This window comes from Cyanistes caeruleus, chromosome 2, assembly GCF_971803275.1.
Source record: "Cyanistes caeruleus chromosome 2, bCyaCae1.hap1.1, whole genome shotgun sequence".
Taxonomy (NCBI): Eukaryota; Metazoa; Chordata; class Aves; order Passeriformes; family Paridae; genus Cyanistes; species Cyanistes caeruleus.
In genome coordinates, this window is record NC_141702.1 from 46,786,091 (window position 1) to 46,858,179 (window position 72,089).

General features: G+C 37.6%; 1 long non-coding RNA gene across 2 annotated transcripts; it reads right to left on the reverse strand.

Moving 5' to 3' along the window:
* Positions 1-32,769: 32,769 nt before the first annotated feature.
* LOC111927291 (uncharacterized) lies at positions 32,770-49,299 on the reverse strand. Of its 2 annotated transcripts, none has more exons than XR_015282532.1 (3): positions 49,212-49,299; positions 46,476-46,523; positions 32,770-32,930 (listed from the first exon to the last, which is right to left on the reverse strand). It is a non-coding gene; the product is annotated as an uncharacterized LOC111927291 (long non-coding RNA). The 2 variants fall into 2 exon arrangements; XR_002863495.2 differs by lacking the exon at positions 32,770-32,930 and adding an exon at positions 46,317-46,407 and having other exon boundaries at positions 46,480-46,523.
* Between the last annotated feature and the right edge of the window lie 22,790 nt (positions 49,300-72,089).

Sequence of the window (72,089 nt, forward strand, 5' to 3'; positions counted from 1 at the left end):
TAGAACTAATAGGATATTGTGTTACACACATCTATTTCCTTGCAATGTGCTACTGTGATCAAGAAGATTCCTTATTCAATGTAATATTAGCACTGGAACAAAAGACTTTTAAATATATTTTTTATGAGTTGAAACCCTGCATGTAGATATGGTTTTAAAGAAAATAAAACAATACCTATCACTAAACAACCATGTCTTCTTGGAAGATCAGATACACAGAGGCAACACAGAGACATTTTCTGATGTTTCTTTGAAAAAGTGTAATCTTCAGAAAAAATTTCTAACAAAAATAAGTGAATAAAAAGATTTGGTGGCTGCATATGCACACCCTCTTCCCTCTTGGAAAGAAAGCTTTGCTTTACAGTGTTATTAGTTCATTTTTGGAGACAGTAACCCTGGGGACTGTTCATATGGATGCTATTTATGGCTTTCTTGAAACACATCAGTGTGTCCTTGAGGGTAAAGGAATGACACCAAGTCTGGACTCAGCGCTCCAGGGGTTTCTGCATTAGCAGCAGATCTCTCTAGGGAACCCTCCCTCTATGGCTGGTCTGTTTTATGTCTCTATGCTTTTTTTTGGGGTAAGTCCCAGAGCTCTGTGTGGGTCACACCACACAGGTAAGATTGGAAGGGGATGCCTGGTTAGCTGAGCCCAAGGGGTTTCTGTGGTACCCTGTTCTTAGCTGCTCAGTGCTGTGGAGATTGAAGTGATTTGTGTACATAGGCACACAGGGGACCTCTCAGACAGGGACATAGAGACTCAGGTCCTGCTGGCAAAGAGAGTTTGAATGAAGCCCATGTTGGGTTCAGGCACTTCACATAACACTGAGGCCACCATTAGAGGAAATTTGCCTTTTATGTGGGTTTATTTTTCTGCACTATTTAAATTACTTTCCATACTAATTTTTAACACTGTTTTGTAAATTTCATCACAGAGCTTAAATGAAGGCCAACCAGCTACTGGCTGTAAACCTTGTAAAACACTCCTATTATTATTTGTTGTTATTTATTATTATTATTATTGTTGTTGTTTTTGTTGTTGTTGTTATCATTACTACTGCTACTACAACTTTGTAGGAGAATAATGCTCTTCTAAAACAAAATCTCTGCTTTTGGATTTCTTTATACACTGGAACTACAGAGTAATCTTTTAGTGACTGGAAAACAGCCTACTGTATCATTACCTGTGAAGGAAATGGTTGTGCTGTCTCCTTGGTGAAGCCACTTTAAGATACTTCTGGAGGTTGTAATTTAATGGCTGTGCCAATTTTAAACAGGAAATGTGTTATAACATAACAGACATCTATCAGAAACCATCAGAAAAACCCCACAAAATCTGTTGAGGCAGAAAGAGCAAGGCAGTACCTATATCAGAGAACCACAGGCTTTTCATATTTGCTAAAGAATTTTCCCTGGCTGGGCAGTCTGTTGACATAAACCTGAAGCAACTGAGAAACCATTTCTATATTAGTACTTTGCTCAACTGCTGATAAAAAGCCTAGTTGTAAATCCTTTCTATATGAAAGTAAGCAGAATTTTAGTTTTTCCCCCCTTTGAAACCACCATCAGAATAGCTTGATTTGACATTACTGTGAGACAAGCAAGAAGCCTTCAGGTTGAATCAAGGGGCTTTTGGTTGTAACAAGATTGTTTTGCTGATAGGAAAGGACTCAAATGGACGCAAAGATGTTTTAGCCATGCTCCTCGCTTACTGCTCTACTAAACCTGGAATTTTCTTACCTCTATTCTATGTGAAAGGTCACAAACCATCTCATCTTTCACCATAACCTTGTAAGATTTCCACAGAGCATCCTGAGAGTAACTTCACAATATACGTGAGCAACCTACGTGAAGCCTTCCTGTAGACCAGTTCCTTGTTAACTTGGACAGGTCACGAGCAGACGGTGAGACTAAATAACTCAATTAAAGAGGAGTTTATCTGTTGGTAATTGGAAGGGGCCTAAAGACAGTGTCCAAAATGTTCACATTCAAACTGAACTGATAGTAGACCCAAGGAATGTATTCGCTGAGTAAACTGGCCTTTCAGCTTGGCACATTTCTTGACATACCTAATAATATCGAGAACAAAGTAGAAAGAGATTAGAAGAAAAAAGCAGTATTTACCATGTGGCCAGAAACTATTCTCAGCTGTTCTGGTCATATATAAACATTATATTCATTCTCGTGCAAAGTGGTGGCTGCCATGCCTCACACAAAAGCACAATTATTGTTTGTTCTGGGTAGGCATTTACAGCTACGGCGTCTCAAAGAGAAAGATAAACAACATGCATACATGTTTATTTTCCTACAGTGCAGGGAACCTTTTCCTCTTATTTCTATACACATTAGATGGCTCCCCTCCTACTAGTTTTGTAAAGAATGGATTTAGCTTGTAAATTGCAGGATAAAGCACTTCAAAGGCATGGCAGCAGGAGTGTAGATTTTGTTCTCCATTTTGTATTAAACATCCCTGAACAAAATGAAAGAAATACCTGGTCAGCAGGTAACTCAAGGGCTGACTGGAATGCCACTTGTAAGTCCTGTTGGGAAGAAGTAACCACCTCTGTCTGAGGTAGATTTCCAAGAGTTCAAAATTTTCATTCTGAATCACCATTAATAGTTATTGACATTATTTGTTTCTTTTTTTACAATTATTTTTGATTGCAGGTATATTTGGTAAAAGAGAGCTGACTGGGTTATTTCAGTAACTGCAAAATGCTTAATTTATTAAAATATTTCTCTTACAAAAAAGGTTGTATTATACTCTCTATAAAGTTCTATTTCTAAATAAAAAGGTTCAGAACAGAAATACTATGAAAAGCTGAGGTCTCCACTAATTAAAAAAGAAAAACACTGAAACCTGTAGAGCTAAATTCTGTGAAGATATATGAGAGATTGAGACTTGATTAAAGAGCATTTTCTAGTGAGAAATATTTGGCTATGCATTTCCAATTAACTGTTAACCTTTCCAACAAGGTGAACAGATGGGAGACAGAAAGAAGTGTGCCATTTTGAGGACTGCTGTTATGAACATTCATGTCTGCATGTGAGGAACAGCCAACAGAAGACCAAACCCAAAATCAACCACTCTAATGCCAGGATTTACCATGCCTGATGACCACATTTCTTTCTGTTGCAATGGAAGTGTTGTAATTTGAATTATACCTGAATTTCTTCTATATTTTTTCCTCCAGGACTATAAAAAACAATGTACCATGAAAATATTTTCTCTTGAGTAAATAGTTATACGACATCCTAAGAATAGATGAAATTCATTTTATCTCTCCAACGTTTACTTTTAAGATCTTTCTGAACTAGTAGAAAAGAAATCAATAGAAGCTAAAGAAATTAGTTTTGACATTTGAAATTTGACACACAAGGTTGACATATTTTCAGTGTTTTGTTTGCCATTCCTTTGCAGCTACTGCTAATGGCTTTGCTGTATTCTGAGCTTTAGATGTGCAGAAATGGTTCCAAGTAATATCTCTCAGAGATATGAAGGCAGAAAAATGCTTTTTAAAGGAAACTTCAGTGTTTTTCTTCACTGTGAAATTTTATGTAGGAGTGTTGCTTTTTTAAGTTCTCTAACATGTGATGGGAACCGGTGGAGCAGCAGTTACAAACTTTAGCATATTCTGTGAGCTGACAGAAATCTTTAATTAGGTATGAATTTTAATAAAAAATATATAAATTAGCTTATTATTTATATTTGCTTTCCACAAAGTTTTTTTGACCTTTCATAAAACAAAAAGCCAAACCAATGAAAATATAAAATTTAAATCTGGAATTATGGACTAAATCCAGAAACATGAGCATGGTTTTGATCTCTCCTGCTCCATTACTCTCCACTACCTGGTTGTTGAGGGCAGGATATACACTGTTTTATCCTGGTTTGCAGTTTTTCAGCAGAATGGAGGGTGAGAATACATTGGTTGATCTTCCTGGAAGGATGGGAGCACCTGTGGTATGGTTGCTGCTGGGCATCCCCTGTCCACTTCCACTTTTGCATGTGGCAGGTAAGGTACCAGCCTATGTTTTACATACTCTAAGGAAATGTGATTTGCAGACTAACAGACATGACGGTTTATGAGAACAATAGGTTGGGATATTGGCTTTTTCTTTTTCCTCAGTGTCAAAAGTGATTAAACGTGTATCATATTTGCCTAGCCTATCTGAAATGCAAGCTATGCTTACGCCTGTAATAACTTTCTGTACATTGTTGTTAAAGGCAAACATGAGTTCTTCACTAATGGAAAAAGGGAAATCATGTTGCTATGCAAAATGGCACCTGTGAAGAGAAGAAACAAACCCAAGTAGCCAAAGAAAGAAAAGGTGCAAATGCAAATATATTTGTACATGTGCTCACGCAAATGCGTACACGTGTGTCCGCATATTTTCACTCCAAATACAAAGTGGGGTTGATCTTGGTTAACACTGGACAACAAAGAAGTAGACTCCATCTGAGAAGTTGTGCTCTGCATTCATATTAATATGTAGAGACAAGTAGGGAGCTCCCATAATAGTAGATAAATCCTAAAGCAGAAGTCTAAGATCAATCCAACTGATTCCTCCTCACTCTTTTTCCCTCTCAGCCACACAGTAATTTCTGTCTTTCTCTTTTAAGACCTGTGAGAGTGTCATCGTCTTTCCAATTAGTTTAAGAAAAACAAATCCCTGAGCTGTGAAGTGCCATGCCAACAGAGGGCTGAAGGAATAGCCCAGGGACAGAGTACAGCTCTTCTCCACCATGTAGACTGGGAACAACCCACATTAAGCCTTGTGGAATACAATTTTATATGCATAGACTTTTTGCATAAAGTCTTCTCTTACTGTTCCAAAAAAGTAAAATAAATAAACTCTCTAATGGGAAGACTGCAAAATCAGAATGAATTTTTTATTTTCTTAAATGCTTTGCGTGTATCAAAGGTGTTTTCCTGAAGCCCTTAAAATAATCAGCTGAGAGTCTTTTTCCAACCCAGACTGTAATTTAGAAATATCCAGAACATAAGCCTGCTCTATTTTCTGAGTGTATAGGGGTGACATGACAGTCTCCAGTAGTTCATGTAACACTGCTGTTGGGGAAGCCTTCAGGTAACATAGGAGATGACCTAAAACCATACAAAATTAGCTTCAATTCAAGTTACCATTTTAGCTGAATCCCTTTTATTTTAATGAACATTTTCACTAATATATCTTTCTTTGTATTTTCATTTCCCAGTCAGGAACAGAGCTGGAAGCTCAGAAAAGCTTTTTTTTTTTGTTGTTGTTTCCTGAGAGGGGAGAGTTCAAAAAGGCAGTGAGTAAATTAGTTCTTTTAAGAATTTCAACACTGAACAGAATCACATAGTCTTCAAGACGGGATTTTATATTAATTGAGGTAAATAGCTGCATTTACAGAAGAAAGATTTACTTATTGAATGCATTTCCAGTGAACATCACATATATGTTAGCAATAAGGATACAGCCACCACCAGAAGATATGTGCCTTCAGAGTGCATTACATTTGAAATTTCCTCCTTCTCAGTAAGGAAAAGATGCAGCTGGATGAAAGGCTTTCTAGTCTACACCTACATTATAAATTCAAAATGCCATGTCGCAGCCTTTACACTATCTCACTACTGGCACCATTTTGTCCTTAACCAGTTGGTGCTCTCCCAGAGATGTTCTAGGGAACAGAAACCAATCCTGAAAAATAATTTGGATGCAGTCACCCTGTCTTGGAAGGTAAGAGACTTTAAAAGCATGAATGTGGGCCAGTCCCCACACAACCCAACCCAGAGAACGGGCCCCAATACAGTGGCCTCTAATGGGGTAGAAGTTGCTTTAGAATTTTTACTGCCTGTGACTATACAAAACAGCAAAGTATGATGAAGTGAAATAAAATACTAAACCTAAATTAATGTACCTTTGGGGCTGCAAGAGTAAATTTTTAGTGACAAAAGTGGAGTCAGGGATTGTTACCTTGAATTCATACTTTCCATTCCTCTCCTGCTCTAACAAGAAACAGATGATGTGAAAATCACAATACTTAATCCATGAAGAGGTCTCTGATGGGTTCTGGTTTAACCATACATGAGCTTTTTGGCAAGGTATATTTTGAAAGGAATCAGGAAGCTGAGCCAAAGCCTTATTGGGGGGTATTTCTGCCCTCACTATGTTGTGGTCTCATCATGTCACTCAGGAATGAGGCACTTGCTGTTACATTAAACACAAAAATAACACAGGAAATTGATTTATGTTGGCATAGTTTTCCTATTTTAAATTATTTACCTGAAATCCAAACCAGAACTGCAGTCAAAGTATAGTTCAGAGCTCAGATTTCTTGGGCTCACATGTTAGAGAACTTGACATTTGATCCAGATGGTCCATCTGCCTTTGATTACTGTTTTCTGGTAAATAAAATGAAGAGGGTACATACATTCACTGCCACATTGGAAAAAGCTAAAATAATGTCAAGAGGTTTATAAAATAAGTTAATGAGAGTAGCTAGAAGGTGAGAACAAATATGTCTGCTTTCACTACAGATCTTTAGTACCCTCTTTTATCTACTGATGCATGTGTTGGTGCTTGGAGCCAAGAGAAAAGTGCACAAATATGCCCTGCACATTAGTGAATAATTAGTTAATTCCACCCACTGCAAATGCACATCTTTTGCAAATATGGACTGAAGTGAAAGAATATTTTAAATTTTTTTAATAAAATGCTTTATCAGCAGAGTTAGAAGGAGGTCAGAGGGCACCTTACCTAGAAGGCTGTTGAGATGGGAAATATGTTAAGATATCACATTTGGTTGTGATCAGTTTGATACCTGTTTTTAATGAGTGCCTGCCAGATTGTAGTGCAAGTATTAGTGGGAGCATTTTTGAGATAGGAGGCTTTTGGTCAACTTTATGATTATCATTAGGTTTTTTCCCTCATTCTTCTGCACTTTGGGTCCTAGCCAGAGCCTGAAAAGGAAATACCTCTATACCCCGAGAGAAACTATTTGTGAAGAATTTCTGGCTTGACCTTAAACAGGAATTGTCTGGAATTACAGGAAAGACTTTTTACAAGACTTCCCTCCTAGCTGTGCAAACGCAAGCCATTCAGAGGTATTGGGTGCTTATCAGCAGCTCCGGGAAACATTTAAGGTTTGTCCAGTTTATAGCTAACAGGGAGAGGTCCTTGCAAATGGCAAAGAATAGTGCCATTTTCTCTGAAAGCTGTTAGTTTCCTGAGTATGGGCTGGGTTGGAACAGTATAGAAGCAACAGTAAAAACATGTAGACAAAATAATCTCATTTTCAACCTCAAGGTTTCTACCATGACCATTCAGTGCTACCATAGCCAAGGAAAAGCAGCAAAGAAGGCAAATATGTGTGTGTTTTATTCTGTTAATATTAGCTCTTTAAATTAGGGTCCCAAAGTGGACTTTTCCCACTGTGCATGCTGAAGGTATTATCTCTCCATATCCAAACAATCTAAAAGCAGCACTGTGTTACAGAAAAGTTTATTTTGCAAAGCTTTCTGAAAATGTGGGTAAATATCTCCGCAAAGCAGAGGTTTCCAAATTCATGGAATGAACTGTACCTGCACTGAGGAATTAAGAGAAAATATAAGGGGTTTGTCAGACACAGATGTGACTGAAAATATTGCTGTGTAAGTGCCAGTCCATAAGGATGCTGACCTTAGAGGAACTACTGGCATGCTGCAGTCTTTGTTCCACTTGTAACTTCATGCCTATTAGGAAGTTTCTGAAGCATTAGCATACCCAGATGGCTGGGGCCTCCTGTTTGTTTTGCCTGTGGCCCTTCTCTTTGTTATTGGATATTTACTACAGATTTGTTTTGAGGAGAGTTGCTTGCCTTGTGCATTTACTGGGTGAAGACTTTGGTTACTTCATCTGAACTCAAAAATAAGAAACCAAGAGAGGTGTTCCAGTCAAAATTACTTGCCCTATTAATTTCCATGAATGAAGACTCATGCTTGCTTGGGGAAATCTCCAACTGTTTTGCTACTGTCTCCCTCAAGAAGTAAAAGAAACAGTCTCCCAAATTCAACTTTTTTGGGAAATGCCTTTATAATATAATTTCAAGAGAGAGGATAGGATCACCACCTCATCGGAGCTTTTCTTTACTAATATATATGAATTTTGCTTTAATGTGATCACTACCTCCTCTTGAAATTTTACTGTTGACAACTAATAAAGTGCACTTATGCATCTGTTACTATGTTACATTGAAGAGTTGTTTATTTGAATCTCAATTTTATTGAGATATTAACTGATATACAGTTTAATATCTAAGAGCCAAACTAAATAAATACAGCAATTTTTCAGTGATTTTCAAACTTTCGAATAGTGATTAACTCAAGGCCCTCTTCAGATCTATCTGCAAGTCTACAAGTTGTTGCTGTTGTTATTATTACATTATTAAACCTTAATACTAGTTATTTTTACCTGCTTGATTAGGTGCAGACTGTGTCCACAGGTGATGCTTTTGCTCTAGGGAACTTACAGTAGAATTAGCTCATCTTCTAAAGAGTCTAATGACATTTAATCATAGAATCACAGAATTGTTTGGGCTGGAAGGGACCTCAAAGACTATCTTGTTTCAATCCTCCAGTCCTGGTCAGGCACACCTTTCACTAGATAAGTTTGCTCAGAGCCCCAGCCAACTTGGCCTTCAGCACTTCCAGGCGTGGGGCATCCATATCTTCTTTGGACAAATTGTTCCATGTCACACCACACTCACAATAAAGAATTTCTTCCAAGAATTTAATCTGAATTTACTCTCTTTTAGTTTGAAATAATTTCCCTTTGTCTTGTCACTACATTCTCTTGTAAATAGTCTCTCTCCTTCTTGTAGGCTCCCTTCAGGTACCAGAAGGCTTCAATTAGGTCACTCAAAGCCTTCTCTTTTCCAGCATGAACAATCCCAATTCTCTCAGCCTTTTCTTGTAGGAAAAGTACTCCATACCTCTAATCACCATGATATCCCTCCTCTGGACTCGCTCCAAGAGTTCCATGTCATTCCTGTGCTGGCCCCCAGAGTTGGATGCAGCCCTGCAGGCAGGGTCTCAGCAGAGCAGAGGGGCAGAATCCCCTCCCTCCCCTGCTGCCCACACTGCTCTGGATGCAGCCCAGGTCAGGTTTGGCTCTCTGGGCTGGGAGTGCCCATGGCTGGGTCAGGTCCAGCCTCTCTTCCACCAGCAGCCCAAAAGCCTTTTCCACAGGGCTGCTCTAAGCCCTTCACCCCTCACCCTGTATTGATATCCCACACAGGTACATTGCACTAGACAGAAAAGGCCCCATCATTAAGTGCTTTGCCTAAGCTAGATTCTCAAGCAGTAATAGATTAGATCAAGTTTTGCATAGCTTTGTGTGAAATAAATTGTGTATCTGCATACATATTTGAAAGCATAGAATACTTCACTTCTAACCTTGTGTGACTCTCTCACTGGCATATCAGTGCTCTCAAAAGTGAAGGAATATCAGGCATGGCTTTACCAGAGGAGAAAGGATTTTTTTTTCCTACTTTTTCCTGTTACTCATTCTCATTGTAGTGATCTGATTGTGACATGAGGGAAGAACCAAGCTGAGCTAAGCTGAGCTGAGGTAAGATGTAAGGATTCCAGAGAGCACAGTATCTCTGTTTCTTTCACTCTCAATCTGACAGGAATTTGCTATAAAATTAATCCTGTTTTTAATACCTTACTAACCTTATGTTAATATCATAAATGTATTTATCTAAGCTACAGAAAGTGGCCAAATTCATGTACTGTTTCTTTAAATATTGATCCATCTCATATAATGAAATATTCTTCAGCAAATGATAGTTGACAGCTCAACCAATAGTGTCCATGTTTAAAAGATTTTTTTCTTTGTTAGTTAAGCATTCTGTCTCCTACCCACTGAGGAGATGTATTTTTCAACACACAACAGAGCCAAATCCAGAACTCTCATACAATAACAGTTTGAATAAATTTTCATTAATTCACCAGTATTTTTGTCTCTGCATTTTTTATTTTATAGCAAAATCCATGAATAGTGGAAACTAGTTCAATTTAGTATCTTGAGTTAGGCAATTCAAATAATTTTATTTTTTTAATGAAAAAATTAAGTGTCTTTATTTTATGTGTGGTTGCACATAGATGTCATTGTAATGATGAACGAGTGGTGAAACTATTGGTGAAACTATGATGTCTCTGGCAGAGCCCCAAGAAATGAAGGCCAACTTTCCTAATGGAGCACCTCTTTCCAGTTCCTTCTATTGAATTCTTCAGTAAAAATTGCTCCAGGCTGATAAACCACACAATGCTGACCAACAGAGATCTGCTCCAGGTTTGCAAATCTTGGGGAGGCTGCACATGAAGACGAGGTCATTTGGTTACACTCAACTTGCAGCCCCGACAAGGGGTTCCTCTCAAGGATATTGATGATAGCCTGCCTGCTTTTAGAAATTGAACAGTGTTGCTTGGGCATGCATACAACAAATTTTGCATCCAGTTTCTTCATTCTGAAAAGAAACACTTGTCAGGAATAACTCCATTTTTCATTTTATTTACAAGGAAAACAGTTCTTGCTAGTATTGCCCTTTCTATCTGAACTTTTTCCTGTCTGGACATCAGCCTCTAACTGAACATTTCCCACTTTTGATAGCTTCTGAATGGCATCTGTGAAGTATTGGAATAATTATAATTTATAAGAATGATATTTTGATAATATGTATATAAATTGCATATTAGCTAATAGTAATTTTTATTTATTTTACCTTCATCATTGACAACAGTAAATAATATTACTCTTAGCAATGAGAACTTCTAGATCTGTGCTGGTGACTAGTGCTTTGGAGTAGTATGTGTTCCACAAATTACTACTATTATGTAGTATATATAATATTTTATTTTATCGTGTTATAATTAAAATTTCTTCTTCAGTTGCCTTTGAAAGAAGACAAACTGTGGAAAAAACAGGGGTAATGAAATGTATTAGGAAAAAGCTCAGATTTTGTGTTAAACTTCAGATATATACTTTTTTGCCCACCTGATCACATGTACATCCTTGTCCACAGACTCCAAGTAGACATGGCTATTCTTGCTTCCCTCACATTCTCCTTTCTGTGGATTCACAGAATCATGAAATGCTGAGACCACTCCATATAATTCCCCTCACTGTAAAATTTATCCAATATTTTCAGTACAGGAATATTTTTTTTCCTTCCTGGCTGCTCCTCTGTTATGAAATCTACCCCATTTGTGTGTACAAGGAGAACATCTCAGTTTTCCAGCTCTAAAATATGTACTTTTGTGCCAGAGTCAACAGGAAAAGAAGACTTACAGGATCCAACTGACTTAGTTTTGTATTTCCCTGATGCCCAAACAACCGGAAAGCAGCAGGACCAAAACATTTCATAAATTTCTTCCTAGGTGGTATAGACACTAAAGCAGGATGTTTGGATCTTTGGCCAGTCCCAGCAGGAATATTACAATACAGGAAAAATTTGTGCACACTGCACACATTTATGAGGGATGTTTAAGACTTATCTGGACAACACATTAGTGAGTATGCTTTAGGGAACAGTCCTGATCTGTCAAGCAGTTGAACCACTTCATGGAGAAGGCTTTTTTACTTTCTAATCCTATTATTGGATCCACTGTTATAGTGGGGTTCAGTGGCCACACAGGCAGTAAACCTCTTACCTTCACCACCCTTTTCTATTGCCTTAGGTTATGAATCAGGTAACCCTGATGTCTTCCATTCCTTGCAATGTGAGAAAAACAATATCCACAGTAATAAAAGCTAAAAAAAACTTCCTAGCAAGAGAGACAGTTTAGTAGAGAAAGAGGACACCAGTGGATGTTATGTCCTGGTGTCCACCTCTATGTCCATGTCAGTGATTTCAGTTCTGAGGAAATAAACTCAGGAAGAAGGAAACTAGAGGAAACTAGAAGAAGACTAAGTTCGGTTTCTTTTGCTAGATGCATGTTAGAATAGAATGATCATTGATATTTCTTCTGGCAATTAGAAGTCAAACAATACTCAGTGGCTTAGTTCTCTTTGGATGTATTGGATAGATCTTTTTTAAGTTACTAACTTTTACGTTCCTCTAGATGCCCCTCTCTGCCAGGCATTACATATTCAGGAAAAGCGTATCCTGTCCCAATGAGCTCATGATCTAAGTGGTCAAGGTAAAACCAGAGATACAGTGACTGTTCCTATATCGCCTGATAAACAGGAGGATAGAAAAAAAAATGAAACAGTCTCCTGGACTTTTGCTCTCCCTCTTTGTTTTCTGAACCACACAATTTATCTTGAAAATAACCTTTGAAATCTGTTTTCTCTTAATGTAAAAAGAAATGTGGTACATTATATTATTACTTTGTACTGTTCATTCATGTGAGTCAAGTTGATCCACCCTTCAGCTGGTCAAGCTGTTTGCTTTTGAGGATCTCCACATTAGAAGCAAAACCAAAAAAGATTGTGCCTGACATCAAAGCTGTATTTATTCTTTTTGGAAATAGGTGGGAATTTGAACAAAGATTGTGTGAGGAATGATAAATTCTCAACAGTTTAAACATATTTGAGGCATATAATCTCATTTTTCCTTATACAAATCCTGATCAGTTTGAGACTATGAAACATACTGACTGCAGCTCTCATGCATCTTCAATCTTTGTGGTGATTTTTGTGGGGTGTCATCAGCAGGTTTTCTTCTGCAAATTGTTTCAGACTTTCATAGCACATAAAATTTTATTGCCCAATCAAGCACTGATTCTGCTGAGTCAGAACCCCTATTCTTGTCTCCAAAAAAAGCACAGATGTTCACAGCAGTTTACTCCCCATGCTTTTCCACCTTTTGTGCTTAATATCTGTGGATATTCTAGTGAGCGATATCATGGATCATAGGTTTCACCGGAACATTGAGTTTTAGGAGATATTAATAGAAATCTAATTTTGCTTTTGTATAAAGCACCTCTGTGGAGGGAAATCTGGGTTCTAAAAGTTGTGGTCAAAAGCTGGGGGGCAAAAGTAATCTATGAGCATTGTCTCATCTGAAATATCTAGAGTGGCTTGGATTTTTTAAGTTTGAAAGTATCTGCTGGAGCTCAACTGAAAGACTACAAAGCATTTGCATGAAATATGCAGCAATTTTGAATCACTAATGTGCATGAGAAAATTGTAAACTGCTTATAAAAAGTCAAGCAGAACATGACAAAGGACATTCACCCAAAGGCTTCAAACCCCACTGTTTCACATTTGAATAAGTGAGGACTGAAAATATTCCTTCTAAATTAAGTGCTACCCATATCTTTCAGGACTACAGTAAATTTGAAAGACATTAATGGCTACAACCAAAGCTAAAGGATCTACTTCTCTATACAAGTAAAACAGGTGAAATCTTGGCTCTTAAAGGATGAAGAGTTAGATAACTTATGTATGAGTGAGCTGCTGGATTCTAGGGTCTCAGTTTAGAGTAGCATTTGGAAGATTTTTGAAGAGTTTTGTGCAGTGGGAATTGGCTGTACTGCTCTGATGCTGTGGACAGCTAATAAACAGTGAGCATTGCAGTCCACAGGTAAACAAACCCAAAAACGAAGTCCCTAGAGACTTTGTAATTGGTTTAAAGGTCAAGAAACATTACAGACCAGTACCAAATATCACAAGATTTGTGATAAAATCTCAGGAGCTGGAAATCAGGAAGAGTAACTTGCACTCAGTTGTTTTTTTTCTGGTAAAATAAACCTTTATACTTTTTTTATTTACTTAAAATTAGTCCATACAGATGAATATGTTCTTTCATTTGATGTAAATAAAAAGTAAGAAGAAGTAATTTTTCAGTGACTATGGCAGTTGAGCAATGTTTACACTTCTGTAGTGAATTCCCATTGCTTATTTCAGATAGTACTCTCTAAACAATTTTTTCCCACTATTATATAATGGAAATGACTGTCTCCATAAGCATTTAGTTCCTAAGATATATTTAGTTTCAGATAATTCCAAACAACTGCAAGTTTTTATTTTCCATATTTTACTTGCCTGAACTAAAAAAAAAAAATTGTTTTGGAAGCCTGGGGAAGGAGAGTAAAACCTGGGCCATGTTTCATATGAATTCTTCCTTGTTTTTGCTTCATTATTTCCCAGACACAATACTGCTGATGGCAACAAGAGGAGACCTCTGTGTCTTTGTGACTTTGTCACTATTTAGCAGTCAGCAATGTGGACTATGGGGAGAAAACTCAAACACGGATGTGCACACACATTGATCATTAAGGCATTTCCTCTGTCAGCAGCTGCACACCTTAGAAGGAACTATAGCTAAACAGGAGTTTAGTAGCTTTCATAACTTGAAAATACTGTCAACATCACATTCAGGAGGCATTCATGTTATTTCATATAGAGGTATCTTTTTGAAATTGAAGAGTTAACTCCTATGGCTATAGAAACTGCCAGGTCTGGAAGATGGTGAAGATGAGTTACTTCTGCAGTCATAAATGTCTTAGAGAGAATGCAGTGTAAAACCACATGAACAATTACCTTTTTTTTTATTATAAGCAAAACTTCTTATTCCAAAATTATATATATATATATATAATGTTCTGCACAGATAAACAGATTTCTTTGCTATATCCCAATGAAGGAAAAAGTAAACCTTTTTCTGTCAAAGTTGTGTAAAACTGTCCCTTGATCCACTGAACAAAATGATAAAGAGAAAGAAATAATTTGGAGGGTACTCTGAAGTGAAAGCAGTTTTGGTAACACCGGTGAAATGCAAAGCTCAGAAAAATCATCTTAATCTATTTAAAAATGAAAAATGTTACTTGATATTAGGTTTTTTAAGGAGTTGAAATGACACCTGGTCAATGTTGAAAGAAAGAACCATTTAAACTCAGAGGAATGATTTGGAATGGGAAGATTAAAGTGAAATACTAAAAAGGTTTATTTTTTTTAAATTAGGTTTAACTCATTACTTTCCTTCATTTTTTCCCCCTTATTCAGCAATTATTTAGTAACTGTTTTGGCCAACCAATGACTTCTGGTTAAATACAAATTCTGCCCAGCTCTAGTAAACCTACTTTTGATTTATACAACCTAACTACCATTTTCTGACACACACAAAAAGGCTATGAATCAATAATAGATCACAAGTGAAGAAAATAATTTGAGCAAATGTCACTGTAACTCGACAGAAATAGGGAGTGTGTAAAGAACTCAACATGAGTTTAGACTTTGCCATGCAGGAATTTTGGCTGCACCTAGCTTAATAGTGAATCATGATCACTTTCTGTTTGCTGCCTTGTTATAATGGTATTATTATTAACTCTTGCAAAACATATCAAGAATCAAGGCTTAAATGTCCAGAGTATAATTATTTTTTTTAATCAAGATCATTCAATCATGAAATTTGTCAGTAAAATATGAAGGCTAATACAGTTTGACTATGATCACTATTTCATTTTCTGTGATATCCTTTTGAAATAAATGCATCTGAGGCAATATGTATTTCAAAGTATTAGAGTATATGCCAGGCAGTATATATGTCCATGCTGCTGATTTCCATGCATCCCTGATTTGTAATAATACTTAGTTCTTGAAATTGCTGACAATATCAGCATTGTCTTCAATGATGGCAAGTTTTTCTAGGATTTGTCTACAGTCTTTGATCTAAACATCCTGTTCTTTTGAGATGTTGAAGTCAAAGAATAGTTAGAATGTTTAAAAAGCAACACTCCACAAAAAACATTTTAAAAAATGAGAATTCTAACAAATTTTAAAATGCAAGATATTTTCAGACATATTAAGGAACTGTTCTTTTCAGATTTATTCTATTCAGAGTCTCCTATTTTTAATTCTCAGTGGAACTGATATTACAGGACTCATAACATTCAGTCAATGAAAAAAATACTGTAAAAATATTTTGTCAGTGTAAAGCCTATTCTTTGGTGGGTAAAGGCACATCTTTTTATTACTGCAGAAGTCCTCTGGGCCACTGAATAGGTTCAAATATATGTGATAATGTCCTGTTTCAACTAATGTTACGATATTTGTTCTTAGGTAATGCATGACATAGATAAGTGAGTATTCAAGTGTTAACGAATACTGAAGATATCACAAATTTAGCAGGGGAAAAAAAAATCCAAAGATTTGTACCAGAACTGGGTTACTAATTTTTCTGCTAATATATTTTTAGAAATCACGATTCTAAATTTAGGATAGCATTAATTGGTTGTTGCATTTCCTAAGTCTCTTGCAATTTTCAGGCTTTTAGTTATGTTCTATTGACCATGCTAAGGAATTGTGACTAAACAAGAATAAATATTCTTTGTCAGGATTTTTTAGCCGTGTATAATTGTGAAGTAGACCTGAGATGCAGATCTGCAGATCAAGTTGCAGATCTGCTATGTTTTTATTATAACAGCCATAGCTTGCAGTGCTGAGGTCCTGGCATCATTTCCAGCCTACTACTGGGTCCTCAAAAAGCACAGACTTTTTTATTTATTGGGAAAGGGAAGAATAGTTAAAATATCACCTGGAAGTCTTGTAGTCAAAAGAAGTAATGAAGGTTGAGGAGGGTAATTATTGGAAAGGCTATGTATAAGTTGCAACTTTCCCATGTCTATGAGTACATGAACTGAGGACTCTGTAAGGACTATGCAGTTTGATAAAACAGCAGTCATACTTGCTTTGTCAGCAAAGTTTGGTTTTCCACAGAAATTTTGGGAATATTATAGAGAAAACAGAACAAATAAGTTTTCTTGAAGTAACTAAGAGGTTTTGTTGCAAGAAGGAAAAATAAGAAAATGTCCCTACAGGGACTTTTAAACATAGTCTTTTTATTAAGCCAAATGGAATTTATCACTTCCTGTTAACAATCTTGGAGCTCTTATATTCATGAACTATTAAATACTTGAACTTTCTACATGATCTAAATCCCATTGTTTACACTAGTTTGTTGCAAGTGAAGGAAAAGATGAAGTCTAAGTACAATGTCTAATGACCTCTGTAGTTATGAAAACTGGTACTTTATCCTTATTTGATTAATGGAGAGCTGCATATTGGCCAGAAAACTGCTTCATGTCAAGGTACTTGGTTTTTTCATTTCACCTTTCAGGTACCCTTGTTATTTAAATTGTAAATGTATGTGGGTGTGTATAATGTCCCTCTCAAGAGGACTTAACAAGATCTACTACGAGATATTTTATTATTACTAATCTAAAAGAAGTTCCAATGCCTGTGTTGCTCTTTGACCCAAATGTTCTGAAACTAAAGGAAAATGTAAAGACTATCTAGAAATGAAGATGAAATGATACAATATTTATAACAGTTACATGACAAGTAACTTATTCATCCTTAGATTAATCTTTTTTTTTCATATACGACTTTTATATATCTTAGAGGTAGTTTGAAAGTTGGTTTGGACATATTTCATCCGTGTTTCTGAAGATCCAGTGAACACTGATAAATCAACAGATGTCTTCCTCTGACATGAACACCCTTGACACTAAAAAACAGGGATTTTTTACAGAAACTTGGTGTCCAGTGATGTCCAGTTGGATGAGTCCAATGCTCAAGGTTCATAAGATCCTCAAAGGCAGGTCACCAGGTGACAATCGGAAGAAGCTGGAGGAGTTAGTCAGAGTCTCACAGTGATTTGGGTTGGAAGGGACCTTTAAAAAGGATATCCCTACATCTCTCCTGCCACAGTCAGGGACATCTACTAGGCCAAGCTGCTTAAAACAAAGATAGGACATTCCTAGCTTCTATGGGCAGTTTGTTCCAGTGTCTTACCACCTTGATCGTAAAGAGTTTCTTCCTTATATCTAAGCTAAATCTGAGCTCTTCTAGCTTAGAGCTGTAACCCTTCATCTTATTATTACCTGTACTCTCTGTACCACTCACAAATGTATTGACCACTACGAGCCTCTAAGGGTCACCCCATGTTACTCATCTCCATTTGGGCATTGAGACACTGACCACAGCTCTGTGGATGCAGCCATCCAGGCAACTCCAACCAGTTCCTTACCCTTAACACCATCCCTCCATCAAATCTGTATCTCTTCAGTTTGGCAACAAGGATGTTCTGTGGGACTGTGGCAAAGGTCTGGCAGAAGTTGAAGCAGGTGATGTCATTGCTCTTCCATTTTCCACCGACAGAGTCACTCCATTGTAGAAGATGATCAGATTAGTCAGGCCTTTTGTGAAGCTGTGTGGGCTCTCTCTAATCTCCCCTGTCATCTGTATGCCTTGCATAGCTTCCAGAAAGATCTGTTTAATGATCTTATCGAGCACAGAAGAGAGGATAACTAGCAGGTAGTTCCCAGGGTCCTCAATTTACCCTTTTTAAAAACAGGGGTGGTACTTCCTTTTTTCTGGTCACTGGTGATTTTGTTTAACTTTCATAATTTTTCAAATATGAAGAAGAGAGACTTAGCAACTGAATTTGCTGGCTCCTTCAAGACCCTTGTCTCATTTATCAGAGAGAAGTACAATTTCTTTTGTCTTCTTTTTCTGAATAATGTACCTGTAAAAGCCCTTTTTATCATTCTTCACATCCTTTGGCAAGGTTCAGCCATGCCTTAGCTTTTCTGATCCCACCATACACTCCAGAGAAGTATCCCCATTTTCCTCCTGGGAAGCATAACCCTTTTCCCACTACCTGTGTATTTTTTGTGTTTCATTTTGGACGTCCTTACTCAGCTATGCTGGTCTCCTGCCTTCCTCCCTGGCGCTTTCCTGCAAGACCTGCAGTGTCTTCTTCCCTGTGTTCCAAATTTATGGCAAACATTTTTTTTCATCTTACATATCTGTGGAGAAGTAGAAGCATATTTCTAACCATTTAAATTATTCAAGTTAACAATAGTATGGAGTACTCTGTCAAGGGGACTCTGTAAAGTCATATAGAAAAGGACAGAAATTGTCCCCTTTCCTTTTAAGTGAAATTGCTTGTGTGGGAGGTTGTTGTCCTGAGGCAGCAGACTTCATCTCATGGTACTTTTAATAATTTTTTTAGTATGGAGAATGGATAGCTGAAAAAGAGAAATAAATTTCTAAGGTTGTGTCAAAGCTAGAATATAACCTGTCTTGTAGTCTCATAACCAAGGCTGGAAACAAAAAACCTAGGATAACTATTCAAACTGCATTTATTCAACTATTCATTCAACTATTTATATTTTATTGTCATTTAGTTGTTTAGGAATTAGTTTTTCCCTGTTAAAAATGTTTGGTTTTCTTTGAGTCTATTTAAAACTGTTCTCAGGAGTAAACATCTATTTTAAATTTAGAATATTATGGCAGGGAGGGTATCAGCTGAAACCTTTACACTGAATGCATGTAATTGGTCATCTTCCCACCTCTGGTCATGTCATTCTGGGTCCAGCTCTCAATAAAACCAATGTATACCAATATATGTGGTGATACTGTACACATACTAAATACATTTTTTTTCAGCTACCGAAACAAAACGAACCATTTTGTTAGTTATTGAAATCTGTATGATTTTCAGGAAAGAGAAATGCATTTTCATTATTTAAATAACACATTCATTTCCTTGTTTATTTTTTATGGTTATCATAAACATTTAAGAACTTCCCACAAGTAATCAGTGGATTACAATTATTCCACAATTTACAGGAAGAAAAATTGATTGTGACTTGGATTTTCCCCATCTGGTTTTCTACAGGTGCCCTCTGCCTAATGTGGTTTATAATTTGATTGTATTTGACCCAGCATCCATCTGATGCCATTGAGAAAATCACTTCAGTTAGGAAGTGCTCAGATAGGGACTTTCCAATGGTAGAAGTCACTCTACGAAAACCATTTTATCACTGTAGTATCACATGGAGAAAAAGTGATCTAAAGTCTTTATTTTTTTCTAAAACCTCTTTTCAAAGATCCTATTGAAGAGTCATATTTTCTGCACAACAGATTAGGTGAAACTTTAGAAAAATCTGAAGGTTATGATATCTACCCATCTGTCAAGATATCTGGAAAAGCTCCTATGTGGAATAGACAGCTGAAACAGTAAGAGTCACTGCCCAAAGCACATTTTTTCTGATAAATTGGTTAAGATTCAGATATATAGTGTGAGTTATCAGTCATCTGAATTTGCAGCTGGGGAAGTGAGTGTCAGATGACAGGAATGTTTCTGTGCAGAGTAATGAAATCACTAAAGAAGCACAGAGAAACACAGGAGTATTTCATTTTCGAAATGAAAACTAAAAATTCATGCTTAGGTAGAATATTTGCTGTTATAAGGCATAATACTACAGGTAAATAAAACACTGCTGGTATTAAGTCTCTATAGTGTATAGGAATTGAGATTTTACATATGACATTTATATCCAAGATGTAATAGAGTAATGTAAGAGAAATATCTGACTCAATGATTAATTTCTTCACTAATGGAAAAGAAAACCATAAAAAGCCTGAATACTAACTACCACAATGTGCTGTAGCCTGTATTTACCTTCCTGCTATGTTCAGAAGTATTTTAAGAAAAAATGTAAAGATTTTTCCCTAAGAAGAGGAGGAAGACTTGATTAAGAACAAAGGGAAGGCAGGTGCTTTGTGTTTCCAGTATCAAAAGTGAATAGTACCAAGTTTTACTCCCTTATCAGTGATTAGCAGGCACTAAACAGAATGGGAGATCAGGTGGGCTGAAACTTCTTTGAGCCCAAGTACAAATTTCATATTTGGTACAAAAGGAAAACAGTTTAGCCTGCCTGATTATGAAGTCAGCCATATGGGAAAAACTATCATTACTTTGTCCAAAATCAGGTTTTTGCTCCAAAATGTCAGTTAAAGGAATGCTGAAACTTTTTTTTTTTTTTTTTTTTTTGTCTGAAGAATTTATAGTTTCTGCAGCTGTGCTCTTGGGCTGAAAAGGATACCCAGAGGCAAAGATCAACCTCAGATCAAGTGTTTGTGCACTTTTAATACTTAAAACTGGAAAAAACTGAACAAAAGGATTTATGCATTGGCCTGCACAGTACAACCAATACCTTTAAATTTTGTTAGGTTAAAGATCAGCATACTTGGCAGGAAGGAGGAAGAAGCCCAAAAGAAGTATATTATTCTCACAGTCCCATCTAATCCAAAAGATTTACACTGTGTGAATTCAATTACTCTGAAATATTTGAAGTCAATTACTCTGAAATACTTGGTTCTTCCTCAGCAGCAGAATTGGTCTATCCAAGACCTCATCTGAATGACTAACAAGACAGAAATAAAACAATGTAACATTTATTTTCTGAAAAAAACCAGAAATTTGAATTAGTCAGTGATGACCGACAGACTTCATAGGGAGCTCGAGCAGGTTTACAGTCTGACCTAGTGATAGCTTTTGTCCTAACATTGATCAAAATTCTCATGCAGGGAACAGAGAAAGATTATGTTATATGAATATTCCTTTCACCACTGGCTGGAAGGTTAAAGATGCTCTGCCTTGGGGGAGTCCTTGGCCTGTGCATGTTTAAACAGCCTCTCATGATCCAGACTATTTTCCTCATGCTTACCACTGACTGAACAGCTCTTGAGAGAGAAGGTGACAAAAACTTCCTGTGAGCTTCACTCACATAGATTGATTCATATAAGATTGCTTCCTGTAAAGATTATTTGGGGTAATAGCCATAATAATAATCTACTCTGTAGTGTCACTGCAATAAGGTTAAACATTTAAAATTGTTGCTGTAATATCCCCCAGTATTTTGTAAACATGATAAAGTTAAGAAAGATATGTACTTTGAAAATACATGTATCAACTGAGAGCAATCAGTAATTGATTAACACAAAACTGAGTCCTGATCTCAGGTCACTCAACATAAGTGTAGACTTGCTTCACTGATGTCAATAACATTTATTCATAACACTTATGTAAACAGTCAGTGGTTGGTCTTTCACATTTGCAATTTCTACTGAGAGATTTTTAAAATACATTTGTTTCATAGCTGCCAGAGCTATAGAATATTTTCCCAGTACTATGTAAAAGAGAATTAAATTAGACAAAATTTCTTTAATATTTTGAAATATTAAATATTTTACATATAATTTAATATATAAAATAGATGTAATTTTTTGCTAAATATATTTCTTTCAGTTGCAGCATCACTTTATTAAACATCTGTATAACTTCTGAAATAGCTGAACATAATAACAGTGGTTAATCTCTACTGAAGGCCTGACCTTTGCAATGGGAAGATTGTCTCAGGGGTCTGCATTCAGGCTGGCATTCTTCCCTTGATGGCCTCATTGATTTGAATATGAACAAGGTAATCAAACCAACACAACCTTCTGAATAAACTTTCCATTTAGATATTTTTGCCCTTTGTTATAGGTAAATACAACATTATGTGTTAAGAAACCCTGCTAGACTTTTTCAGTAAAAGGGTCAAGTAATACACCAGAATTGAAGCCCGTGTTAAAGGAACACATGACTCATTCCAGATGTTCAAACACTGGGAGAATCTGTTAAGTTGAACAGTCATGGAAAAGAGAAAAGGAAAAGAAAATCTCCAAGGTATGTGTTTTTAAAATTTTTAAGGACTTTATAAATAAGGTCAGCATCTTGCATGGCCCTCAGATATTTCTATGAATTGGTGGAGTTTTTGGAAAATATGCTTTTGTTAGCTAGCAACGCCAAACAAGCTGCTGTTAATTAGTAACCCATCTTGGTTAATTTAATGTATCTGTGTTGAGGAGGAAAAAGATACTATGAAGTGCTATAAAAAAGTGTAGATATATTGTCCAGTGTTTCTGGCTATTGCTCATTATAGTGATGTGTTTTAGTAATCTAATTGTCTGGGTCTTTGTTGACAGACCAATTCCTTGGTAGGAAGGACTGATTTTCTTACTTTTGATGATTTAAACATCTAAAATAGTTGATGATTTTTTAAAATTTCTTTTCAGTTTTTTTTTTTATTGTTTTCAATATATATATATAAAAAAAGTGAATTACATTTTTTTCCTTTGTGTTTGGCGTGTATAGGATAAGCATAGAATCATAGAGTCACGGATGGTTTGTGCTGGACCTTAAAAATAATCTAGTTCCATCTCCCTTGCCATTGGCAGGGTTACTGCCTACTAAATCAAGTTTCTCAGAGTTCTATCCAACCAGGCCTTGAACCCTTCCAGGCAGGGATGAGGCTTGAAAAGCTTGAACAGGTATGTTCTTTGTCCAGTACAACTAAGCACCCAGACAGGCAAAACAGGTAATGGTAAATAACTTGTCAAGAGATCTGGGAAAATTTCTAGCCAGATATGATGGAATTGAACGAACTGTAATCACCTTTGCACACTGTGCAGCATCAGGATCGCGAATTAAAGCTTGTGGGTCCACCCTATGCATCAGCAGAGAGGACCCTTGAGATGAGATCCTGGCTCTGAGATTTACTGCAAACACCTGAGTGTCTCCAAAAGAGCAGAGAGTTCCCTATGACACTGGAGCTACATTCTCACGTTGTTTTGAGTACCCTAAAATAAGGGAATAAATATGAAAAGAAAAGAACCGTCTGCTTCAAGTTGACAATAAATTCAAGAAAATAAATTCTTTTAAAGTTTTACTGGGTAAAGTGAGGAAAATGGTAAGGAGAGACTGCTTTGGTAGGAGAGAGGCTGTGGGAAGGATTTAGGAAATGAAACCCAGGCAGGTGGTACATACAGCTCCCATTTGGGGTTACCATGCCTTGTGTTGGTGGTCTTTCCTGGCATACATGTAGAGTCTCTAATGCTTAGAATATATCCATACCCATGCTACATCATGATTCTGAGTGACCTGGACAGATCCCAGCTGTCCCCACCATCTGATAGAGACAAAACCCACTGAAAGGGCACAGTAGCCCCAGGGCCCCCCATTGAAAACCCTGGTGAGCATGCTGCCTGCCCCCATGGCATCAGTGATGTGGCCAAAAACTTGACCCATGAGGCAGAATTCTGTGTAGATATGCCCCATGAGCTGGGGAAATGCTGCCATTGAGGAAGGCAGTTGGAGGAGGACTGAGGCTTCTATGTTACAGGGTAAAAGGTGTAACCAGAGAAGCATCCCCAGTATCTTCTCAAAGAATAGCCCTTGCTCAGTGAGCTTCCTGCTCCAGCATCTTGAGACACTAATGAGAGCTACCACGGGCAGCTCTGAGTTCACATCCACCATGTGCCCATTTGTTTCCTGGGAATTAGTTACAAATTTCTCCATTCTCTGAGAGACTGCTTGTGAAAACTCTACACTGTGTGAGTGCCTTTTTAGGGCACCCTTTAGGGCCTTTTTCTGTTTCTTAGGACTTTTTATCTAGAGATAGACAGACACTTCCAGGCATATTAGCAGTGATGCTACAAAAGCTGGAAGTACTCAATGTGACACTTGTGTCACACCCTTTGTCTGTGAGTTAGCAAACTAACTGTACAGAGGTCAGGCCTGTTTAGTGAAAGAAAGGTACAGTCCTATAAAATATCACTATATACCATGTATGTTTCTAAAATATTTTAATAGCTCTGCATGATTTTTCACATTTCTAAAGGCTATCTTTGCCATGGTTTCTATGTAATTCACAGAAGCAGAAATCAACAATGAATGAAAAATGCATGTGACAGATGAAAATTTCCCTCTGGAAAGGAAAGTCCCTTAGGAAAAAGTGCAGCCATTTGAAACAATGTGTACACACAGATGAGGAAATGTGCTGCCAGTCATTGAGGACTTTGCTCTCTGGGACCAAATACCTCTTTCTGGGTTGCTAATTTCTGCTGACTGACTGGCAAATAGTCAAAGCTGCCTACCAAAGAAAACCCTTTCTCAATTTTAACTACATTTCAAGGCCAACCTTACACTAGCTTCACACTGAGCTTGGGTTCAGGAAGAGTTGGGGTGTAAAAATCAATTTCAGAATATGTTTGCATAGGTGTAAACTGAGAGTGGTATAGCTCGCTCCATTTTGATTCTTATTCTTTTACTCTGGATACTGGCATGTGTTTTGATAGTTTCTCTTTCAAGGCAAGAGTGTTTTATTTAATTTTTTTTTTTCTGGAATGTGGCATTATGAAGCAAGAGCACTTAGGTGTTTGACTGACTTTTTCCTCTAGATTTTCCAAAAGAGCAGTCATCATTGTCACCTCCTTGTCTGCTCCACCCCCATCCACCTCTTTCACTGCCTCCTACTCCTGTCACCATTTTCTATGGACATTTATGCCTTAGAAACAGCCAGGAAAAAAAAAAAAAAAGAAGAGTATGCTTAAGTACTTCATCTGGAAAAGCAGGAAGGGTGATACACGGTATATGAACTTCTAGGCTGTCTCTTTATTTGCTTTGTTTTCTTCATGTAGTACCAGGTGATGCATGGCAGCTGCAAGAGAGATCAGTCTCAATGTCTGGGCTTCATCTGAACTCAGAACTCAAAGTAAAGGTCAAGAGCCATGACCCTAAATAGATTAAACTAAATAGAAAAGTATATAGAAACCCTGCCATATGAACTGTTAACCTGAGGGGGGGAAATCACTTTGCATTCATCTCTAGACAGAGGTTAAACTGAGTTTGGAGACATGGTGCTTAAGCTCAACTTAAAATTAGCTAATATGTCTGCAACACTGATTAAATAAGAAACAATAATATATTCATCTTAGATATTCTTATTAGGCTTTGAAATTAACCTATCCCTAAAACACAGCAGCTTTCACCATTTGTTATTTTTATTTCCCTTTAACCAACTCAGTAAGGTGGCTCAGAGTTATTGCTCACTGGGAAGATTTCTTTGCAAATAAAATGTTAAAATGAGATTACACAAACCATTAGCCTTCACCAAGCTTCGCAACTATTTTTAGGGGGAAAATAAATCTCATAGCTGCAAGGATTGATAGTTTTTGTTTTCTTTAAGAGTAAAAAAAAAAGAAAACCCACACTTTTTTTAGAAGCAAAAACCCAGAAGTTTAATTAGCAACCAAAAAACAAAAAGAGAAAGACATTGATAGATGGCCAGAAAATACTGTTATGTTACAGAAAAGTCTGTTTCAGACTTGTCCCAGTAGTATTTCCTACAAAGCAAAGCATTCCTAAGGGAGTTGCTCTGCTGGGAGCCTAACACTATTAATGAATTAGTGAACACTGATTCTGAGTTAAGACAGTTGGCTTTTAATAAATTACTCCCCATACACAGCGCAGCCTGTCTTTTCCATGCTGCTTTGCTGCTGATTACACTCTCTTAAACGGGAGTGAGAAAAAAATTCAGTGCTTCTGTTCTAGATACAAAACTTTCTGAACAAATTGTTTTATTGCTGTATTGTTGTAGTAGGCTATATGAGTCATTAATCATGGTAAATATAGTTTCAAAGTTAAAACTATATGTATCTCCTATGAGTGCATCCTGCATCTTCCATTAATATATTGAGATTCAAGAAGGCGTTTTATAGAATATGAAGAAGGTTTTTTGTTTGTTTCACAAATTTCAGTAATTCACTTAAGTACATTTCTTGGGCTGTGAAAGTATGAAAGTCATGTGAAATTATGCGATAATCCTGGTGCATGGGACTTTTTAAATTCCTTTTTTTTAGTTCAAAATTCTTTGTAACATACAGGTGTTCTATTGAGTTTTTTCTTGTGTAAAAAAATAGCAATATTTAAAGAAAATATCTTTGCTTTACAAATGTCCATGTATTTTTACCATTACCCTCACATTATCATAGAAATAACATGAGTTTTTGATCAACAAAAGCAACATCTATCTTACATCACAAAACTGAGAGTCACTCAAAGATGGATATAACTATGATTTTGCATTTTTATAATTATTACAAAGAAGGACTAGAAAATGGAAAAATAAGTTATATCTGTGTCTAGATCTTCCCAAGTTTTATTCTTACAAGACAAGAGTTCTACTGAAAGAGAACCTGTGAGTACCTAATTTTTTAAAGGAACATATGCATGTATTTGAGTTTTGACAATCTTTTCAGGTTTCATGTGAGATTGTATGGTATTCAAAACCAGAGATATAAGTATTAATATGAGGCACTATCCATTTTAAATATCCAAGAGCTGCAGTGTGAGTCACGTTATCTGGGATGTAAGAATGGAGCTCTGTGTAGGAAGGATAAAGAAACACTTTCGTGTTGAACTACATTTCTCACATCCAGTCGTGAGCCCTAACAGACAAGCAATGTAGTCTGAAGTACTGAAAATTATATTTCATAGCTACAATGAATGAAGCAAGATGAGAAACAAAACATTTTCTCAGACCAAGTAGCGGAGCTGGGAAAAGCGCACATTTTTTTAACGAGCCTTCCATGCTTAACAACGTGACACGTGAATGTAATTCTATCCGAATCCAGATACCCTAATTTTCAAACCAAAATGTTACACATATGTTCAGACTTTATATTTTTTTCATTACTATTTGTATATATTTTTTATCATTTGTTTTTCTGGCTAAAATATGGATCTTTGATTTAGGTAATCTGGGGTTTGAATCTTTCTTATATTTTACCATACTTATTAGAAGACAAGAGAAGTATGTACAAACTTCTTTTCCCATTAATGTTACTTTGCAAATGAAATTCAGAAGGCAATTTCCCCCCTTATTAGAAGTGCCTTGGCTCCAAGGTTAAAATTCCTGGCTGTTTTGAATTTGGAAGGCTTCCCATAGTAATCATACTCTATATCAGAGTGTGGTCTGTACATTCAACATTGCCTTATTTAGATCTGTCAGGCAGCACTGACTAGCTGAAACCAGTTTAACTTTCAGCAGGAGAAGAGTAACAGAAGCCTAGTGCCAGTCTTGAATAAAGCAGCGGGAACTCACCAAGAAGCTCTTCCCAGATAAGCAAAAGCACTGCCCTACCGAGAGCTTGTCTCTGCTGAAAGACTGGAGATACATTGTTTTAATGAACTCGCCTCAAGCTGTTGAAATCATTTGAGGGAACAGATTTGGGTTTATGAATATCCTCAATCTCTTTGATTTAAAAAAAAAAAAAAAGGAAAATTTGATTTGTATCAAGACTATTTCTTCCATTATCCCTACCACAGGCATGCACTCTGCAGGAGTGGCTTTGTGTGTTTCCATGGGTATTCTCTTAGGAAGACAAGGCACTTTCAGGGTAGGATTTTATTTTAATTTTTCTTTCTGTATACTGCTTAGCAGCTGATATAAAAGTAGTTTATAATTTAAAAGAGAGAAAAGAATTGCTTAGTTTGCCTGGTAACAGGAGTATCCAAATCCGTGCTCTTTTGTTTCCGCTGTAAAGAAAACTTCTTTCTTCCCACAGATCTAGATAATTCTTGTGTAACCATTGTTATCTTTCATGTAGCCTCTCTTTCCACTGTCTACTTACTCTGCAAATCCTCATATATCTCTTACTTTCATGCCCACTTTCCCTCAGTGCAAAGTTCAAGACTGAGGAGAACAGAATGTTCAGGAATATGATCCTGCCTCCTGGCACACAGCTATAGTGGATAACAGCTTGGCTAACTCCTAGTCAATATTTTGGATAGCAGTTTATCACTTGATATTACTAGTACATTGTACTAGACTAATTCTTCCTGAGTGCATTTCTTGTTTATTTAATTATTTTATATTTAGCCACATTTTAGTGAAATTTGATTCCTAAATTAAGAAGGATTGATTTTTGCCTTACAACTGCTGATGGAAAACATGCTACTTTTGGGAGGTGGGCATACAGGTTGAAGGACTAGACCTGTAATCAAGCTCCCAGCACACTCAAAGCAGCAGTATTGCATCCTTCCATGGTATTCTTTGTCTGACCACTGCTACCTGCCCTTAACACATTAGCTAGATATTGGAAAGGACAGAAGATGATTTGAGTTTTGGCTGTTCGGTAACTAGTCTTTGAAAAAAATTACCTGTCCTGAAGTTGTTTGGTGCAAATGATGCAGCTGAAAAGGTAAAAATTTAGTATCAAGAAGCTATGGATTTTGCAGGAGGTGGCAAGCTGATGGATCACTTTATTAGCTCAGTCAGAGCATGACATACTGTTTCTTAAAGTAAAGGGTGAGGAATAAGAAAGAAAAAATATGTCCTTTTTCCTTGCTTGTTCACATGGAGTTCAATAGGTGAATAGATTCACCTGTAATTTTATAGCTGTGTCTCAGTCCAATTTTCTCACCATCTCTGTCTTTTCTCAGGATAAAAGAAAAGTATGGGACGGGGTTGTGGGCTGGCCTTCCAAACACCCAAGAAAATATTAATATGATTTGAGTCTTTGTAATTAAAATCCGAGATGTCCCGTGCAAAAATGATCAATGATTGAGTGGTTCAGAGCTGTCACAAAATCTCAGATAAGGCTTTTCTGCCTTATGCAGGTAAGCCTGAAGCTGACTCAATGCTCACATCTCACACTGTTAAAGCAAGCCTGCTTCGCATGGGCTGCAGAACCCTAAATTGCACAGTTGCACCAGAAGAGCTTCAGTGCTGGGTGTGATGCCTTTTCCTGTGTGGCCACTCAGCCACACACCTCTGCCTGGCATGGTGCCCACATGCTGGCCCTGGATTTTGCCTGCTGTTTTCACTGATACTCTTTTTCTTCCCCATGATCCCTGAGATGTTGATAAATCAGGGAGTGTAACTTCATTGATGGGGAGAAAGCATCAGACCTTTCTCTCTCTCCCACTCTTTTCTACCTGTCTAAAAAAATATGTGAATGTGGCTTCAGGGCTGTGGAGATCTGTGCTGCTCCTTTTTTTCTAAAATTATTCTGTTTTCCAATGCCATTGAGACAAACAAAGGCAGAATTGTTCTTAAAACCCTTACCTTGGAAAATCAAGGTAGCAGAGAGGAGAGGGAACAAGGGAACCTCTCAGTTCCTAGCCCATGGACTGTTTCTAACAAAATGAAATTATGAGATCACATTATCTCTTTTTACTTATTTATTCATATATACAATATCTAGCTACAAATAAAAGCATTTTTATCTGTATTATTTAGCAATATTGTTATAATATAAATTATATATATATATATATATATATGTATGTATGTATATGCCACATTATCTTTTCATAGGGATCTTTTTGGACATTTTAAGCCAAATTACAAATAAAAGACTTCTCAATGAAAACTTCCAACAAATTCCATAGGAATAAGTGGCTGAACTTAAGACAGAGACTCAAATAAGTTCCTGACTGATAGACAAACCAGACAGAAATCAGACTTGCTTTGTTTAAAGCAACTAGATGACTTCCTAGCCAGTACACATATAACACATATATTACATACTGCTTTGTAATTCTTGGTGGGGATGAGAGGGGAAAGGAGCTTTGTGGACCTGGGTGAGAGGTAATGACATAAACACGTTTTGTTAATTCTACTGTTCAAGAAAACTTATAATTTATACTAAAACAGTAATTCTATTAAATATTATCTATTTTCTTTCTATTGCATATCAACCCCTTGTCATGTCATTGTCATATACACAGAAGTGCCCTCACTGCCCAAAGCTCTTCAGCAGCAATGAAGTGAGGTATGCCCAGACCAGCCAGGTTTCATACTGTAAAAGGAAGAAAAAAACGTACCAAAAGCAACCAGACCCATGATGATCTAGGGGAACTTGTGGCAATCAGTTTGATGCCCTTAACAGGGGAGAAGAAATAATTTACCTCTAAACCCCTTATTTTTATATCTCAAGTTGTGGCCACTTACTCCATCAGTAGGTCTCTATTTCAGGTGCTTTCAAAACCTCCAGAGTCTCCCTCCCTCTGAATATGTGAGGAACTTTGGCTCCTAAGCATAGCAGCCCTTAATCTCCACCTTAAATCTGAGACATATTTAAAGTAGTGTGAATATTATAAAGTTGTAAAGTGATATAAATTCTCCAATTGTGCTGATCTTTCTAAGATCAGTGAAAGAAAACATTTGGCTGTGGGAATCATGGAGTCACATGGGTAGATTTAATGGCTAGAAGTAAGCATTAGCATCTGACAGTGTTCCTGTGTCTGAGAATTATTGAATAAGTGGTTAAAAGTAAAGCCTTGCTATACTTAACCATCACCACTGTAACATACCTATGATAGCTGAACCATTACAGGGATTTTTGCCTTCTGTTTTGAAGAATGTCTTCCCTGTTCAAGGATAATGCATGATACTAGGAACACCAAAGGAAGATTACTTTGCCATATCCTTCTGCTATTTCTCTTGTACAGATAAGCCAGGTTTCATCTGCCAGTTGTCAGTCCACAATCTTTTTATGAGAGCTACATTCGCTACAAAAAGGAAAATAAAATAAAATGTTGGGAAAAAAAAAAAGGTTGTTACCAAATACAGTATGCACAGGAAAAGTTAGGCATGTATTATAGGGTGGAAATGAACTTCAGTGTGTGGTAGGGATACATAGATATTAGCCCTCTTACACTGTGTTAAAAATGAAAGTATCTGATCATGCCCTAAGCATGAGATACAAAAACAGATGGTTCTTAAAATTGAGTGGAAATCCACAGCATGTGTAAAAAGGGCAACTAGTGAACTGTGGAAACAAGAGTCATTGCAAAGCTTAATTAACTCCTTTTTATTTGATCCAAGATAAAATATTCTGGGGATCCTGTGCTGAGGCATCTGTCTTGTAAAGAGGAATCTGTCCTTACTTTTACCACAAAGATCTTCAGTTCACACTGGGATGAGGACACAGAAAGGACAACTGAAAAATGTTTGTTAGATAATTCCTGAAATAAACAGAAAACAGTATTTTTTCCCCAGATTATAATATTTAGAATAATTCTTAGCTATCCTCAAAATTCAACATTTACAGCTGAATTTAACTTAATATTCTTTCCTAGTAGTTCTGTCACCAAGCAGCTGTCATACTTTTAAAACACTACTACTTACAATGGTTGATTATTACCCTTCTTGATGGTGCCACCAGAATTGACAGGATAGGCACTATCACAGTCCTTCAGCTTCCACTCATCTTCCTTGTTCTACCAGTCTGACATATTTGCACAAATCGGCCTTATTTGGCCTAATCTGTCTGGTTTTGCATTCTAGAAATAGCTGATAGACTTATAAATTTGGCTTGTAAGTTTAGTAAAGAAAGAGATATTCCAAATGCCAGAATAATTATTAGAAGAACCCAGCCCCCCCACCAATCAGTGCCTTGATGTTTGCATTCCACTGTTGACAGCATCTAAAAGATTTTGAAGAACTTTACAAAAATGACGAATTTCAAATACTATATATAGAATATATATATATAATTAATATAGAATTCAGCATCATCATAATAGAATAAACATTGTCAGTCACTCAGCAAAGAATTTAAATAGTACAGTTAAATTATTTAAATTCTGGCATCATTCCTTTACTTACAGACTTTGCTATAGTATTCTTAACAGTGACTCCAGTTACACAGCCTTTGGTTTGTTTCAAGTTTGTCAGCCAAGTGAGTCAGGACACTTGCATCCATGCTGTGATTTTGGAGCAGAGAGCTGGATCTAGTTTAGTACCTTGCACCTTCTTTGATTTCCAGCATGACAGGTTCCCTTCTGCATTAACCAACCCATGAACCACAGCCATCATGACCTGTGATCTCTTGCTGGATTAGATACCAGTAATTTTCTTGGCTCCTCCTCTGAGAATATAGCTGCTGCCACCAGAGCATTCTTAATATTTAATAAGTCATATATTAAGTAAACTCTGAGTGCATTAACCTTTATGTTCTTCTGCCTTTCCCACCAAAAAAAAAATTGCTTTGTTTGAGCTGCATGGAAAATATCTAAGAAATTATATTTTTTCCCTTCCCTCTACAAGCCCCACTCTAGGATCAAAACTCACCCCACTCAGTAAACCAGGTAAATCCTGAATACTTACTCTGAGTTTCCTGGTTCCTGAGGTTCATACTTAGCTGACCAGTCAATGTGGGCTTTCACTCTTGCTATGAGGAGTGTTCTCCTATTCCTATGGCTTCGACATCTGGGGTCACCAGTGTCTGGGATGCTCCTGGGATACTCACCTAATGTTTCTCTGCATCAGTGGGAGCTGAAAGAGAAGAAGAGAGTGTCTTAGTTCTTGAGTTTAATCTGTCTTGAGCTATTGAAACATATTTTGATAATTTCTAAATTCAGATATAACTGCTACCTCATATCCAGCTGGATATCAACCAGCATTCCCAAATCTCTTTCTGCTGAGTAGCTCTCAAGCCACTCTTTCCCCAGCCTGTAGTTCTGCACGGGGTTGTTGTGATCCCTTTGTCTTAGTAGGGTGCACACCAGAGCTGTTCTTTCCAAAAAGAGCAATCAACAACCTTTGTGCTTGTTTCCCCAAAGCCTTAATGCCTGACATGGTGGCAAAAAAAGGAATGGGCACAGGGATGTTCAAGGCTGATGTGTGGTACAGTGCCAAGGCACTGGATGGTTTGGGAAGACAGAATTTTGCAGGACACGGTGCTCCTCTGTTATTTGTGTTTATCTTCTAAAATCTTTAATTTTTAAATTACTTTTTAATTGTTCCTACAATGATAGGAACAGGAGAAATAAAAAGATAAAATAGTGGAGCACATTCTCTAGCACAGCTGAAAAAAGGTGCTTTTTCCGGAGTAAAAAGTTTTGAGATACCACAAAAATTCGTAGTTTATAGCCTTTAACAGCTTATTGGGTATTGTGGTCTGCTGAAGTATATATGTGCAACCTGCTAACCATTATTTTACTACTGTTATTTGTCCATCATATCACAGATGAACTATAAGGACATCATTACAGAGATGATAATTGAGGTTTGCTTGTGAAGTGAAATGTAACACTACCCTGCCCTGACTGTGACAGCATTACCCTTTATATCAAGTGACAGTTCTAGTCAGTGCACATAATACTGGAGTCCATGCCCTTATTTAAACCTACTGTGGTGCATATTATGTTTAATATGAGAAGATTTTTCAGTGTAAAAAATGCCACATTGACTGTGCAGTAATTGTACTGATATACCAAAGTAAAAAGAACTAATAAGATTACATTCACTTTTTCACTACAACCCCCTCTTCAGAAATACTTGCAGTGGTCTGAAAGAAATTCTAAAACATCAATGAACTTCCAAAGATGTTACAAATGTCATCCCCTCGATTTTAAGAGAAAGGAAGTAGGAAACGACAGAAAAGATTGTTCTTTTCAGATGGAGGAAGACTTACTGCATTAAAGATAATTTGTTGGGTAATTACTCATGGAAGAAATGATAAAGTGCTCTACAGACACAGGTTAAATGTTCAAGGACACTATTCGAAAAAAGGTTGAAGAAGACTTCATGCTTTCCACTAGGGTGATTTCCTTATGTTCTCTGTGTCACATGACTGTTTGGAAAAATAATGAATCAATGATTATAACTTGCAACTAAATCATCTAATTGGTAATTAACAACATGTTTGCAAATTGCTTTAGAAATACAACAACATGAGTTCTAAATGTTATCTTCATCTACAACAATATTTCAGTGTAATTAATTTATTCTCAGAGAAGTGAAAAAATCTGTATACCAGCAGTTTGCTAGGCATTTGTGCATAGCTAAAAAAATAACTTAATTTGAGCCCTTAATTTTCTCTCTGTATTATGAGCAGAACTAACTCTCCTTCCAAAGAAACCTCTACCTTTTAAAGAAAGGACAGACAATTTTCAAAGCTCTGTTAGAGACATGTACATTTTAACTGAGAAGATGAAAATCTTGAGTAAATACATATAAGGTGAGTGTATTATATATACATATACTGCTCTGTATCCTATAAAAACATATGTAATTAAGGGAGGGATACTTCTAAAAGCTCCTGACATGTAAATCTGAGGCTTGTTACCTTTGCATTTTGTCTGATCTTGGTTATTGGTGTTAAACAGAAGGTTGATGAAATAATTAGTTCTCAGGCTAGAATTCTATGTATAGCTAGAAAATCTTAAATTTCATCTAGAAATGCCTAATTATTTTAGAATTAATAAATATATTCATACATTATTAATAATTAATCAAATACAAATGAATGGATATGACTAGTTAATGAACTAAGAAAAGAACTGACATATGGTAAATGCCACATTATGCCAGATATTTATTTGTTTTCCAGTAGTGTTGACTAGTAAAACCAGTGTGTGCCTTGTATAATATGTGTGGAAACCTAGCTTCAGATGTATTTTTCTGTTTCCTAGCTAGTTGTACAAAATTATTTCTGTTGAAGGATGAAAGAAATGAAAAGCTTTGTAAAGCTAAACAAGAAGAGAATTTTCATACCAGAGAGAAGCGCATTCTCTATATTTTAGCAGAATACAATACATGGTTTTAAAGACACTCAAAAATACAAATCAATTTATAGAACTACTTTATCCAGAATTGTAGAAAAGACATAGCATTTAGAGTCAACCTGATGAGATTGCTGGTGCTAAAATTGTCCCTTGGGCAGGGGATCTTGGTGAATCTCTGTCTGGCACCTCCCTGCCCTGCTTGTGTCAGCCAGTGCCACAGGAATAACCTCTGTGTCAGGTACCAGCAGAAGCATTTGTGGTGTGCCTGGACTTCTAGAGTGTAAGGAAGGCTGTATTCAAGTCCAAAATAAATTGCTTTTGTTAAGCATGGTATTCATTCAGCTGTGCCATTTTGGGAGGGATAATAAATGATTGTGGCTCCTTCTTCAGCTGAGCTTGAAAGCCTTCAGCAGTTTGCTTTCGTTCTGTGAGCACTGTCAATTGCTGTGTATAGACAATTTTATGTTGAGGAACAACAGGACAGAAGCTCTGTGAATGGTAATGAACTTTACACAGCACAGTGGTTCATTGGTAAAATATTTGTAAAAAGGCACAGGGAGCTATAGACAGAGAGTAGAAGTGATAATTCACATCACTTCAACTCTAGCTGGCTTCCTCCCTGAGATGGGGGAGCCTGAGCCCTTTCTCCCCCTCATAGACCTGGACTTTGCCCTCGTGTCCCTGTGGCTACCAAGCCCAGTTGGCAGCTGCAGCATTGTCCTTCCCTCAGGCTTTTTTTGGAAGCAGGAGGCAGCTCAGAGCTGGATATATTGCCCCAGCTTTCCAGGCTGCCAAAGGAATGGGAAGTGTCCCACATGGCATTGCTTACACATAAGGCAAAGCCCCAGCTTTCCAGGCTGCCAAAGGAATGGGAAGTGTCCCACATGGCATTGCTTACACATAAGGCAAAGCAGAACGTGGCTTCATTCAGAGTTCTTTTGTGAATGATAAAGGGCTGAGTTTTTGAAAAAAAGCCTTTATTTTATACCCCACTCTTCTGAGTGTTTTCCATTCACCCCCCCTTGCCAGTTTTCAGCCCTGAGCTCTTCTCTAGCTGTCTGACATGTCAAAAGTTAGTTCCCTGTGGAGAGATGCAAAGCCATTTTGTCTGACTTGCTTTGAAATCAGTTCCTGTTACCTCAAAACAAGCAGTAGCAAAGACCTTGACGTAACCTGGCCCAAAGAGGGAAAAAAATACAGTCCTACAAGGAAAAACTGGAAGAGTAGCCATGCACAGAAGAAACACTATGCTCTGGTTTATGTTACCTTGAGGTTGTTTATATTAATATTAAAAGACAAGCTTCAGGAAGGAGATAAGTTTACACGGCATAGAATTTGTGTAGATTCTGATTGTATGATGGAAGCAACACCTGCTGAAAACTCTAAAACTTGCATATATTTTCCATGCAAAACTACACACTTAGTTTTCTCCTGCATCCCAGCTATTATATACATCACTTATTCTTCTTTGTGAATGAGGATTAAATGCACAGGTTGTCAATGGAAAATTCAGTCTCCACATCTCCTATGTAAACATGAACTTTTAACATTTACCCTGACTAGACTTTTAAAATAAATACCATACAATCCAGAAAATTTTACAGAGGCTTGTGTAAAGCTGGAGTTGTTTCATTTTATGCAACATCATTATTTTCAAAAGCAATTAGCTCAGAGTGACTAGATTAACTGATTACAAAATATTCTGTGAACAAACATCCACCATCCCTTTCTAGATCCCACCATGGGGCACATAAAGCTTTCATTTTTCTGAGGATGTTCTGATGTCAGAAGTGACACCTCACTTACTGAGAATAATTTCCTCATTTGACCAGGAGAAGAGAAAATAAATGGGAAATGTGAATTAAAACCCAAGGGCACGTGAGCTGCAATTAGCTGGATTGATGCAGAAAGGTGTTAAAATGAAGACTCGCCTGTGCTGCATAATATTGCACACCTCTTTTCCTCTTTGGCTGTGTGTACCAGGTTCCAGTGTGAGAGCATAAACAGCCTGCTCCCGCTTTATTTCTAGCAGAAAGGTGAGAACTGGGCAGTGATTTGACAGCACATCTGATGTGACACTAGCAATAACCTGCACTGGCACAGCCTATTTCTGTCTGGGCATAGGTGAATAATCTGGGTACTAAAATGTGTGCATTCTGCCACCTCTGCAACTATCAATTAGCTTTCCATAGAAACAACATAATCCTTGTCATTAACATTTTTTGCTCTTTATCCTACCTTTAAAATGAGAGATGGACTGAGCTGAGTTAAAGCTTAACTTAGCCCTCTTCAAAACTGTAAAATGCCACTAATATCAGGAAGGGCAATGTGCAGGGGAGAAGACACATAGTAGTTACAGCTCTCATGAGGTATGGCTGGTCTTTAAAATCAGGCATTGTCTTCAGTTCAGCTTGTCCCCTTCACTTAGCCTCAACCTTGCCCCCTCTTTAGCTGCACTTCACAGACTATAATTAAAAGCTGTGTGGAAAACAAGTCTGCCCTCTACAAAGAAATCGTATAGAAACCCTGACCTTATGTTAGCCAAGAAAAGCCTCAAAAATATTCCATATTGGAGAAACTTCTAAAATACGTTTGATCCACCCCTGGGAAGTTGTTATGAATCCATAAGCTGAAATGCAATGTGTACTGGTGGTTTTCTTGCCCTTACATTAGTTAATAGGATTCATATAAGTACATACAAGAAACAAATGTGACCTGAATTGCTGCCTTGTATACCTCTAAAGAGACTTCTTTCTCATGTTTGCATAGAAAAACCACCTATTAATTTAGCAATGAAGACTATAAGTAGAATAAAATTGTGTCTCAGACCTGTGGGGAATGTTCTCAAACTCACATTTGAAACAGTCAGATGTAGCTGCCAGTGATGTGCCTATTTCTCTTCTGCAGGAACAACAAAATGCCTGAGGAACTCATGGGGAATTTATTATTTCACTGAAGGTTACTTGGAAGACAAATAAGGATGCTATTAGAATTAAACTGCAAATAAAAGAATAGCTATAGATAATATGCTGTGTAGAATGCTTATTACAATTAACAACTAAACCTCTGTAATTTAAATATTTTAAATGGTTTTCTGACCCTTAATTCCCAAAAGAAGAAAGAGTGATTGTTTGAATACAGACTAGTCATGCATCTGATCAAGTAGGTTGAAAACAGATGCTGACCAGCTGAAGTTTGTTTAGCTTGTTCTTATTCAGATCTCTCCTGTGGCTGGGGTAGTGAGGCCATTAGCATTTTGTGATAAACAGCAGCATGCTCACAATGCTGTGGAAAAAAACAAATGCTAGCTGCTCTAACTCAGTTATATTTATTTGTGTGTTCATGCCTTAAGACTTAGACCTATAAAAATGAGTTACTGATTTAAATAAATTTCACTGAGAGATAATAGACTTAGTTTTTTCAAGAGTTCAGCGTAGTATTTGCATGACACGAGAGGAATTTATTCCTATTGTTTGTTTTAAGAGGCATGAGGTTTATTCTGAATACACTGTATACAGAAGATAGCCACTCTGTATGTAGTGAAAACACAAGGATTTGTGGCACAATTTCTCAAAAGATAATGATTTTATCACGGGTGTATATAAACATTCTGTCTGTAAATATTTGCCATATATATACACATGCATGTGAAGGGCATATATGGCTTTAAACTGAAAGAGGGTGGGTTTAGACTCGATATTAGGAAGGAAGTATTTCCTGTGAGGGTAGTGAGGCACTGGCACAGGTTGGCCAGAGCAGCTGTGGATGCTCCATCTCTCAAAGTGTTCAAAGCTTGATGAGACTGAGCAATTTGCCAATGGCAGGGGTGTTGGACTTGGTTATTTTTAAGGTCTCTCCCAACACAAACCTATGATAGAACACAATTCTATGATTCTATGATTTTTTGATTCTAAGATTCTATGATGACTTTTCAAGTGTACAAAGAAAGGAGCAAATGACCTGAACACCCTTGGCTATGAATCACCTAATTTTTTTTAAATTTTTTTTTTCCAGTCACAAAATATTGGGCCACTTCTCTGGGAAGCTGGAAAGACACAGACAATAAAATATTTTGATGAGTAAAGAGCGCTCAGACCTAGATACTTATCCAGCCTGGTGTTGTATGCTAATACCATTTCCTTGAAAGAGAAATGAAAAAAAGGAAAAAAGCAAGAAAATCCATCCAGCCTTATTTGTGAGTCTGACTGCAGATTTGCATTGCTGGAACTCATCACTTAAGATTCTGTGGTAGACTTAAATACCCTAGTAATGAGTAATGGGAGAGGGTGAAAATATTGGTCACCAGCATCTTGCTGTGTCTGTTTGTTTGCTTCAGTAAAATTTTCTCTTGAAAACCTGTTCAAAAGCATTAAGAGCAATGAGCCTGAGTGGCTTTCACTGAGGCTGTAATTTGAATACCAGGGGTTTATTCAGATGTAGCAGTGGCCTAATTTGTTTGGAAACCCTTTATTGTTATAGATGCAAGAAAAGAAAAGAACTCAGAGAACACATTGAGTTCACTGGTGGCAGTTAGGGAAAAAAAAATCCTATTGCTTACAAAGAGAACATATTCTCCATGGAATCACTGCAAGTAAGCACTAAATCTTACGGTGTTTTTTAGTAAAGGGTTTAATTTCAAAGAGGAATTGTGCTTTAAACTGGAGTGGCTTTTTTGGTTTTTTCTTATCCTAGAAGACACAAACATCTTAAATACTTGTTGACAGATAAGTACACATTTGGACAAAACTCATAAGCATCCATATAGTTCTAAACAACTCTAGTATCTTTGAAACAGTATTGCTATGGTATGGGGATCACCTGAATCAGTGGGTGCAAGAACAATTCTGTTTTACCAATAGATGTGGAAAGAAGGCAAACAACAACTAAGCTGTCTTGTAAAACCAGATGACAGAAATAATAACAGCCTCCACACCAAAAACAGATGTATATGACATACATCTTCACCCGGAATCAAAAGATACATAAATCTCATGTGTGTGTAAGACTTTGCTGAGTTGTATCTAAGGATATATAAGAGAGGTCAGCAGCTTGAAGACAGTGTTGTTCAAGAAGAATTTAGTATTAATATTCTATAGTTTTTCACTTAAACAAAACCAGTTTCCCTCTGCTCTGCATCAAACCTCTGTTCATCCTGGAGAAAGAGTTTCAGTAATTGCAAGAAAAGCGAACATAAGTTTCAGATGTTTCTAGGGAAATCCCTTCCAGGTATAGCAATCCCACCTCTCAGTCTGTATCCTCCCCCCCAGTGAGCCAGAGGGTAAAAATCACCTTTTCACTCGGAGGCTGGAACTTGCTGGAGCATAATGTATGTGTTTATGTTCCTGCAGGTTTAGGCATTATGGTGCAGTACAAAAACAGCACAGGATGAACTGGGGGTGCTGCCTGGTGTCTGAGTTCTCCCCTACAGGGTCAGATGGTGTTGATTCCACCAGCAGAGATCTGAAGTCTCTGGGTGCTTCTTGCTTTAGAGCTCTGAGCAAGGACACGGTGACATGCTGAAGGGGATTGATACATTTCCTGTTACCAGAGACTTTCTCCAGCTTGAAACTATGCAGCCAGGTTGACCTGAAACCAGGATTCCTTTTCTGGCAGCCAAACACACATTTTTTAAAGTTTCCTCAATTTTCAGTGAGTTTACCACAATATCCCTCAGAACAGAGATAGCCTTGACCTTTCTGTCTCTCGTCTTCCAAATGGCCTCCAAAGTAGACCAGACAGGGGCCTTTACTGCAGGGCAATGAACTATGGTTGCCACATTATGTCTTACAAAGAGAAAGTTCATTTAGGTCAAGAGGAGCATTTGTGTCTTTAGGGATCTCACTGCAGTGCAGCAGCCCGAGAGCACAGGGGCTAAACTAAGCCATGTTCCACACCTGTGCTGAGCTATGGCTCTCCCCGGGAATCCTGCCCCGAGGGCTCTATGGGCTGTGAGTGGTGTAAATACATCCTGCTTCAAGATAAGGACAAGGAGAAAAGGGATGCCTTGCAATGCTTTCATAGAGCAGTTTCATAGGAAAAAACTGCATTTTTTAAATGGTAAATTAAATGAGGTACAACAAAGACTGACATAGTTTTCTCCTAAAGAAAAAATGTGAGAGCAAAGACTCAGTAAGCTGGAACAGATTCTTATTTAATGAAGCTGTTTAAACAGCTACTTTTGTCAAATGTGGCACTGAGTTTTCATATTTTGGTATGGAAAGACTGCTCACAACTGACTCATTTTATACAAGAAACACTTTTTCTTGGGTAGATATAGGAGTTTAATTTCTTGATTTTGTATCAAAATATGGCAAAACCTTTATCAAAAGAGTGTACTATTGCAACTAATGACTTATTTTGGTTTGAGGCCTTAAACTGCAAACATGTAAGCAGTGACCATGGCTCTCGCGACCATAAGCCATCAATTTGAAATGGCTGTATTACTAAGTAGGATGCCCACTTGAAAGTTTTTACAAGGCTGAATCTTAAAACAGAACTCTATCAGTTCATATCAGACTATGTACTCTTGGCTGAACATCTGTAAATATTCACTAATGACACCAAAAATTAAAGAAAAATTACTAATGTGAGAGATATTTGGCTTAAATCAAGTTTATTCCTTTTTAAATTCAGAGATCAACTGTTCATCTAACACAAAACTTCATGCAAATTAGGCATGATAAACCGATTTTTCTCCCATCAAATTATAAAGAAGCAATGCAGGGAAGCAAGAATTTTCCTACTTTTAGCAGCCTTCCATCTCTCCATAAATAAGGATTTTGTCTGGATTACCCTTGTAAATTATGCTAAAACAAGGAAATCAAAGATTACTACATTATACTCTGATAATTTATTATGCACAGATTTTATGCAAGACTGTGTCAACGTAAGGAGAAAGAGACTTAGAAAGACTTAGACCTTGTTTTCCTTTCTGGTTTAACCACCTAGAATCATTGACCAAGAACACATTACAGACATAAGAGCTGGCTCATCTCTGTTGCCTTTTCTTTCTCAGAGAATGAATACTGAAAGCCCAGGGTCCAGCTCCTAAGATGTCCAAGGACCCGTGCCAGACTGTGGATGTATCTGGGTTCCACTTTCGTCATGCTCAGACTCAGTGCAAGGGATTGATGCGTCTATTGCACGCTTTCAAACTCTCACACCATCCCCTTTAACTATTTTACAACTGTATTATCTAGTTTCAAAAAGCTTGAACACCAACATCATGTGTAAAGCTGCTCTGAATTCTTGCCTTGTCTGCTGTTAATGGGGATGTTAGCCTTTGCTCTGAATAATTAGCAAAAGATCATGTCCTTTCTAGTTTTGCACTGAACCTCATGTGTAATTGAAACCATCAAGCCCTTTTATAATTAAAGCCTAAAGTGTTTTTTTTTTTCTTGTGCTTTTCAAATATAATCTGAATTTGAAGCCATTACATAAGAGGAATCTTCTGCATCTTATATGGTGTGTAACTCAAGCTGCCATAGTAGCACAGCAGCATTATTGCCTTTTTTTATTTTGCAAATAAGCTATTTTTTCCTTCTCTTGCTTATAATTACTTCTAATACTTATTATAAAAAGATCCAATAAAAGACAATCTCTTTGCAATTATGCAAACAGTAGACTAATTTTCTAATTAACAACAAAAAGTCATGATATCATAATTGCTCCATTTCCATGGCACATAAGTTATACACAAAAAGAAATCCTGATGATATAATTGCCTCACATATAGCACTTATAGCACCATGAATGAATTTCTCTTCCACTCTCAATTAAAAAGAAAGTTGTTCTATATAATTAGAACATATTTCCTTCTTCCTTTTTTTATATGCGTGTAATTAGAAAACAGAAAATAATGCATTTTTGAAAGCAGAACATAATAAAAAACCCTCTCCTTGCATTCTCATCATTAGATGCAAACATATAACAAAATATATTTCAAAGTTGATACTCTTCATATAAAACACTCAAGCTTTTAAAACATAATCAAGAATCTAATTCAATTTCAGGTATTTCATTTTTATTACATTTTACCAGTATTTTTATTTGACTGAAAATTTTAGCTGGAAATATGAATTTTTATTCATACACAGGAATGCACATATGTATTCATATTCATATTCATATTCACATATGAGAAAATATACAAAGTTTAATTAGCAACATGGAAAACAGGAAAAAACACATTGTTTTCTCAATAATTTTTCCTATATTTTTAATTTCCAAATTTTTGAAAAATATTTTTTAGGACAATAAAACTACGGTATTTTCCATATTGTCTGATGTCTCCCAGGAGAACTGTACCTATTTCCCTGATGAGTAGGAACTGCATGTTATATTCTCAAGGAGTCACAAATGACCTTACTTTGCTTCACATAATTTCTGAGATATAGAAGTCCTAAAGGGCAGCTGTTTTGCTAGAGAAATGTCTCATATGGCCAACCTGTGTGCAACACACAGCACTGGTTATTTTAAACCCTCTGCTGTTGCTCCCTTGGGACTGGCAGGATGCAGGATGAAGCCTCCATCCCTCGTGGGTGGGAGCTGAGCGTCGGTGCTGGCTGCAGCTCCAGTGCTGAGAGCAGCACTTTGTTGGGGTGCAGAGAGCAGCCCCAGCCTGGAAAGGCAGCCAAGGGACCACTGCTCTCTCAGCTGGCCAGGGCTCTTGAGAGGTCTGCTGGGACCAGGGAATATGAGTGTTCTGGAGGAAGGGAAGAGAAGGGACCATGTTGACTCTCTGACCTGGCAAGTTATTTTGTCCTCACCTTTGATGCAACAGTATTCAGTTTTGCTTACACAGCTGAAAAGCCTTAAACATACTCCAGCTCCGTTTTTCTTAACATAGCAGCACCAGGCTTCTCACTGGAGTTGGATTTGAGGCAGCTGGGGTAAACCCTTTGATGCACAGTATTGATGATTTTCAAGCAGAGACAACTTATATTTTCACAGGGGAGAGGAGAGAATAGAGCCTTTCTTTAACAAGTCTGAACAATAGCTCTAAGGTGTGGCATGCTAGCTTTCAAGAAGCTGTGCTGGAACAGAATAACGGTGTTTTTTTCACTTCCAGTGCAAAACACTGTGAGGTATTTGGTTAAATTCCCCCCTCATGAAAAGTTCTGCAAAGAAACTGCAGAGATTTAAACCATTTTTTCCACATCCATGTCAGGATTATGTGCTTCACTAGCTCCAAATTTCCTTTTCCCTCAATCTGGAGCCCCATTTGCATCCCAAATGAACAAGAGAGGGGTCCAGGAAGCCTTAGGGAAGTCACACTGAATGAGGTGAAGTTTGAGGCTTACCATATGCATCCTGCTTTACTCTGTTATCACCTGCCATGGGATTTGTAAAGTACAAAACCAGATCCTATGGTAAATTGCAAGATTATTCCTTGATGTGTTTAGTAGTGAGGGTACTGGACACTTAAGAACCATCTAGTGTTGTTATCTATCTATCTATCTATCTATCTATCTATCTATCTATCTATCTATCTATGGGGTGCATGGATGTAAAGCTGCCTGGACACTTCAGAGACACAGAAGATGGAGCACATCCATTCAGACAGATTCTAGGATGCTGACTCTGAGTCACAATCCATTTGATTTGTGGCACTTCTTGGAAAGGTGTAACTCACTCCACCCTACCCCTCTTGTGGCTGCTCCTCAGCCTGTCTCGAAATATAACTGAGGAATAAGACTGGGAGAAGTCTGGTGTATTTGACTACAGCTTTTGCAATTCAGCTGTGCTGGTTCTGCAGGGTTAGCACTCAGAAGGCAGTGGCTGGGTGCAGGTCTGACAGGAGAGACCAGCTCTTGTCTCACTGTCTCTATTTAGCTAGATATGGCCAAAGTCATGACTGCCTTCTTATCTGAGGCATATCAGAACTCAACATTACTAATTTATGGATAAACCTTTCTAGCATTACCAAGCTGAACTTCTGCACAGCACAACTGCAGCTCCTTTTCAGTTAGCTGCATCTGTCTGGGTCCAGAATGAGTTTGACATGTGACCTACTGGGTGTTGCTGATGTGAGCCTGCTGCTCTAACACTCTTCCAAGCAGAAACTCTTGCCATCATCTATGGTCTATGTATTACTGGCATTTAAGCACTACTTAACTTTATCTCACCTGTTTAGTTGCTCCCTCAATGGCAGCAAACATTTCTGTGCTTAGCAAGTATGTGTTAGATTAAGAAGCATCACCAAACTCTAATTCCTCACTAATTCTCCATTTGTCTTACAAATATCCACAGCAAAAGTACTCCTCTAAAAATTTGGATAATTATACTTTAAGTGAAAATGTCCACTCCAGGAAAGGCAGACTTTGAGTCAGCAATCCAACCTCCTTTCCATCTATGGAGCTATGACAAAACTGCAGGCATCTCATTCTCTGAGTACTTTGCTCAAACAGGAGACAGGGGCACTTGTTGCACTTCCTAGTGCTATGAGAGCCTTCCCTGTGCCTTTTCTTTCAGCAGAAATGTCACCTGTCTCTCATTCATAGCTCAGTATGCAGGCCAGACTAAGCTTGGAGGATGAGGAATTTGGTTTGGGAAAGAAATAGAGGTTTCTTTGCTTTTTCTGTATAACCATATAACAAAACCTGTTTTTGCATGGTGTGAGAACAAGCCTAACCTCTTGACTGAGAAGTAGGAGTACAGTAAAGACATTTAGTCCAGAATCATGAGCAGCAACACAGGATGTAAGATTTAGATCTTCTCATTTTGGTTAGCAGCCATAAGATCCTCTGGAAGTACTGAAAGTGCACAGGTACTATTTAATTACATCTACCCACGACTGACCTCCCAGCAAGAAACCTTTTGCCATCATTTCTCCCTTACAGAAAATAAAGCTTTGCAAAGGACAAGAGTTATTCTAATTTTGGCTGGGAGTATGGCAGATCTGAGCAGCATGACTTTACCAGATATAAGACCAATAATGAGATTTTCTACTTAGTATGCTATTAACATTGCCACTGAAGAAACTTTTGTGCCACTCCCTCTGTCTGCTTTTATCTGCAGCTGAAATTGCCCCAAAGGATGGCCATGGTACATCTTTGCTGGACTGGACTGCTACAAGTATTAAATGCACAAAATTAAAGCTAGAATAGGGCTTCACAGAAATTCTGAGAGAAAAAAGGGTCAAGAAATAATCTTCCAGGTTCTCACAACATCTCTGTATTGGTCCTCAAAGGGTCATTACAGGAACACTTTCAGGAATGCCATTTGTGCGATGTTGTTGCTGTCTGTAAGGAAGCTACCATTAGAAAGTATGATATTGCTGGCTATATTTTGCACTTATAGTACTAATTACCTACAGCCCTTTTTGACAGTTTGGTTCCTGCATTCTTCTTGTGTGTATCTAAAAGGAAGGAAAATAATTAGGAAAGTTTTAATTATGTTGTTAGGTTTAAATGCAATTCCCTTGGCACAATCACTCAGTCCATGAACACCTAGCCTGCCTGCATCAATAGAGGAGATTTGTTTTAACATTTAAATCTCTGTGGCATTCTTTCAGCTATTTGCATTTATCAGTAAGTGCAGTTTTTGCCTCCATTTGAAAACCAGTGGCAAGGATGAGAAGTAGGGGCTTTCCTACATGAGCCAAGGAAATGTTTTACAGCAGAGGAACAGTTTATGGTCCTGCACTGATTAGCGAACAGGGATTGCTCTGATTTGCACTGTATGCCTGAAATTCCTGTGCAGGCAAATCTTGTGTGGTTTTGTGGTTTATTGAAACCCTGTCATTTAACTATGGAGTGTGAGTTTATTCTTATGTACCCAAGAAAGTCAAAGTGTTTATTGTAGAAATACTACTTCCAGGTTGGCTGACTTTGAAGCATTACACATAGTGATTCCTTATTTGCCCTGCTGCCCCTGTAAAAAAATTTTTTTCTTTGCCTCCAGCACTGATTTTACCAGCATAACTAGAAAGCTATGTGCTTTCTATATGCTATATGCTAGTTCCACATCTTCCCCTCAGGTTTTGGTCAGAAAAGCTTAGCATCCTTTCAGTATTGTGTTCAAATTTTCATGCATTTCAGAGAAAAGAGTAAAACTAATATCTGAGACAAAATGCATTGGTTTGCTCAGTGCCTGGCAAAATGAGTGCTTGCCTTCCTCTCCCAAAAGAAGTCAGCCTGGTGAGATCAAATCACTGGTGGCTGAACTTTATGGTAGTGGTCCTGAACATTTCTCTCCCAGTAACACGCAACACGGGGGTCTGTGTGTTGTGTCTCTTTAATTTTGCACTAAAAAATGATTCAAATATACTACTAAAGCTAGATCGCAGTTTATGCACCTACTCTCAGGTGTGAATTTATTCTTAACCTTCCATAGGCTTACTGCTGCTTCAATTTAACCTGCTATGGTAGGTTGAACAAAACAACAGCCAGGCACCCACACAGCCACTTGCTCCCAGCAAGACAGAAGAGGGGATCAGAAAAGAAAAAACAGGATGGATCAAGATGAAGACAGTTTAATAAGTGAAGCTGTATGTGCAAGGAAAGCAAATAAGAAAGTTATTCACTGTTTCCTCTGGGCAGGCAGATGTCTAGCCTCTTCCCTCCAAAGCAAGGCCTCAGAACAGGCAGTGATTACTTGGAAAAAAAATGAAATGCCATGACCATGAGGATCCCTACTCTCTCCATTTTCCCCCAAGCTTTTATTGCTGACCATAATGCCATTTGGCATGAAGCATTCCTTTGGTCAGTTTAGGCCAGCTGTACTAATTTCATCCCCTCCTAGCTTCTTGTGGACACTTTACAAGTTGTAGAGGCTGAGTGAGGCTAAAACCGCCTCAAAAAGTGGGAAAACCTTAATGCTGTGCAAGCACTGCTCATAAACTGACAAGACACTAGTGTGTAATCAGCACTGTTTTAATCAAAATCAAATCCATATGAAGAAAATCAACTTCATCAGAGCCAGAGCCATCACACCTGCCCCCAGGTTCATCAAGGAACATGATTATCTTCTGATGGTAGGATGTCTTAGAATTTCAAGCTATGAGTCAAGACAAAAAATGCAGGCAATGGGATGCTAACTTTCTGAATAGTCAATGATTTCAGGGAAAATATGCTCTTAGATATAGTGCAAATAGCTGTATAGCTTTGTCCAGAGAAACCATACTGGATATAAGCAGAATTCACATTAGAAGAGCTCTATGCCAAGAATGAAAGGCTTGGGAACTGTTCAAATATTCAGCTATAGATTGCTTCCAATTTAGTTTCTGCATGTGTTGAAGGGCTGTTCTTTTTCCATATAAAAGTCTCCCAAAGGAATTTCAATGTACCCTCTTAGCCAATTAGGTATGTGTGCTCAGGAACAGAAAAAATTGGATACTTCTGTTTCCATGAAAGTAATAATTTAGATACACAGAAGGATTGAATCACATTGAATACTTAGGATTTCTTCTTTTTCTTGGCAAGGTTAGGAGCAATGAAAAGAAAGCTATGCTGCTCAGAAAGTCTAAAATGCAAACGATACCACAACTTTAAAAAGAAACAGTTTTTTAAAGACATAAAAACCAAAAAAAAGTTTTGATCAATAATTTACCTATATTTGGTTGGGATTTTTATATGTTGGTTGATTTCATTACACTGTGATTTTCTTTTTAGTATATTCATTTTAATAGAAGTTGCTTTGATACAGACTTTAAAACACCTTTTGTGACTAGTCCTGTCTATTGCATAAGACAGAAGGGATCATACAAAAGCTCCTCAGCTGTGTGGGGTTTCTCACATGTTCAGCTCACTCCTGTGCTGTATGTTCATCTTGTAACTGGCTCCCCAGGTCAATTTGAATCCATGTCTGCAAAATGAAATTATTTTATGTGGGCTGTCCTGTTTGTGTTTCACCGCCTTTGGCAGCTCCTAATCCTTTCCCTTTGTGTACTGCCATGGAGATGTGGGATGCCTGAAGAGTTACCACATGTCATCAGGAGCTACTTCTGTACAGGCAATGCAGAGCCTTATGATTTTTGGTCATAGGCAAGTTCATGACATTGAGCTCAGACAGCCCACAAAAAAAAAAGAAAAAAAAAGGTACTTACATGTTACTATTTTCTTGCCTGAAATGGAACCTAGTTTCTGGTAGTACACTGCAGGAGACTAAGGGTGGGCACCTGAGATCCATTTGCATCCTCACATTCCGAACTATGATGTCACAAGGGGACATAGCTTCAGTGGTGAAGGAAAAAAAGAGAAAAAATTAGGGATTTGTGTTGGGTAAAAGTAGACATTGAGTCTAAGTAGTCTTCTTTTTCCTTTTTGAGGGAAGTATTTTCCAGGAAAGTCTCTGGCAGTCATGGGAGAGATTGAGAGTTGCAGACATAAATACCTGTATGCTTGCACACAAAGACACACAGAGGCACATGCACACAGTTGCTCCAGACTCCTGTCTTTTCTAAACTCAGTAAATCAATCAGGTAACAAAGCAGGTGATCAAGGCACAACTCAGATGTTTCAGGTAGGCAGTGAACAGAATATTGTACAATCTGAGCTGTAAGAATTTTAGGTTTGATTTTTTTTTATTATTATTATTATTATTATTATTTTTCCTTTTCGGTGGTAGTTTAAAATTCATCCAAGTTCTAAGAAATATTTCATTGCCAATGACATGAGCCTAGTGAAATACTCTTAAGGCCAGTATAACAGGTCTGCCATTTTCCTGTCAAGGCCAATTAGATTAAAAGTTGGACTTTTCTCTGTGTCAATTCCCGAAAGAGAAAAAGAAAATGTAACTTCATCAGACAGGTACTAGTAACTGCTAAGAATCACTGAATGGAGATATATTTAATGGAAGTTAAGGTGAACAAAATCAATAAATTAAATCCAGTGTGTTTCACAAGGAAGGTTCTAGTTTTACCTGTGTACGTCTGTGGTGGGAACAGGGGGAGCTGTAAATCGTCCCTCACAATTGGTAAATAAGTCAGAAAATAGAGTTGCAAAAGACATTTTTACAGACACACTGGAGATATTGATCTTCAAACGAGGAAAGAGAACCTAAAGGAAAATGTAAAATAAATTTAAGTTTTCTTTCTTATATAATCTACATCACTGGGACTCATGAATCAAACACCATTCATGCTTGCATCATACTTTGAAGTTCATGGGTGTTTGAAAGGAAGAGAAACATTTTTTTAGTAGTCCACATCAATAATAGTTCTATCACATTATGTAGATAAGATGTGTGTAGGCATAGGCTGGAAGAGTTCTTCAGGCAAAGCTTTGACTTCCTCTGCACTTCAGTCAGTAGAGCTTTAGGAAAAGTTAATCCTGCACTCAGTCCAGACCATAAAAGGGTCTCTCCCTTTTCCCCTACAGACAGCTGAAGGAAGGTCATGCCTATAAAATACACTGCCACTGCTGTAAGGGGTGTGCCAGCACCCACAGTAAATGAGCAACAGGTACAGTCTGATCGAACCTGATGCTAATTCACATTCCTGTCTATTCATTTTACATGGGATCTGGAGGGCTGAATAGCATAACTCAATGCAACAGATAAAACCAGGCATTCCATTTGACTGACATTAATTTCTAAATACTTTAAAGGATCTTGTATTTCTCCCATGGAAGTGAGATAAAAGTGTTTCATTGATATTCAGGGCAGAAATGAATGCAAACTCAGCATTGTGAACCTTGACTCTAGAATTTAAAATGCTTACTTAGGGAATATATAACTAATGTATCATCTACACAAAACTCATATTGTGCAATGATTGTCTTTTGAGGCACAGATGAACCTGTTAGACTTCTATTCAAATAAGCAGTGCAACCTCTCTTATACAGGGGGCTATTCTTGGCTAGTAACGTTAGCACAGTAACAGGAGAAACTAAAAAAAGGACCCATGAAGAATTGAGCTCCTGGATATAAGGTGGTTTCTGTCAGCAGAACTAGAGAATGAAGAGTGTAAATGAGTGTTTCAATAACACTGCAAGATATTGCTAACAGATACAGTGATTAGCACAGATGCCGCAGCTAAAAGCTCTTAAATGCTGTGAAATATAAATTACAAAGCCTGCATGATGTTATGCTTTCTAAGAGGTATATTTAGAAAAATGCCAAATGAGATGAGAGGATAAATTACTCCAGCCTGAGCATGGTTGAGGACCTACACCCCTGCTTCTTGTGCTTCGTTGTGAGGCTGGAAGTCTTGTGGCAGCCTTAGCCTGAGGCTGAGAATGTGGTTAACCTCTTCACTCCCCACATGTGATTTATGCTGTGACAGCCTTTTGCTGATTACCTTTTCCTCCACTGGGAAAGGTGGGGTGACCACCCACCTCCAAAATTCATTCTGAACTTTGGGGCTTTAGTTCCTGAAGAGAAAAAATAGTTGTAGGAGAAGCAGGAGAAAAAGCTTTCAAAGTCTCTTACAAAAGTTAGTCAATGACTTTCAAAGAAGTTTGAGCTCCTAATGATGCAACATTCTGTTAGAAGGAACAGTGTTATGCCTTTCAACTCACTAGGAATATTTAAACATCTGCATATTATCAGTAAAAATATTTCCACTCAAGTGGGGCCAAAAAATTCAGTTCATCCCAGCTGATATGTGTTTGTAATTATTTATCTCCTCAGCTAGTATTAGAGATAAAATGAGTAGCTAACTTCCAAATTAATTTCAACAAATTTTACATGAATAATTTGCATAGCTAAAGGCTTCTACATACCTGGATTTGTTGTAAAATAGTGTGTAAACTTATAAAATTTTGTTTATTTACACTTATTTTTCTTTACATCCTCAATTATCTGTGTACCTGTTAGATTAACTCAAGAATTATTGGCTGATATAATATCATTATTTTGTGAAAGTTAAGACAAATAAAAAGCTTTTAATTACTCTGTCTTTTCTTTTTTGCTTCTATCATTACACTCATAAAATACAGTCTTCTACTTCTATTTTTAGGTTAATTTAAAAAAAAAATATCTACTCCAGTGACCCTTTGAATAGCCCATTTAAGAGAAATAACACCCCAAAAAACTGTTTATGCCCACAGTATGCAGATGCATACCATGATGGACTATACTCCTTAGAATTATCATGGGCATCAAATCTAAAGTTAAAACAGGTTGGGAGGTACAAAGCAAAGGAAGAATTTCAAAGACAAATAAAAATAATTTTATATGACAAGTGGAGGTTTACTTTTTCTTGTAGAGACTTTTTTTTTTTTTTCCTTGATTCCCTCCTATATTTTCAGTTTTATTATTAACAAATGCAGGTTTTTGTATACCAGTAAAGACGGCTATGTCTGTGAGCTGATTTTGGAGAAGGCATTTGATTTTCCCCACACCAAGGAGCAACCATTCTTGTACAGCACAGCTGTATGTCTGGATAATTGAAAATAGACACAGAGAGATAGTCCAGGTGCAATCTAAGGGAAAACTGGTAGGCTACAAACCCTTTTCTCCCTCAGCTGTAAGGCATCTCAGGGTGGAAATCTAGTGGCTGCTGTTCCCTCGGTGGCTGCAGCTAAGGACATGGGAACATCCACATTCCACTGATGCAGTGGTGAATAAATTACTGTGGAAAAATCCAGTTTTATGAGGCTTGACTCTAAAAAAACCCTCTTCCTCCCAATGCCTTGCCCATTCCTGTTTCCCTGGAAAGCAAACCTCCAGGGTAGAGAAGACCCTCAGTGTGTCCCCCACATGGGCAATTGAGTGACCAGAGCTCCAGGATACTAAGCTGACTTCAATATTACTGACACATTGTGATGAAAAGCACAGCATAGACAGCATTTCATCTGAAATTCTCAAATTTACTTCCCTTATTTTCCATATTTTTAATGGAACAACTTAAAATTCTGTGGAAGTCAAAATTTTTGAAAATTGCTTAGTCATCAGTATTAGAAAAAGGTACTTTATTCTGACAAAACTTCTGTAAAAAATTAAAAATAATCACTGAAAACTGGCAGGTTTTTCTAATTGTAATTAAAAGTCAGTCATTGAAGGGAATAATCATAAGGAAAATATTTGTAGGAAATGTCTATAAGAAATAATTGAAGAGAAATAAGATGGCCTATATGCTGGCAAATAGGGACTGGAGAGTGAAAGACAACAAAAGAAGGAAATCAAAACAAGCTGAAGAGAAACAATAGTGTGCCAGAAGCTTTTGGAGTGAAATTCTCTGAACTCCTGTCTGAACAATGACCTGCTCTGCCAAGACGCCTGTAACTTTAGGCTTCTGAAATCCAAAAAAAATAATCATTCTGTCTGCTGCTAATGGAAGGCATCAACCACAATTTAGGCAGGTGAATCTGCCAGACCCTGGGAATAAAGTGTTATTTTGCCAGCACTGAAAATTTCTGTGTTTGCCAAATATCACCAGTACAGCTACTGCTCTCCATCTAATGTCTCACTCTAAGCCAAGCTGCTGAGCCTGGAGTAACAGCAGCTCTATCATGTGTAGAAACCCAACTTGAACTTAAAAAGGCTGCCATGAACTTGTGTTTTGGTGCTGTAATCCCAATAGATATGGAGTCATTTCTTTTAAGGACACATTGCTGATCTCAAGGCCATCAGTGGCTTCAGTGACTCGAGCGAAACTGCGTCACTGATTGCAAATGAACACACAGTGCAGAAAAAAATACATCTATTCCCTTGGATCAAACATGGAAGAGTGATGAAGGAAAACCTAAATAGACTCAAACCAGGTAAAAATTTCAGAGTAAGAGATACAATGAGGAAAGTACTAATATTCAACCTATAAGAAACTGCACACATAGGCAAAAGTTTCCTGTTAAAAGCATGTCAAAAGGCAGAGATTAAAAACAGGAAAAACAAAACAAAATAAAACAAAACACAACCAGGCAAAACTCCAGCCAGTACAGAGAGAAAATAAAGTTTATGCTGTTAAAAAACCTTTAACTGATTTAGATCACTATGGATCTAGAAATATCAAATTAAATTTTTCTGGTTTCTATCAGGCAAAGATTAAGATTTTGAAAACAATCCCAAGATATTTTTAGGTACAATATAAACTTTGTATGAAAAGGGATCTCTGAGATAACCAGATGTACAGATATAAAAAATATACCAGAAAGATATTTGATCTTAGCTAGATTCCTCAGTCATGTCACCAACCAGAAAAAGGCAAAATTAAAACAAATATGGAAAACTTTACATCACTTTAAGATATTTTCTTTTCAAAATAATTTTTTCTCTATTTAATTTGTTTCTGTGAATGAGTAGACTTAATTGTACAGTCAGCTAAATTAAATTATTTATTTCTCAATTTTTGTGTGTTGTTTGCTCTTATTCTTCCATGATTTGCCTGTTGCTTTCACTTCAGCATTTGATCTCATGGCATGAAAGCAGCATTATCAGAGTATATAACAATATTCTGTCTCTCCCAGGCACTTTTTAATCTCATTACAATAATCTCATGATGCAGCTTGATATTACTCCTCTTGGAGCCTTCAGCTTCTGTTTTCTCTTTTGGGCTACCAGAGAGCAATGTGCAGTTTCTGAAACAACCTAATCTCTCACAGACTCTATTCTATTGCTGGTGTTTTAACTATTCATCTTCTTTTTTACAAATGAGAAGGCAAAAAGGTGGTTATAACATTTTTTTTGTTCTGCCAACTGAAGCTCCTCACAAAGAAAAAAGGAGCCATGCAGACTGCACATTTAGTTGCACATAGCTTTATTTAACAGACTCCTCTTTAGCCAGAGCAGAGTTCTATAGGCAAGTGCGGGAGAGAGCAAAAGCCAACGTGAAGTCCACTAGGGAACTCCTTTTTCAATACCTTAAAAAGCTCCTAGATACCATGGTAATGAGAGCCTAAAATAGCTCTAAGCTAGAAATATACATTCTAATGACTACCTATTATGCTACTAGTTTTCTAAAGATCTGTGGGAGACTGTCTTAATGATAAATTATAGTGTATAGATAGAAGGACTTAATTATCATGTTCTATTTTTATTGTTGTATTAATCTAAATAACATTAAATGATAACCTAATTTATGTACTAGATACAATTCCTGCAAATCACATGCTCAGAAGAGGATGTTCTATTGCTCCTATAGCTAATCCAAGCTCTTTTCAGTATTGCAACAGACATTTTGTCAGTGCCTCACAGGGTTATTGTTCATAAGAACATGGCAGTACTTTATTTCCTTTAATTACTTTTTCATTTGAACTTAAAATAGGTGTATTTTTGCCTTGTCACTGTTTGGGTGGAAGTGACAGAGGCATTTGTTTCTTCGAGCTCTCTTTTCCTTGGATGTTCTATAAAAATAGTTTCTTCAAGCACCAGTAACAGCTACATAAGAGCATCTCATTCCACTAAAATCTGAAGAGAGTTCAAAAGTGTGCTTAGTAATGAGATGCTGATGGAGTATCATTCTACAATAAATCTTCCATGAAGGACAACTGTATCCCTCTAGGTCTTCTCCTTACTTTAACAGATGCAGCAATCACAGTTTATCAAAGGAAAGTGCTTCTTGATATCTCACACTTTGGCCTTCATCCTTTTAACACCCTCCTGAAAATTGTTTGTATTTTATTTTCCCCTTGGAAAGAACTAGCACAGGAGATACAGGGACAAGGCCACTCAACAGGGAATATCTACAGAGTATTTGTGTCAATAAATGAGAACTCATTTGAAAATTAGTTAATCTTCTCCCCTTCAAAACAAACAAATAAACAAAAATAAAAAAGGAAACTGCTATGAAATGCTTTTAATGTGAGCCTTCTCTGTCTATACTGCATAATTACTAACGTTTCATTCAGGAGGTCACATTCATCAGTCTGCTTAAATTGACAGTGCCAACTGTGTCATGTAGAGCTGTGGGCAGCTGGCACTGATGCCTGTGCTTCAGCCAGCAGCCCAGGCAGCTCCTACCAACCCCCAGTGCAAAAAAAACTGCTCTGAAGTCAGCCTTGTTGTACATCCCTTTCTTCCTACCAGCATCAGACCTTTCTAACAATTCCACCTGGAGCTACGGATCCCATTCCATTTTCTGTTACAGACGAATGAGAGATTGAAGGTAATTTGGAGTGTTCCTGGATGGTCTATAAAGGGAATCCTGAATAAGCAAAAAACTTTATTTGGAAACAGTCAAATATTATCTAAACAGAAATTATGCACTGAGTGAATGATGTAGATGCGGGCCTGCAAGGCTCTCCATCCATTAAAGGGGTGTGAATCTGTTAAGCAACAAAACTGGGATTTTGACTGATGATTTTGGTCATATTACACAAATAAAACAGGAGAAAATATTTATGTTTGAAGACCTACTGTCAAGGAACCTTGATTAGAGGTTGATTGCTCTGCCAGCAATTTCACTAGAACTGGTAAAAAGTTTAAAAGAAGCAATCAGAATATCAGAACAAATGTGAATAATAAGTATTTACATATTTTATGTCTTTTTTACCCAGGGTATTGAGATGCGCCCACACCATTTATATTTTTACATATATTTATGTAAATAAATATATTCACATAATCTGCATAGATTGGTTTGTCTCTACAGAAATATATAAATCTGGAACAGTAATAGCAATTTTTCTAAGACAGGCTTTGAATCCTTCATTCATCATTCAAAAAACCCTCTTTATTCTCCTAATCTTATCTTTGACTTCACCAGAAGTGAGCGACTTCAGCTCTTCATTGAGTTAAGCAGATGAATGAGGACATGTAGAAGGGGACCTAACTTCTCACATACAGATGACTTTCAGTGATGTTGACAATGGCTTTCCCTCAGTAAAGCTCAGGAAACCTTCCAGGCTTTATCTCAATATTTTTGCTTTCCAGTTTGTTTCAAAAGAGATTTTTTTCCTCTAGTTCTGGTTCTCAGTGAGAGGGAGACCAGAGTGAAAAGCTGTTTGCTGCAACAGGGGAAAAGAAGACAAGAGACTTCTTGAAATTCAGCATATTTGATTCCCTTCATGAATAATCACAGCGAAGACTCACAATTGACTATAGCTCCATGATGGGATTCTCTGTGATGTTTCTCATACTGAGGCAACAGTTGTAGTCTGAATTATCAGATCTGACTCTCAGTTTACCATTAAACACTTTACATGACTGTTGTTTTGTACCACAGAAGAATGTGACCCCCTGACATTTGAAAATACTAAAGTAACAGTGGCTCTTTTCTGAAATTCCCTTAAGATAAACATTGCTTTTGCTTTAATTGGATGGTTTTTCTGGTCATTGAGATTATCTCCAGATATTCCTTCTTACTGAAAACATATGTGCTTATCTTTCCCTGCAGAAGAATTGCAAATCCAATTGCAAGAAGAAGAGTTGCATGCAGACAAATTGTGCTCTGCACCACTAGAGCTCTGAGAGGTCGAGAGTATGGGGTTGCAGGGTGCTTCTCCCATGCATTGCAATGTAGCATATTTGAAAAGGGAGAAATGCTTTCAAACAGTACCTTGTACGTTGCAGTATTTTCAAATGTGATATTTAGGCCAGAATTTTGATCAAATAGTTGATTTAATTTGATTTAAAATACCAGGAAAAATTAAATACATGTATTAAGTATTATAGGTATGTTAAATATGTATACTTACACATGTAGATTACATGTATATACTTATACATGTACATATATTGTATGCATATGTATTATTCTCTATTACTCTGTAAAATATGTACTTAATAGAAAAAGTACATTTAATAAATTAATATGCATATATATTCATATTTTGTAATCCTTGGCTCATGCTTAACGAGACAAGCTGCTAAACTATCACTGCTCCAAACAGCATCCTCGTGACACGTGTCTCCTGACAGCCTCCCAGCTGCTGCCAATTTTCCTTTTCTGACTGGATCCAGCCATTTTGTTTACAAATCAGCTTTGTTTTTTAGTCAATTTAACATGCTTCAAAAGTCCTGTAGCATAATTGGCTAATTGCTTACCAGTTAGGAAATAGTGATTATGGTTTATTCCTTCCCCAAATCCCTGCAGCCGCAGTCAGGTTTATTTTATATTCAGGGGCATTGATAGGTCTGTTTAAAATACAATTTGAACATTTAGAGGGGAAATCTGTTTTTGAACAGTGTCAAAGTCTGCTCAAGAGCACTTCTTTACCAGGAGCACGTCTTTGTAATGTAAAGTGCAGTGTGGCTTCAATGTCAGTGACACAAACGTGCAGCAATAATACAAACCACGAATATTGTGACTTCCCAGCTCCTGACAGGTACTGATGCCTGTTTCCATGGCACTGGCTCAGATTCCTGCCAGTCCTGAGCTGCAGATTGTAGCTCTTCCCGCATCCAGCTGTCACTGTGTTGAAGAACATTTTCCTCTGACATCAGAGTGCTCAGCACTTTAACTAACACTCTCCATGACTGGAAAAACAGGTGTATTTACCCAAAATAATTTTGCATCTGATATTTAGTTTTAGTCTGCGTGCGAGTGTGGAGAGAAAGAGAGAGAGTGAGATCAACTGCTGTAGAAACTATTTGTGTGAGTAAGGCTGAATGACATTTATTGCTGAAATTCCAGGAAATCCTCACTGCTTCTTGTCCCACTCAATGCAGGGGGTGTGAGGTCAGCAAAACAGAGCAGAATACATCATCATTCATTAAGTGCAGAGTCAGAGCTCAGGAACCAGACATTACACATTAAGCAGAAGACATTACTTGGAATTCAATGCCTGTTATCTATGAATTTCAGTGTGTTCCTTGGGTATGAACTTCTTGAGATAATATAAATCACAGAATTAACTTACATGCTTACTCTTCCATGCTGGGGATTTCCCTGAGCCCAAAGAAGGAAGATATGGAATTATTGCAAGTCTTTGTCTGTGCTCATGAGAAAAAAGAAGAACCCATGAAAGATCTCATTGCCATCTAGAGAAGAGTCAGAGGACAGCACTTCTTGGAAACTTGATATAGTATTCTTTGAAAGGGTACAGGGGGTTTTGACTAAAGCCAAACATTTGTGCAGTTCCACATGTCCATCACCTAGGTGTCAAGCAAACCACAATCTGAGCATGGAAAGGTTAGAATTTAGCAAGATGTCTTGATTTTATACCTGATTAATCCATCATGAAGGTATGCCTGAAATAAAAGGTATTTCTTGTAGGAACTGCAATCAGGTAAAATGCTGTTTTCTCTATCACTTTTTCAGATGCATGCCATGTTAGACTAAGATAAAATGGAGAGACATAAACTGTGTTGTGATTCCATGGTATCCACATCAGTAAACCATGAACAAACTTGGCCTTGCTTCTTTTCCTCTAGGAGTGGCTTGAACGATGCTCTTTTTTTTTAGACTCAATGTTCCAGTAGCAAGGACAGAAGGTGCTAGAAGAAAGGCACCCTTCTCTCCTTCCCCTTGGTCTGCTCCCATCTGTGGGCTTCCTCTGAGCACTGATGTTGAGCTACAATAGGAAGCCTTTCAATGAAAGGGTAGAGGTGGGGAAAAGGATCCTCACCTTGTGCCAAAGCTTGAAGTCCCGCGGGAGTGGATCTCAGATGCTCACACAAGGTCATGCTGGCTCAGGAGAAGGGGCTAATGAGAACAAAAAGAATTCATCTCCTGCTACCCACAGAATATTTATACATATATATGCATACATTTAAATACATATCTTCTGAGGAAGTCATGTGTCTCTGTCATTTGGGTATTTAACTCTGAGTTACAGTCTGGGGGCTAGGGGGGAGACCAAAGGAGATGAGTATCATGTTTTGGAAAATCTGAGCTCTGGCCAGTGACAGAAATAAGAAAATGGCTTTTATAATATCTCTTAATGCCCTTCATAAACATTGGTCTTTCTTACAGAGCTTTGCTTTCCCATTGTGTTTGAGTATCCTTCCCTTTGTTTTCCTAGTTGTGCAGCACATTGTAGTACACTTTTCCTGCCTGTATATTACTGCAATAAGTTCCCTAACAGTTTTTTAGGTTCCCAAAGGGTACCAGAAGAACCAGAATACATGGGGTGTGATGAATTATACTTTACAAAGTGTAAAGTAAGGCATAGAAACTTTCAGACAGGGCATTTTTTTGAAGAGAAATCTGGCCTTTGGAATGCCACTTGCCTGCTTTAACCCATAGACTACAATCAGAGCAACACTGTAATCTGGAACAGAGCAAGGAATTTTTTGGGCAAGTTATATAAATTTTTTAAATCTATTTTTTTGGGTAAATCTCATACTCTACGCATTCACTAAAGCTTAAGCTAATGGCTTCCTTGAGCTTTGTGTGCACACTCCTCAGGGGTGTGTGCACAAGCCAAAAAGGAGGGAAAGGAGATGGCTGTAAATACTTGGCCCCAGTATGTGCATTACATCTGCCACAAGGGAATCAGTAAGAAATGTTTGAAAAATGCAAGCCAGTGCAATTTGTGCTGGTAAAGCAACATTTTCAAAATCTCCTTTCCCTTAGTTAGTAGCAGGACAAAAAAATAAATACTAATAAAGAAATTCTTAGCCAAATCTGCCAAGTCGGTCCCTATATAGCTCAGTTGGAGTTGACCAAGATGTGTATATGACTCCAGAAATCAGCAATGGCTTCATGGAAAAATTATACAAATTTATATTTTCAAAATAATTTTCATAATGACAGTTTCATTATGAAAATCCAGAATAGAATTACCATGTACGGGAAAATAAAAACTCAAATGAAAGTGAGGATCCAAGCCACACATCTAAAGAGAATGTAAAAACTTAAGGCCAGAAGGTCACACTGCTAAAAACATGCATATTTCACTTAATTCAGATTTGCTGAGTTACAGAAAAACTACTTGATGAAGATTCAGAGGTGAAGTTTAAGGCAATTTTGCATTGACTGAATCCAATTCCTTACCTGTCATAAAGGAACAGAGAAAGCAGACAGTGCAGTCCTCAAAAGAATTCACACTGCAGATTTTTAGGACTAATCCCTTACTTATTAGTTTTGTTCTCATTTGGGAACCAACCACCTGATTTGAGAGACATAGACACTAAAAACCTTAAAATCACCTGCCATATTTTGAGCAGCTGTGTTTGGACAACCTGTGGTCCAGGCCACTTCTGTGCTGTATGTGTTACCATTGATCTCAGGTAAGAACGTGGAAGAGAATTTTACTGTCTCCAAAACTGTGTTTCACTTTTAAGAGCTGCAGCTGAATGTAGTTACATTCCTTTATGTGACTTTAGCTGCTGATCTGCATGGGCAACTCATTAGTGGAGCCTAAATAATGTACTTTCCACTCCCAGCAAAGACACATCTCCAACATTTTTGATTGACTGGAGCCATGGGAGCATGATAACCCTAAAGCATGAGATTTCCAGGCTAGAAAATCCCATATGGCTGGGCTTTAACAGTAGCAAAGACTTTTCTGAAACCTTTAAGGAAGTGGGGACAACTTCATGAGGTGTCAGAACAAGACTTGGCTCTCATTTGCAGGGGATGTAAAAGCTAGGTAAATAAAAGAGGGTTATGCTGAAGCATAACTAGTGCACTTAAGCAGTATTATCCCGTCTGTAAAGAGCTGAGACTGTTCATGGTCTCACTTGCAGGACACTGAAGGCATTGCCACACACTCAAACTGTCACCATGCTTTCAGACCTGATGCAGAAGAAGGTGCTCACCCCTTCACCATTCTCTGTTTTGAAATGATCAGAGGAGCCAAATAGGCAGCTGAAGAAGATGGCTGAAATATAGTTGAATTGAACAAAAGTAGTAAACATAGTGAGAGAATGTTGTGCTCAGAAAAATTAAGTAGAATACGTTCTCTCTCTTCCTTTCACAAGAAGGAATGTCAGATCTTTGATACTCCCATTTCCTGCCTCTTTAGGTTGGGCAAGGAGCCAAAAACTAGAGTCTTATGAAAACAAGAAACAAAAAATACAATGAGTTTGAGGTCATATCAACAGTATTTCGTATGAAAGCATGTCTTGCATATGCTTACCATTCAAGCTTCAGCCAAAACTCTCAGATGAAAATGTATGAGTAGAAGAATGGGTTAGAGAAATAAATTACTCTCCAAAACATGAATGCTTTCACTTCTTTCTTTGCAGAGACATGACATACAGACTTACTGCAAGTGTACTGACTGAGAGGGGACCTCATTAATATCTAAAGGGAAGGTGTCAAGGGAGAGGAGCCAGGCTTTTCTCAGTGGTGACAGGCAATAGGACAAGTGGCAATGAGCAGAAACTGGTGCACAGCAAATCTCACCTGGACATGAGGAAGAACTTTTTTACTGTGTGAGTGACAACACACTGGAACAGGTTGCCTATAGAGGTTGTGGAGTCTCCTTCAGTGGAGATATTCAAGAATCAACTGGAAACAATTCTGTATCATGTGCTCTGGGATGACCTTGCTTGAGCAGGGAGGTGGGAATGGATGACCCTCTGTGGTCCCTTACAAGCTGACCGATCCTGTGATGCTGAAAGTCAGAACACGTATCTAAATGGAGCAAAGTTGAAAGTTGTCCATAAAGGAATGATTCAGGAGCTGAAGTCACTCAACACTTGGTGCTTAAAATGTACAGAATCATGGCATACCTGGAATATTTTTTTTGTTTTAATTTCCTGATAGAATTAAAAGCAGGTTATTTGTTCAGAGGCCACATGAGGCTTGCTAGTAACCATTCTGCTACAAGTGTTTGTCAGTGTTTGTGAACACCGTGGCACTGTGGGATTACCCACAAAGAACATTATTTCTTATTACAGAATACTACTATGGTTTTTTCTTGGTGGTACTTAATTTTCTTTACCTCAAATTGGAGAAATGAAGGGGGGAAAAAGGATCAAGGTTTTAATTTAAAATAAAATTGCTTTCAATAAAAATCATGGATGGGAATAGAAGTCTGTAAAGAACTGCTGATATTTGTGGTCCCCACTGACTTTGTTTGAGCAGTACTATCATAATAGAGCATTGCTTTCACACTCTAAAAGAACAGACAGGGTTTTTAATTTTTTTTTCTGTTGATGACAAAATTATAGGTTAAAAAATTGTTGTGTGGTTTTAATAGTGCTGACATCTAGAGAACTGTATATAGACGTGGGTGTATTAGAACAGGTGATTTTTGAAAAGACAGCTTCTTTTAGATGTGTTTCTTTTCACTGCTTTTTTAGTTTTTCTTTTACATTATATTCACTTGCATTTAGGAAGTGCAGTGAAAAGGAGAGCCACCTATATTTACAGCAAGACATTGGAAAATACAGTGACACAAACAGCGGCAGTGGCTTTTGGGACAAACTATGATTAGACAGTTTAGAAATATTTCTTTTCATTTAGTCCCTCTGGAGAAAGTTATTTTCAAAAGCTTCTCTGAAGGTAAAAGACCAATAGTGTCAACATCTCCATCTCTCTCTTGAGGAAATTATTCCTGACCCTCTAATGCCACCGCTGACTTCTGCTTCCAAAGGCTAGTCCCTTACGAATTACCATATTCCTCAAAAGTTTAACATTCCCCTTGTTTCCTCTCTTTGTGCTTCTGCATAGCAGAGGCCTCGGAGTGCTTGCAAAGAAGGATGACGCCAATCCTTTTCAATACAGAAATGTTCCCAAGGAAATGGACGGCTCCTGGACTCAAGGGAGACAAGGAGCAGAGCAGGATGTGCTGCAATACACAAAGCAAAGACTCTCTAGTAAAGGTTATGCCACCTGCAAGGGAGAGATGGACAGGATGTGACTGATGCACAGGAAGTGATGCAGGCAGGAAACATGGAAGCAAAGTAAAGAGATTTCCAAAGTAAAACAGGAAAATGGTTGAAAGGAATGAAAACTAAATGACGTGGAAAAAGATGTCGGGGTTTTGTTGTGTTTTGTTTTCATTCAGACTAATAGTAAAGCTTTGGCAAAACAACTGAGGTGTGCTTCCTAAACTGATGTAGCACAGAGAACTTTGCAGCTTAGATGTGAGGTCTTGGAGTGGCCTTCAGAAAGCCTTGTAATTTGCAAATGTCTTGTGTGCGTTTGTATGTAGTGTGCATGACAAATGTATGTATACAAAGCATTATAAAATCTATATGTGCTCCAAAAAGATAATTTATAGTAGACAGTAACCTCAAATTTCCTTTTCTTACAATAACATCCCTTCTGTGACAAACCCTGAATGTAAAAAGAAAGATTCTGTCTCACATCAGTGAATTCAGCAAATTATGCATCCAAATTGTACCAGTGTCTCTGAGACTGAAATTGGGCTCACTCTGTTTTTTTGGGAGGTACTTTAGCTTTGATGTGATGTAGACTGGATCTTGACATATATTATGCTGTACTTCTGGAGTTTAAAGCAGCTCAGGAGTCTATTTATTCCTTTCAGTTTATTTCTGGTGTCACTAGTATATAACACTAATTACGCAGTTATTTTATCTCCATAAGGGAGACAAACAAAACCAAAACATTTTTAGGACTATATGACACTGTAGTTTTCAGGACCTTTATTATGCAGAAATAGGACATCACTGTTTGCCTCAGTTCCTTCACACACAGTTTGCAAGAACATGTTATATCAATAATATGACATTGTATCAAAAGTATTATTGACACAATTTTAATAAATCAGTTATATTAAACTGCTCTGAAGCTTCACATAAGAACACTGCAAACAGCTGACATTTTTATCGTTGTTGTAGTTATTATGAAAAATATCCACTGTTATTAAAAATTGTGCTATTAGTGTTCATAAAGGCCCAGGTTAATTTCTTATGATGAAATAAATCCGAAGGGACTACACTGCTCGACATTTCCAACTGTTTCTCATGGCTCTGTGCTGCTCCAAATGGAACTTTCTGATTATTAAAAAACCAGCAGCAGTGCTGAGACAGCAAAAAGGAGATGGCAATTACAATGTATAGACTCTAATATGAGCATATCACAAGATGGAGCCAAAGAGACTCGACAGAAGAATTGGAATGAAAAGTGTAAGTCTCCAAAGAGCAATTTTCCAGGAGTGTAATAATTCATATGTCCCTTTGACAAAACAGTTACTTTCAAGTAAATAAAATAGTGTTGAAAACCAGTGTGGTTTTTAGCATTTGTAAGAAAGAGTATTACATTTTGGATTCCATCTTGAAAATAAAACAAAACACAATTGAGTCTCAATAAATAAACTGCCGAGTAAAAGTGTTTACTCAAAGAGAACAGGCTAGAACCCGGCAAAATGAGGGAAAGAGCTTTTAACCTAAAATACCTTGGGGCCTCTTCATGTACTTGCTGAGTTCATTTGTGACTCCAACAAGGTATGGGGTAGTATAAACTGCCATTCTCCAGTTGTGATTAATTGACGGTACGGCTTTGTGAGCTCAACCCCTAGTGCACTTCCACAATGAAACATGAAGTTGCCTCCAGTGTTTACATAGCCTATTTCTGAAGTCACTCTCTTTCACTAACACAACAATTGCATTTGACCTCATTTCTGGACTGGACCCCATTCTGACTTAAAACAACTCTTCCTGGAGTTCATGTGACCCTCATCTTTTGAAAGGGACAAGGAGATTTCCAGAAGAAGGGAAATGAGAAGTAGGCATGGCATTTCCAGTGGAAGAGGTCCTATTTGCAAAGCACACATTTTAGGTGTTTGTTTGCTTTGGTTTTGTTAGTTATATGATAAGCTTAAGGTGCAGACAGACTTTACATATTACAATCAGATAGCAATACTAGGGATGAAGAAAAAAAGCAATGTATGTTCCTGAGAAAAGGGATATTTTTACAATAAATGAATGGTGCCTCTCTGCTCTAGAACTGGCAGAGGGCACCGGTCTTGGAGATGGCAATGTTAATCCAGAGCCTTGAGGTTTTAAATTTACTTAAATTTGGGTATTTGGCTTCATGTGTTCGTATTCACAAAGATGAAAAGTAATCTCTGTTTCATGACTTATCAGGTTCTATGAAATGGATTTGATAGATTTAGTTTAATTTCCAGGAGGTAGAAAAAATAAAGACCTCTGACATGGTTCTTGTCTTGGAAAGATCTACAGTATTGGGTCTGCCTTTTCATGCACTGAGCAGACAATGCCCCTGGCCTGGGAGGAAACCCTGTCTGCCCAGACCACACAACCTCTGAATAAATATGAGCTCTTCTTACCAGAACTGTAGATTCAGATTCTGGAGTAATTCCTAATTCTTCCATGTGTTTCTCACCCTCATTCCCTGCAGTGATGGATACCTGCATGTTCCAGAGCTGTTGTACAAGAGCCAAATATAAAGAAAGACTTAGTTCATTTAAGGGAAAGGTTATTAAAACCAGAGCAGTAGGCTGCAATCTGATGCTCACAGATCCAGGTTCTAATTTTCTCTGACACTAACTGGTATCCAGTTCATTCAGATGGCTCATGCTGAGCTGAGGATAAATTTTCTTTTCTGAAGGGAAAACAGCTAGTGAAACTATATTCAATTACAGATCCATGGAGAAGTATTGAAGGGGCTTGGGGGTGGCTACTTTGGCCCAATGTGTGCTTGGATGTGTTTTCACCTCTGTCACGGTTCCCGCATGATCCTTGCTTACAGAAAGCCAATCTGTGGCTCTAGCCTATGCCATGAAGCAGGTGCTCTAACTGTGAAATTGGGTCAAAGCCAAAAACTAGCCCTTTTCCTGGCACAAGAGACAAACAGCTCATCTTCTGTGGAGCTCAGGGTTAGATTTACTTCTCAGAGATGCTAGGGAGCGTTTGCTTCCTAGGTTTTGTTATTACACAATTTCTGCTGAGCCCATTCTTAACTCTGTTTAGATGGAAAAAATGCTACCTCTATCTTGGTCTCATAACAAAATGACTCCTGATAGGGTTATATAACTCACACTATTTCAAGGGTGTCCCATGTGGGCAATAGATTGGATGCAAAGTTATTTTTATTTTCACATATCCATCTGCCACGATTCATGTTTTATCAAAGCAGTTTACATGATTTCAGGCAGACTGTTAAAGAGCATTGGTTTCTGCAGTTGCCATAGATACCAAGCAACACATTTTCGTGTTATGATGTGATAATTTTTTACAATTCTGTGGTTTTTGTTGTTTTTTTTTTTTCATGACAGTAGCATCTTCCTCCAGTTCTCAACCACAGCTTGTGACAAAATCTTGACAGAAAAGACTTAGTGGCCTAAACGTGAGGATTGCACTGCTTGTAAGCACAATAAAGAGCCAGGCAAAACTAGACCATTGGCATATCCTTTTAGTAAGCTGAAATCAGGGAACACTAGGAGATGATGTTCCCATGAGCCATACAAGGAGAAACTGTCTTCCTCTTGAATGACTTTTTCTTTATGCTCATGTCAAGAAATCTCTCCTCCTTTCACATACAGTGTGATGCAGAACAATTGTTTGTCATGATGCCTCTTTCTTATACAAATCCAAGGAAGATCTTTGTTGTTGTCAATTAGTATCTCACTTTATAAGAGCTAAATTTTCATACATATCCATTATCATAGAACCCTTTTTTCCACAATTCCTGGTGCCCTTTTCCCTCAGAGCATAGCTTAGTGCATTTCAGTGATGTTGTGCATATAGCAGTTGGATCCTCTAAAATGTTTTGTGGCCTATCCTGACAAACACTGCTCTGCATGTAAGGGCTCTTATTAACTCTTAGGAGAGGTATGGTTCTTAAAATTCTGTGTGCTTCTCCCTTAGCCAGCTGCAAGTTTTTAGACACCTTTTCCTTTCTATCTTTCCTGCCTTTTCAGACCAGATATGTGATTTATCAGCTCTGAGATTTAGTTGTTTTGCAGCAGTATGTCTTAAAATATGTTCTTCCAAAACATGCTGCAAGTAGAGTTGTGACAAATTTAGTGAAAACTGAAGGCAAACAGGTTTCTTCTCCATAACCTGACTTTAGAATTTGACTAAGCCCTTCTGTTCAGGGAAATGAATTTTGGACAGCTAAAAGAATTGAAAGCAGATATCTACTTATATAGTAAAGCCCAACCTCTTTACTGGCCCATATAATTTGGTGTGCAGATTTGATGAAAGTCAAGTGAGGAATAGTCACTGAGTCTTTACTGCTGTCGTAAGAGGCGGCCATGAACATCAGATTAAAACTATAGGATTCAGCAATCCAAAACTACAGCTATGTGTTCACAAATAGTTACATATAAGCAGAAATAAATTTGCCTATACTTGGTGGGATAGTAACAGAACAAGGGCAGAGATACAGCAAACAGACAGGCTCTTCTATTTGGTGCCAATCAATAGGACAAGAGGAGGTGGGCAGAAACCAATGCACAGGAAGTTCCATCTGAACATGAGGAAGAGCTTCACTGTGCAGATGACTGTGCACTGGGACAGATTGCCCAGAGAAATTGTGGAGAATTGTGGAGATATTCAAGAACCCTCTGGATGCAATTCTGAGTAATGTACTCTGGGAGGACCCTGCTTGAGCAGGGAGGTTGGACCATATGACCCTCTGTGGTCCCTTCCAGCCTGACCCATCCTGTGAGCAGAGATGTAAGGAAACATTTGATTTTCAATCCACATGTGGCTCATATCCATCTGCACTCCCTAGCTCTGTATCTAAACTTGTGTTATATTAGTCTTATAACACTGGGCCTGGGGTGGCTAATTAATTCATAAAAGCTGTGGCAGGTAGCATGTCTCAAGCAGTTTCTTCATTAGCATTACCCCAGGTAGCTATGCACATGGAAACCCAAATCAACATGTCCAAAATAATCTGTATGGTGTGCTCCAAAATCCTGAAATGTCTTAGATGGGCATTCAAAAAGATGAAGGAAAAATCCCTTTGCAAGAGAGTGGCGGTATTCTGTGATTAGTTGCTGCTACTAGCTTTAGGCATAAGCAGTTGGAGTTTGGTTCTTGTGATTCACTTGGCCTGGCTCACCTGAGCTACTCTGCCTTCTGTTTTCCGTGGTTCACCCATTCAGGTTCACCTGCTGCCTGCCTCTGGGATGGATATTCTCCACAGTCATGCATGAGGTACTGTAGCTCTCTTTTAAATAGGAGAGGGCTGCTGGGATTCACAGATTATTTTATTCATCGCTGGGTAAAAAGAACACCCGTGTTGAGCATGGCTGGGCTTTGGAGGCCTTGGGGAGGAGAGATTGGAGGAAGAATTAGAAATGGCATATAAAACAGAAATAATGGAATAATGGCACCAACTTCGAAAGGAAAGAGTGAGAGCAGGAAAGAGGAAACTGGGGGAATTAAGAGGTGAAGAGTGTTAAAAAATTCTCCATATTCGGCAGCATCTGGGGTTCAGTTCCTGGCTGAAGAAGGTGTGATATAAGGATGAGTGAGCGAACACTGACAGAGATTCAAGAGTAGAGTTGAAATATTTCCCTTGTGAAGCATTTTTCTTTTACACTCAATTTGTTAAATTGATTAGAATACAATTACCAGTCCACTAGATAGCAGGATGTTTCTTATGCTTGTCTCCCTCTGCTAGCTCCCAGATGAAGCATGGGCTGGCTGTTTGACAACATAAAATTAGCAATAATTTTCTGCCTTTTAAAATAAATATTTGAAGCTGTTAGCTGTGGAAGAGTATGTTAAAAGCAGCTCAAAATGATCTCAGTTCAACATGAAAGTCTGTCTAAATGAGAGACACAATTCATCCATGCAGCTCCTCCTTTATGTGACTGCATTCGTATTTTGTTTTAAGAATACATAGTGTAAATCAGTGAAAAATTGCTTTTTAAAGACCTTTAGTTCAGCTGAAAACATTTTTCTCCTTAGAGAAAGCTTGTGTTTCAACAAAGCTATTTATGTGGTTCAGTGGGAGGTACTTTCATACCCTGTCTCTATTTACAGTCTTGACTAGTACAACACACTTGTTTAGAACATGGCTTTGCCTTACCTCTTCTGCTCTGAGACAAATAAACCCGTGCAATGAATGACAGGCAACAATGACAAGACAGCCTTGTGTTTGCTGCAGGCTACTGCTGAAAAGGCGAAAGAAAAACAGTCTGGAAAGACAAATTACTGGTGTTTTACAGTTCCTTTTAACCACAAGTTGATTCTTTCTACTCAGTAAAATTAGCTCCAGAGGAACTACCAGGAACCAGTAAATAATTAGCTGTGGACATAACTGTCAATTACTGACTCAGAGAGGTGTTGGTGCCTTTAATACCTCCTCGTGACAATGACTGTTTGGGGCATTTTCCAAATTGCTTTTTGACTGTGATTAGTGCCACTGATTTTTCAGTGCAACTGAAGCTCTTTTGTTCTATCTTTCCTTTTACTATCTTTTCCTGTGACTGAAATTTTAGCTGCACTCTATAACTTTAATTTGATACTCATCAGCTATTCAGTAGCCCAAGAAAGATAGACATACCTTAATCTGTGTATTAAATAGCAGAATAAATAACTTTCTTGCAATTTTCTTGAGAAGTTTTAATTAATATCTTTATTTTTAAAGGTGTCTATTCTGGCAGCTAAAAGCCACTGATCACTGAAACAGTGCCAGCATTTTCACACTTTGCTGCTAGAGCACTTCAAGCCTGACCTGCAGAGATAATTTATTATGAGCTCCCAAAGGCCCTGAGGCACTAGAACATTTTGTTTTATTAGGGAGTGAATTTCTAGGAATCCCTATGGATGACAAATATATTTATACATTTATATAATTACATATTATACATACTTTTTTTGAAATCATTGATTAAAAAACATGCTTCTCCCAGATTCTTGGCCATGAGAGGACTGTGCCAAACATGAGGGTTTCATAATATGTGACTGAGAATGTCTTCCTTATTTCTTTTCCACCCAATTAGCACTATTTTGAAACATCATCTGTGTATCTGATTATAATAGATTTTTTTCATTTTATTTGGGAAAAAATATTAGCTGCTCCAGTTGAGGGTGCTTCTATTAGCATATTATATACTACTGTGGAATTGATATGACAACAATCAGCCTCATGAAGACAACAGTAAAGTCATCTGTACCTTCCAGTACCAGATGTACTCCCTCCAGATTAATTGCGTATGTCCTGCAAATGGCTACACAACAGCAGAAAACAGATCATTCCTCAGACCTGAAAATATTTTTCTTGCTTCTTGTGTGTTTCTGGTATAATGTGATATTTGTGACACTGTACTATAGAATCACAGAATATCCTGAGCTGGAAGCAACCCACAAAGAACATCCAAGTCCAGCTTCTGGCCCTGCATGGAATACCCCAAGAATCACACCATGTGCCTGAGAGCATTGACCAGACACTTGAACTCTGGCAGGTTTGGAGCTGTGACCACTTCCCTGGAGAGCTTCTGACAAAGTTTTATGCTGCAGCTGCCTGTTTCTGAACAAAACCTTTCCCTGGTTTACTCAAGAGTTCATTTCCACTCTGCAGTTCTATTTATACAACCATCTTCTGCTGATGTGTAAACTGGTTCTCACTGACTTTCTTATCATATGACTTGCCTACCTGCTCAGCATGCTTAAAGGATGGCTCAGTTTTGCTGGCCATGCTGATATGTATTCTAAACCAAGTTATAAAGTTCTTTCTGCATTTCAGAGTGTCTTATTTTTGTTTTATATAAACTAGCAGTTGGAAAAATATTATAGAAAAACATCAGCAGTTGCAATTAGCCATTACTAACAAAGAAAATTATTCTGGTCAGTCCATCTGGATATGTATCTGTATGCATTTATAGTCAAACAAGGAATTCTTCTTACTTTTTTTTTTGTGTGGTTTTTCATATTCTAGGTTTGTGTTGCTTTGTATGATGATGTGCTATAGACTTGGTTTTGCAGAAGTAAGTTTTATGCTGTCTATGTTTTCAAACTCTGCTCACGAATTTAGTTCCTTGAAAGGATAGATTTGAAATTACATACCACTAAATCACTTAATGGTTTTAGAAAACTGCATTCACTGTGCTCCAAATGGCATATGGATTTAATACAGATTGAAGGCATTTTCTTGTTCTAACTAAAAATGAAGAATAATAAACCTCTATGGTTGATACATTGGGAATATTGACTGTTGCAACAATAGCTAGACAGCCTTATTCAGAGGAATGTCAACTTTGTAACAGATTCTTCTGGTTCTCCTTTTACAAGAATCACACCCACATTCCTCATGAATGCATTA